Source organism: Martes martes (genome assembly GCF_963455335.1).
Source record: "Martes martes genome assembly, chromosome: 13".
Taxonomy (NCBI): domain Eukaryota; kingdom Metazoa; phylum Chordata; class Mammalia; order Carnivora; family Mustelidae; genus Martes; species Martes martes.
The window spans coordinates 60142802-60197663 of NC_137901.1; the positions used below are offsets into that span (position 1 = coordinate 60142802).

The 54862-nt window shown below is 49.6% G+C and overlaps 1 protein-coding gene across 1 annotated transcript; it reads left to right on the forward strand.

Annotated features, from left to right (window-relative positions):
- The first annotated feature begins 1719 nt into the window (after positions 1 to 1719).
- Positions 1720 to 43574, forward strand: IMPA2 (inositol monophosphatase 2). Its single transcript, XM_080821568.1, has 8 exons — positions 1720 to 2064; positions 17893 to 18026; positions 24577 to 24681; positions 26812 to 26857; positions 28774 to 28882; positions 40945 to 41053; positions 41753 to 41904; positions 43018 to 43574. Exons 1-8 carry the CDS (start codon positions 1969 to 1971, stop codon positions 43131 to 43133), a joined length of 867 nt encoding a protein of 288 aa, XP_080677694.1. The 5' UTR covers positions 1720 to 1968; the 3' UTR covers positions 43134 to 43574.
- The last annotated feature ends 11288 nt before the right edge of the window (positions 43575 to 54862 follow it).

Below are 54862 nucleotides of genomic sequence, written 5' to 3' on the forward strand. Positions count from 1 at the left end.
GCCAATATTTTAACTTAGGAAAATCTGGCTGGCTCCAAACTTCATACTCCAAACCACATGATTCTACCTTAAGATAGCTCAGAGTTAAGCAATGAAGTTATGAAGTCTTTTTCTCTAGATGTTTAGATAGAAGAACTTATCTGAAGATATAATTGAGCTCCCAGTTTGGTCCAGGACAGGGCGGGGTGGGGGGTATGTGTGCAGAAAGGTGAGCCAAGAAGGCGCCAAATAGAAATTTTGTTAACTTCAAATTTTGCTTGGTGTTGGAAAGGAGCTCTCATGAAAATCTGCCATGAAGATCCACAGCTGAATGCATTTAATTTTAAAGTGAAGCATTCAGAGCATAGTCTTAAGTGTTTTTTCAGAAGTCTAGATCGATATCTTGAAAAAAAAAAATGGGAACAAAAAAGATGGAGTAGATCATGCCTTTAGCTGCCCCCAAATGGCCTTTGTGGGAGCTGGGGCAATTCTCTGCCTAGTTTTCCCAGCTATTGGACAAGGCAGGAGTGCAAACTAAAACCCTGACCAGCTCTAGCTTATTTAATTCCTTATTGTTTGCAATTTTCATCTCTTTACACCAGAAACCTACCATTTCTCTACAAGATGTTTCAACATAATGTGCTCACAAAATCTAAAAACGATTAATCCCATCGTTAGGTTGTGTAAAAGATGTACCAACAAGGCTCTTATACAAACTCCCATTGTTCTCCCAGACTGCTAAGTGACACTCCAGAATAATTTTATATGGGTCAGCATATTTTACAAAAGGGTAGGCAGAGCAGCTTATGAAATTAAACTCTTGGAAACTAGAGACACCTTCTCAGGAAATGCCTTGTATTTATGTTTCGGTGGTGCCAGTGTTCAGCAGCATTGAAGAATCCAAGGTCGAAAAGGTCACTCCTCCTTACAAATAAAGACTAGTCACAGTTTGGGCTCCACATCGGAGTTCTGAGTTCAGACAAGTTTATAAAACCCACTGTCACCGTAGTGTGTGGTTTTTAGCTGGGGTGAAGGCTTTTCGCTTGCATCCAAACATCTGGGAACACAGGCGCTTTGTGAGGGCGGGCGCCCGCGGGTGACCGAGCAGGCGGACAACCCCGTCGTCCCGTGGCTTTCGGCTGAGGAAGAGCAACCCGTTAGTTACTGAAGGAAGCTCCTTCGGCCTGGCCGCCTCTCGGGCCACGTGCGAGCCGACCGCCTGGACCGTACCAGGTCGGAGGGTCGGAGGCGCACGCAACTGGTGCAGACGCGTGGGCGCCCCTTGCATATCCGGTGCCCGGCTGGAGTCGTGGCCACGGGCGCTCACGGTCCCTACCCCGAGACCTTGCTCCAGTCCTGTTCCGGTGCTTCTGTCCGAGGCCCACAGTCCCCAGCACCTAACCTTCTCGCGGTACCGAGAGCCCGGAGAGGGCGGGGGCGTTCAGCGTGGAGCGGGCGGGGCGGGGCGGGGCTTGGCGGGGAGGGACCAGTCTCTGGGCGGGGCCTAACGGAGAGAGGGGGAGACGCGCGACGGGGAGGGGCGCGGCTCTGGGAGGAGGGTGGGGCTAGGGGCGGGCCAGAGGTAGAGGGACCCGAGGCGAGGAGGAGCTGGGCTCCCCATGACGCCGGAGTTCTCGCCGGGAGGGGCGGGGCTCGGTGGTGGGGGCGGGGCTATGAACCGGAAGGAGGCGGGGAACCGACGCCTTGGGGGAGATGAGTGGGAGGTGCGGCCGAGAGAAGGGCGGGGGGACGGGGTAAGGGGCGGGCCTCGGGGCAGGTCCTGGGCTGGACGCGGGACGCGCCGCGCGGCTCCCCCCGCCGCGGCTCGCTCCCTGCCCTTCCCGCGGGCACAGCTGTGGAGCGGGCGGAGGCCGAGGCGCGGAGTGGCGGGACGGGAAGGACGCAGTGCTGAGCTTGACTTCGGAGCGGCGGGAGCCGGTGGTGGCCCGGCGACAAGGGCTAGAGGTGGCGGGGCCCGGCGAGGCCACGATGAAGCCGAGCAGCGAGGACGAGGCGGCGCCCGCGGGGGGCCCCTGGGAGGAGTGCTTCGAGGCGGCCGTGCAGCTGGCGCTGCGGGCGGGACAGGTGAGCGGCACGGTCCTCCTCCCCCGCCCGGCAGGGTCCAGGCGAGCACAGTCCCAGCGAACCTGGCCGGGCGGCGCTCTGGCCGCTGGGTGCCCACTGAAAACTTCGCAGAGTCAGAGCAGAAGTCCTGTGGGACAGGAAGGAGACCCTCCCGGGCTCGGGGCAGCCGGGCCGGCCACAGCGTGGGGCCGCTGGCTTGGCGCCCCAGGGGGAGCGGCCCGCGGGTGCAGAGTGAGTCCGGCGAGGCCTGACCGCGTGCGGTGGGCGTCTGGTATCCGCGGGCCGAAGGTGTTGGGGCGTGATATGGTGAAAGAAGTCTTTGTGTTGGTTTACTGCACGGACCTTCCCTTTACCTTCTCCATCCCAGGAGCCCGGAGAGGTGAGCACCTCTTTCTCCGGTGGCAGCCCCCCATGAAGCATGCCCTACACGGCCGCTGTCCTTTAGCAGTTAAACGAATGTCTAATTGTAGGTGACTTGACCTTTGCGTCGGAGAGAGTAGGTTAGAATATATGGGCTAGGGGTGCCTAGGTGGCTCAGTGCGTTAAAGCCTCTGCCTTCAGCTCGGGTCATGATCCCAGGGTCCTGGGATTGAGCCCCACATCGGGCTCTCTGCTCCGCAGGGTGCCTGCTTCCTCCTCTCTCTCTGCCTGTCTCTCTGCCTACTTGTGATCTCTGTCTGTCAAGTAAATAAATAAAATCTTAAAAAAAAAAAAAAAGAATATATGGGCTAGGTAAATAAGTCCTGGGATTTAAGATGCCCTCCCAGGCTTGAATGCCCAAACTGTTTGTTTTAAAGGACCTTTGAATAGATCCTGTTGCCAGGACGTGGGTGTGGTTACCCCCAGGTTTAAACCCCTGCCGCAGGAGATCTGGCGGGCTTGCTGTTTGTCTTTCCTCAAACATCCCGAATCTGTACTTACTCAGGCCCATAGCTGCAAAGTGGTTCCAACTCAATGTTTGGAGGAACTTGCTAACACTGACCAGAAGGAGGATGAAAATCAAGCAGCATAGCCAAAGAGAACCTGTGACTTGAGTTTGAAAAGGGAGTGCAGCTCCTCTTTTCTCACTTTCATTTTTGCACTTTGTTCCCCACCTTTTCCTCAGTACCCCAAGCAGTGCCGGACACATTGTAGGATCCAGGTCCTTGTGCAGTGAATGAGTGATAGTGGTTGTCCCAGGACCGGTTAGGGTCAGGGTAGAGTCGGGAGATGGCTTACTCCTGCCTTGTTAAGGTTCGTGATTGTGTTCTGGTGATCTGAAGAAGTAGCAGTGTGAGCAGATTGACTTTTTATATCCAAACAGCATTTTCTTTCTCAGGTCTAGCACTATGAAAATGCTCTGCTGGGTTTTCCTCGGTGTGAAAGTCAGGCTGTTACCAAGTCTGAATTTGTCACATGCTTGGTGGGCAGTGCTTTACCTTGGTGTGAATCCTCTAATCCCCTTTAAAAGTTAGGTCAGCACTTGAGTAGACACATCTTGTGGGAGGGCCCTCCCTCTGTGGTTTGAAGGATGCCAGATTCAGCCTGTAAGGAAGGCAAGATTTAAAAGGTGGGTTGTGAAATTTCATCCCGTGGCTCTGTCTCCTTTCCTTCCTACAGGAAAAGGAGCCCCCCAGACCTTAAGTCCTAGAATGCAGAAGTTTGTAGCTGCAGGACAAACATTCTTCCTGGAAAGCAGATCCACTATGGGCAGAGAGCACTTGCTTTCCCCCTCCTGCCCTCTCAGGCCCCTCACTTCCTTTCCAGAGTGAGCATCATCAGGATATTTAGTAACTTTTAGGTTCTACCATAAAACTCTTCTTCCTTGAGGCTTTAAGGAGAAACCAGTTTAGGATTATGACCCTACACGGTAAACCCTGGTGAGTTGTTATGGGTTTCTACAGTTTTTCAAATTTAAATCCTTGAAGAAACAGAAGTGTCTTTAAAACATTTATTTTCTTGAACAGATGCTTATATAGAAGTGGCAATATGGCAGGCACAGTTCTGAGGGTCTTATTAAGAGATATCTTAAGTTTTCACAGCTTGCCAACAACAAAATAACTTTTTTTTTGAGAGTGGGGGAGGGGTAAAATAAAGATTCTGCCATTAGGAGTCCAGTCAGGGAGCCTGGAGTCCTGGGCTCCCTCTTGGGCATTATGCGATGCTTCCTGCCTGCCGGGCACTGGAGGGGAGAGTGGCTGGAATGGTCTATGGCTGGAACAAACAGAAGCCACACAAGGTCATTGCAACCTGTGTAAAGTGGGACAGATTGTCTTAATAATGTTCTCACAGGAATGGGGTGCTGATTGGAGAAAATCTGGCCTTTAGCCCAGAGGATAGACCAAAGAGGCATGAAAAGGTAGTTAGTGGTGATCCTTTTCTGAATCCTCCTTAGCTAAAGGAATATTTGGCCCAGTTACAGTGGCCTTGTGGCCCAGCATGCCCACCCCCTCACCAGTACCCAAAGTTTGGCCATTTTATTAAGTTTGTTCCTCTCAGCTGCTCCTGAGACAGTTCTGTATGCTGAATTCCTGAGTCCTGAGGGTTCTATATGCTGAAAGTAGTGTTGGGGGCATGGAGAGTGGGGAGGAACCTCCCAAGAGATAGATGTCGGGGCCCTTCATCTTTCAGACATAGGTTTGGGTCAGGGCAACCCTGCACACTTTTCCACCACTGCCCCTTTACCCTATCCTGAGGTCTTCACAAAAGCCACCTGCCCCAGAGTGCTGCTCTTTCCACAGTGGCCTCCCTGGCTCCTTCTCCCTTCTTCCTTGCCTCTCCACCACCCATTCCTGCACCCATGCTGGGGCCGCTGGAGCAGGTCGTGTGTCTCCCCACTCCCCCACCCCCAGCTATGGGGCTTTGGGGAAGACAGTGACTTTAGTCCCACTGCTATCACCACTACAAATACAAATAGTAATATTCATTGAAATGGGTGTTTATCATCTTTCATGTGTGAACGGAACTATCTTTTTTAGATTAAAAAAAATCTTTTTTAGATTAAAAAAAACTTTCTTTTTTTTTTTAGATAAAAAGTGGAACTAATGCTTTTTCTCATTGTCCCATAGGAGTAGAACCAGGTTTTGTTGGGCCTAAAGCTTAGATAGTTTAGGAGCCCTCTTGAAGAAAAAAATATATATATATACACAAAATTACAAATTCAAAATTAAGTATAAACGTTATTTGGAATAAGAAAGATCACGACAGTATAAACTTTAAGATACTAACCAATAAAACAAGATGCATAAAAATAATTCTTTAGCTGCTTCTCAATCTTCTCTAATGCTTTTTTCCCATTTTTGGCTTCATGCTCTTTGTGCCTTCGAATGACAAGGATTTTGTGGTATTTTTCCATAGAGCCAATAGAAAGATAAGTTCAAGTTGTCCTGTACCACAACTAATTGAAATTGAGTATTGATAGTTTAGGAAAATTTGTTTGGGCTTCACATTGATTATTGAGTAGGGTTATATAGATTCTTAGGATTGCCGTCAAATTTGAGAATCCTGTCAGTTTTCTTTTCTACATTAGTTGGAAGAGATGGAAGACTTTTCTGGCTTCTAGCTCCATGTGGTTGCTTATTTCTTTCATGATCCCGTGTGCCAGTTGCCACAGCTCATGCACACTGGCTCCTCTGGCCCTGCCCTTCATGTCCCCAGGCCAAGTCAGTCGGCACGGTGGACAGTAGAAGCATTTCTGGAAGCCATTCCCACACAGGATGGCTAATAAATAACTTATAGACAGGTGTAACGGCAAGCCCCGCAGATATCTCCCATCAAGCCCAAGGTAAATTTCATCTCCACTCGCCTATAGCCAAAAATACCAGGACCCACTCCAGTGCCACCCGACTCAAAATATAACGGAGGTCGTGGTGGAAAGAGACAGTGCATACATCTGCAGTTCGAACAGCTGACTTCTACACACTTGAAAAAGGTGTTCGTTGTGCTAAGGAGCTCGCAGAGCCTCAGGGAGGGCCGCTGGAGCCTTGGAGCCCCAGCTGCATTGGCTACACAGTAAATTCATCTCTGTTGACTGGTAGGAACAAAATCTCAGGACAGGACAAGAAAGTAGAAGCCCAGGATCTGTCCTCACGCAGTGCTCTAGACCTCTAGGCTCTCTAGTTGGCCTTATGTATCCTGCGGGTACTGCTTCCCAAAGCCTGATCTTGAGAAGGCGGGGTGTCATCCCCGCAGCCCCTGAGTGGACCAGCCCTTTGGCTGGCCAAACCAAACTACTTGGTGTTTTCAAAACACACACTGTATTTTCCTGCCTTTCTTCTTAAGCTCCTTGAGAACTGTACCCTCCCTCCAGGGTTCAGTTCCCCAGCCCTTTCGTTCACGGCCCTTCCCATGTGACCTTCCTCATCATGCCTGTGCTTCTTCCCAGCTTTGTCCCCTGGTCTGGTTGGTGTGCTTTCCCTGCGGTGTGCTCTGAAGGTTGATGCTCCCTGTCCAACTCTGGCTCCCCGGGGCAGAGAACGCCCATTGGTGGGCTCTGACCAGTGTAACCCCCTTGTCTGGCTGGCTTTGCCAACCCAGTGTCATTTCTGATTTGGGATTTTACTTTTTATCAGTTAGTCACACAGGGAACTCGGTCAGTGGACTACTCCTGAGAGGACTGTGAGGAGAACAGCAGTGCCCAGTCCCTCATCATCCTTGTGCTGCTCCCCAGACGTGGCTGTTTTCCATTTCCTGATAGTTACACCTGTCTCCTAAATCACAGGCTTCCGATGCTCGTTCTTGAGTCATCTGTTTTGGACACTGTGTTTATTATGTTATGTGGCTGCATTACCTGATCGGGTCTGTCGTTGTCCGTGCTCACATTCTGATGACCACATGACTGTAATGGCCGGTTGAGCCGGGTGTACAGTTGTATTACGTATTTTCTTTCTGAGGCAACTCATATTTCCCTTAAAAAGACAACAACAACAAGAAGTTTTGTTTTGTTTCGTTCTGTTTTGTTTTCATTTGCTTAGCCTTCCGTGTACCTGCCAGCAGTCATCTTCCAAACTTCCCAACAGAATTTTTAGTGATTTCCTCAGTGTGGTCAAACGCATCAGGTTCATTGCTGTGGAGAAGGGGTGTTCAAACATTCGCATGCATCAGAAGCACCTAGAAGGCTTGTTAAGGTAGATTCAGTCCCATCCCCAGAGTTTCTGACCCACTGGGTGAGGAGCCGGACCAAGAATCAGCATTTCTCCCAAGATGCTTCTGGTCTGGAGACAGCACGTTGAGAACCACTGCTGTATTTCGTTATGTGAATAAGTGACTGTTTACTCTGCTCTTGAGGAAACTTGGGATAATGTCCAGCTTGGAGTTATTTACGGATAGTGTTGTTGTGAACATTCCCGCATGTGTCTTTTGGTTATGTCTGTATCCATTTCTGTTGGCAGTATTTTAACGAAAGGAGTGAAATTATTGCTGCGTCATCAGGTGTGAAATCCCATCAGGTGGTTTTCTAGTGGATGTACCAATTTCCACGCCTCACGGCACGGGTTAGGACTCCTCTTGCTCCACATCTTGGGTAACAAGCACTTGCATTGTCTGTCTTTTCCACTGTAGCCATTCTGATGAGTTTGAGGTGGTATTTCATTGTTTTAATTTGCAGGTTCCAAATGACTAACGAGCCTAAGTGCCTTTTCATGTGTTGCTTGGCTTGGCTAGCTCCTGTTTCACAATGGTGGTACTAAAATGCTGCTTCAAAATGTATTCGCCCACTGAACAAACACTGAGTGACTCTGGAAAGGGCTTTACCTTTACTCTGAGTGTGATAAGGAAGTTCTGGGCAGTCCCCATCTGGGGCCCTACAGGGCAGCGGGGAGCCTGCCCTGCTGCTGTGTGGGGCCCTACAACTGCATGGGGGACCAGGATGGATATCTGATAGGAGCTGTTCATATGGTACATGTAAGAGATGAGGGTGCATTGACTGGGTTGCAGCGAAGAAGGTGGTAGAGTGGCTGCATTTCCAAGGCTGAGCTGCCTAGCTGGCTGTTGGAGTGAAGGCAGGGGGGAGGGAGGGGCAGGGATGCCTTCAAGGGTTGGAGCCTGCAAAACTGGTTGAATGGATTTGCCATCTCCCAAAGTGGGGAAACGGCAGGAGGAACAGGTTTGGAGGTGGAAGTCAAGTGTGTTTCGAGCATGTCAGGCTTGACTCTCTGGTGGATTTCTGAATGGAGGTGTTGCCTTTGCATCCAGAGTTCAGGGGAGAGGTTGAGGGTGGAGACACCAGTTTGGGAGCCCTTGGCCTGGGATGGGCTTTCAGGCCAGGTCTTTGGACGGGGAGAGAGCAGGTTCATCCACCCATGGACTCCACCTTGGGATGATCCCAAGTCAAGCTCCGGGATTTTCTCTGGGAGATTCCCAGATGTCAGTATGTGGAGGTCTTGAGTCACCCATTTCTTTCAGAAGAGACTCCCTGCTCCTCTCCCGTTGGGGCTCAATGTGTTGGCCACTGAAGGAAGGGGAGTAGTGGGTGGAGATTTCTCCACTGCCCACCTCCCGTTCCTCACCTCCCCCGGCCCCAGGGGGCATTTTGTGCCCCAGGTCCCGGCCTCCGGTTTCTGCCTGGCTCCACAGGTGGGAGTCAGTTTGCACTTACGGTTGTAAAACTTTCTCCAACATTTGAAATCTCAGCCAAGACAGAGCTTGAGAGAGACAGCTGGCAGGCGCAGAGTAGCAGCTGCCCTTTTGGGGGCACATGTGGCCCAAGTGTCCAGGGCCCATCCCTCTCTGACCCTGTGTTCGAGGCCAACTAGCCGTTTTCCTTGTATGCTGTGGTAGGGGAAGAGGCTTGTTCTTCTGCCCACTCTCCTAACTTGGGAGCTGGGGTGGAGGATGAGAAGGAGCCTTTTGTTTCAGAGGCATTTGCATCTGCCCTGGCCGGAGGAGCCCCGTGAAATTCCCCATCTTACTAAAGGGGTGGAAGCAAAGGCTGGTGTCACTCCCACATGGAGGTAAATCAGCCTTCATGGCTCAAGATGCTTACTCGCTAACCCAAATGGGGCACTCGTTAGTGGAGAAGACAGTGGTCTGGGGCCGAGGGGAGAGTAGGCTGAAATCTCACCACTTAGACGTGGAAGGGATGCTGGTGAGTTCTAGCGCTGCCCACCCCCCAGCCCCAGCCCTAGGCCTGGGGGGCTGGCTGGAGGAGCTCAGCCCGGAGACCCTGAAGTGTGGAGAGAAGGGGACTTCTTTTCCCCCAAGGAACTTTTAAAGAAAACTTTTAATAGTAAAATAATTATAAATTCACAGGTAATTGCAGAAATAGTATAGAGAGGTCTAGTTTCGGATTTCATCCAGTTTCTTCTGATGGTTATAGTTCCATGTCATAGAATGTTACATAGAAACAAAAAAGGATGAACTATTGATACACCCAACAACTTGGATGGATCTCCAAGGGAAAAAACTCAAGTTTCAAAAGGCCGAGTAATGCACTATTCCATTCATGTAACATTCCCCAAACACAAAAATTATAAAGATGGAAAAGTTAGTGGTTGTCAGTGATTGGGGATTACATGAGGAAGGGGCAGGGTGAGGAGTGTGACTATAAGGGGTAACAGGAGGGAGATCTTGGTGTTGATGGAGTGGTTCTGTGTCTTGATTGGGCAGTGGTCCCATGAATTAACACAAGTGGTAAAAGGCTGTCCGGCCTTTTACCCATTTTACCAACACCCATTTTACCAATATCAGTTTTTAAAATTTGATAATACACCCTAGTTACCTAAAATAGACCCATCAAGGGAAGGGGACTCCTGCATGCAGGCTCCTCCCTGTCTCTTGGCCTCATGAGGCTGGAACCAAAGGCTGGTGGGCTCCTGTTTGTCTCCTGTGGGCAATGAGGGGAGAATTCAGCTGTGGGGTGTGTCCCATCCATGTATTAAGCCAGTTTCACGGTCTCTGTGCCCACTGTCCCAGCTCCCAACCCCATGGGGCCAGGGGAGTGCTGGGCTGCCTGGGTGGTACACTGGGCATGAAGCGGACCTTGCAGCCCCCCACCCCCCACCCCCAGGCCTCCTGGGACAGAGGCCTCAGCTGATGATCACAGTAGCCCGCAGGATGACTGTGATGGCCATCTTCCCAGGCCCTGGAAGTTGGAATAACTTCCTGAAAGGAGTCATACCTGCCCTGTGACTGTGAATGGAAAAGTGGGATTCACTAGAGAAGTTGGGTGACAGGCTTGGGGAGGGTAGGGGGTGGTGAGGGGGTAAGGGCAGAGAGAGAAGATGGCCCCCCCGGGGGGAGAAAGCCAAGGGTGGCACTTGGGAACAGCAAGGAGGTCACCTTGGGTAAAGCTTGAGATGGAAGAGGAGAGTCAGGCCAGTGGGTGGGTGAGGTTTGAGGGGGGGCACGAGGAGGCCCTCAGTGGATGATGGGTTGCAGGGGGCTGTCCTGCTCAGACTGACCAAGGTGAGTCCCCCCGGTAGTGTGGTGGGCAGCCTTGGCCATGAATTGTAGGGTGATGGAGACCCTGTGGAGAGCCTCTGGGTTTCTGGCTCAGGAAGCAGGGTGGATTCCATTGCTTGAGAGCTCCACACTGGACAGGGACGAGGGGATCCCTGGGGGGTTGGCCCCGGTCAGCCATGGAAGTCTGGGAGTGCCTGCTGTGCGATCCTTTTCCTGCCCTTACAGCTGTGACCATGGGCAACTTTCCTCATTTCTTGGTGCCTCAGTTTCCTCATCTGGAACATGAGAAGGGAATTATTCCTATGTGGGCGTTACTGTGAGGGTTCACTGGTTGGTATGTGTGAACTGCCTGGAATGGTGCCAGGACCGAGTGAGCCCCCAGGAGGTGTGAGTGCTGGCAGGGGGATGACCTGGCCATGGGGATGCGGTAGCTGGGGTCGCCCTGCTGGCAGGGCCCAGCCTGAGACCTTGGACCCTTGTAAGGAGTGGCCTGAGGTGGAGAGGGTCCGGTGACACAGAAAAGGCCGCTGTAGTATGAGTGAGGGCGTCCCCAGGATGTGGCACACGAGGTGGCCAGGCGCCCGGTGGGCCGCTGTGGAGGCACCGGGGTGCAAGGGAGACAGGAGGCAGGGGGTGACGGGAGTTTAGAAAGTAGCGATGGCAAGTTGGAGGAAACTTAGCCGTGAAGCTGAAGAGGGAGGCAGTTACACTGGAGAGCTGTGAGACTCGCTGGCCTGGGAGCCCAAGGGAATCTGGTGTCCCTGGCCCACCTCTGCTTTAACCAGCTCCTCCTCTTTCCCGTGATTAAAGTTCGTTTGTGAGGTGTTAGCCGATGTTACCTGCTGACCTCTGTGCTACACGAGAGCCACATGGAGTTCACTTTCTAGGTTTTACAGATTGTCCTGCGTCTTAGGGTTTTCCAGAGAAACAGAACCAACCGGAGGCCAGCAAGTTCTGGTGGGCTGGCAGGCTGGAGACCCAGGGATAGCCACGGACCTGCTCAGAAGCCGCAGGCGGGAAGAGCCGATGTTGCAGATGAAGTCAACCATAGTCTGCTGGAGAGTTCTCGTTCAGAAGGATCAGGCTTTTCCCTCTGTTCAGGCCTTCCACTAATGGGACAAGGCCCACCTCTATCAGGAAGGGCAGTCTGCTTTCCTGGTTAAAGTGTTACTCTCATCCAAAAACAACACTTGCACAAGAACCCAGACTACCATGGACCAGTCAAGTCGACAGTAAGATGAACCATCAGATCATACTCACTTGTGCTTGAACCTGTCTAAACGTGGGATGTGCAGTCAGGGCCATCAGGACGACACCCCTAGTAGCCACGTTTTCCCGATCCAACAGAGGAAAGACCTGCAGCCTCTCGGAAGCCGCACTTCTGGCAGAGTTCTCGAGGCGAGCTGTTCCCTGGGCTTGGGGGCACACACGGGTGGGTCACTCTGGGGTCTGGGAGACTGATGGTGCAGCAGACTTGGGACAGGAGCACAGAATCAAGATGGCATACAGACAAGAAGGAGGCATCGGGGCAGGACCCCGTATGACGCCGCTGACACTGAAGCGGATGGCGTCTCCCTTCTTTTCCATTTGGAACTCAGGCTTCAGGATTGAAAGCCCATGCTTTCTGTGTTACACATTAACAGAATGTTATCTGGAGGGAGAGACCCAGGCCAGGAGGTCCAGTGGAGTGCGTGCTTCGTTAGCAAGCAGCTGAAAAACATTAATTAAAAAAAACAGTGTACACTGACTTACTGCTGGCAGAATGAGAATGTTTACATTCTAGGAGTGAAAATCGCTGTGGTAAAGGGCTGTGGCAGGGACCTGTCCTGGCAGCCCCGGGGGCCACCCCCCTGTGGATGGGCCTATGGGGAGAGGCCAGGCTGTTTCTCTCAACGGCTGTTCCTTGCAGGGTAGGAACATTTATGAGTTAAACTTTTCCTAACCTATCATTTTGTCATCCCGTCTGAGATCTGTACATTGTGTACAGGTTTTGGTTTTTTGTCGTAAATCATAAAGTCCGTCAGGTATTTGCCCTCAAAAACAACGGGGTGACACAGGTCTTTGTGTATATGGACATCATTTTGTGTCCCAAGACCTTTACATAGGATTCCTCCTGTAATTCTTACAAGCACCCGGTGTCTGAGGTGTGACTGTTACTACAGGTGAGGGAACTAGGTCTCCAAGAAGCTCAGTGATCCCCCTCCCAACCTCTGGTCTCCCAGCTGGAATTCAGGTCTGTGTGATTCCACACTGTGGGGGTATCATCTGGGCTCCCTAGTGATGCTATGAAATGGGTCCAAGTAAGAATTGCATTTCCTCCCTGAAATACTAGAAGAGCCAGAGTTTCCGAGACCTGGGCAACTGGGAGGAGGCTAGTTTATAGAGCTTCCCCACACTGGGAAATCCCGCTGGCCCCCATTTGTAAAGTCCCAGCACCCAGCTATTGCCTTGCTGGGGTGGGGGTGTTATGGGAAGTGGGGTGGGACCTGGTGGGGCCTGCCTAGTGAGGAAGAGCTGGGTCCTGGAGCTGCTACTATGGAAGGCAGAGCTCCTTGCCCTCCAGAAGCATCTAGAAGGCGGTGCCTTCCAGTGATGTGTGTTTGCCCTAACCAAGATGTGCCTGGTGCTGTGGGAACCACTGAGCCAAGAGGAAGAGCCTCACCCAGGGTGAGTGGGCGGAGGGATCCATAGGCAGCTTCCTGGAGGAGCCAGATGGGAGCAGGGTCCTCCAGGACAAACGGGGTTGGCCGTTGCAGGAAGGAAGGAACATCGTGTCCCCAAGACAAAGCTGTGGAAGGGAGAACAGCAGAGAGTGACTGAGTGTGGCAGGGGGGACGAGTGCTGCACAGGCTGGCCACAGAGGTCCTCACCCAAGGGACGTGGGCCTGCCATCCTCTTGGGGGGCCCAACAAAGCCACAGGGGGTGCCAGGAGCGAGATTGGCTCTCCGGAGAGGCTGCTGTGCTCGGAGTGGACAGCGCTTCAAAAAAGCAAGGCCAAAGGCAGTTTGGAGGCTGAGCGACACAAGCAGGTGACGGCAGGCCATGGGAGAATGTTAGCAGAGCTGGGTTTTGGAAATCATTCAGAAATGGGATCTGCATATCTGGGCGTGTCAGTGGATGAGAGGGAGCAGTTAAGGTATCCCAGTGGATGGGATCCAGGGCCTGGAGCAGCAACAGCGGGTGAGAGAGGGAGGCTGGCTGTAGCATCGCACTGCAAGTTGCCAGGGAACAAGGATGGCGGTGGGGCCTGCCCTGCCGCTGGGACACGGGGTGTGCCAGCTCCACGGCTTTCCTTGTGACACATGCCCACATTGAAATGACCATAGCACAGGAGTAATAAACATTATTAGACACGGACAAGAAATATTTTGAGAAAGCACATGATTCGCCCCTCTCCTCCTGCATCCATAAATCTCACCTCTGTGTGATTTGTAGTGAGGGTCTGGGTCCTCCAGAAAGCGTGCCCAGGTGCCGTCAGATCTTCCCAGACTGCCCACACGGGTCCTGAGCGTGCCGCTCCTCAACACACCAGAGTCGGGTGTATTTTGGATCTGGAAGACCAAATGCATAAATAGCAGGGCTTCTCAAGAGCATTTGCTGAAAAGGCTTTCCACTTGAGTTACCTAGGAGCTCAGTAAGAGGCAGCTAGGAAATCTTCATTCCGATGTCCCTCAAGACCTGACTGTGGGGCAGGCCCTGTGTAGGGCACAAAGTCTACCCATGGGAAGTGGATACAGAGACAGGATGGACGGGGCTCCTTTCCCAGCATGGACCGACGTGGAATCGCAAGGGGCCGGCTGTGCGGCTTGCACAGGTGCCCTAGCAGCACGCTTGGAGGGCTGATTTCCCTCTGCCTGCAGAGACTGGAGACTCGTCAGAGAGGAGGTGATGTGTGAGCTGAGTCCCAAAGAGAACCCATGGGCCAGAAGAAGGCTGGCGGTTCTGTGGGGGTAGGCTTGAGGGTGAATGATTACGTTGGCTGGAGCACAGCAGTCACAGAGCGAGGAGGGGGAGGGACACGAGCATGCAGAGGTCAGATGAGGCCCGTTTGTTAGGTTGCTGGTTTGGCTTCCTTCACAGACCAGCGACAGAAGCAAGACAGGTTTCTCTCTCTTTCCCATGGCAGCCCAGTTAAGTCTGGGGAATGGGGGCTCTGCTTCTCGAAGTCACTCAGGGACCCAGGCTCCTTGTCGCTTGTTGCTTTAAGGAGGTGATCTCTTCCCACGTGACCAAAGCTGACCTCTCACCACAGCCACATCGCCAACTGGTGGCAAAGGGGAAAAGGACAGGGAGGGAGTAGTGTGCAAACAGTGGCCTTTTAAGGGTGTGACTCAGAAGTTGCACACATCCCTTACGTTCACCTCCTCTTGGACAGAGCACAGGGCCACGCCTCCCTGCACAAGAGGCAGAGAGATGTGAGCTATTGAGCCTTGCTAAATCTGGGGCTCCTGTTCGAGAAAAAAGAAGAGAATACTGGATATGGGGGATCAGATAGTCTCTGCGAGAGATCAACTCTCAAGCTGTGGTTATGCCACCTTCGGGGGTTTTGTGTTCTCAGTGCCAGGGAGCCATGAAGTGCATTATGCTGGGGAGATCTGTGATTAAGATCAGGGCTTTAGCAAGCCCTGCTGACTGTCGTGTGGTAAGTGGACAGGGGTGTCATAAAGCAGATTCGGGCTGGCTCCAGGGGTGGGGCCGGTGGATGGAGGCTAGAGGAGGGGACTCCAAGCACATCTTAACTTTCTCACCAGGTCACCAAAACCCACAGTGAAACAAAACAAAGAGAACAAGGTGGTCAGTGTTGATACAAATAGTAACGGTCCAGTTGGAAAAAATGTGCAGAATCTATTCAAGCAGTCTGATGTGTATTTTCTTCATGAGTCAAAGAATTCTGAGCACCTACTCTATGCCGGGTATGGTTCTAGAGGCAAGGGATGTGGCAGGGAACCAAATCAAGCATCTCCCGCTATCCTAGGGAGACATACCATCAACTAAAGGGACAAACAGGATAATTTCAGGTGGTACGAAGTTCTGGTTAAACCAGAAAATACAAAGTCCCTGGGACAGAAAGAAATTTGGTGTGGATCAACTAGAAAACCAGAGTGGCAGAGGGATGGCGAGCATGGGGGTGGCCTGCGGGAGGTGAGAATTGTAGGTCTGAGGCTTTTTCCTAAAAGCCATGGCCGCCATTGGGCAGTTCTAAGCATTAACATGATAGGAGCTGACGTATGCTTTAAAAATCGCTCTAGCTTCACCCCAGGGACTGCAAGATTCACGATTGGCATCCCAACATTGAACTGTGTGAATGCTCATGACATGTGTGGAGACAGGCAAGGGTAACGTAACAGGAAGCCCTTGTCCCCTCAGGGTCGCAGTCCCACGGCTTGTGTGTGGCACCGGGTCAGAATATCCCAGCCCCCTGAGGACCCTTTGCCCCCTGAGGACCCTTTGTCATTCTAGGATTTGAGAACCTGCTCTCAGGCCAACCACTCTGGTGTGGCCCCCAGTGTCAGTGTCACCACAGAACTTGTCAGAAATGCAAATGTCAGGCCCCAAACCCCATACCCACTTGACCAGTTTTCACTTCAGCAAGACCTCAGGTGACTCATGCACAGTGAAGTTTGAGAAACTCTGGTGCCATGTGCTCCAGTCTTCCTCTCTCCTTCCCTCTAACCGTATGTATGCACACCCCACACACAACCGTACACACTCCCTTCACTCTTCCCCACACACACAGGGAGCACACACATATCCCATTCACGCACATAAACCACACAGGTATCTCACACACAGATACACAAACCACACACATCACATGCACCCATATAAACCACACGGCTACACGCACAAATATACAAACCACACACATCACATATGCATATGCATAAACCACACAGACATCACATTCATGCATATATAAACACAGGCGCACACACACACACACACACACACACACACACACACCACACTGAATTGCCATACAAAATACAAGCTCACTGCCAAATGACCTCTAGATAGGAGGTCTGGACTAACCCAAAATTTAGGGATCCCTGGAGGACAAGGCAGTGCTATAGGAGTTAGATTTGAGGAGTTTCAAATTTATAAACACGGAACCTGTGGAGATTCCTTTGGTGGGAACTTAACTGTGTGCAAATTGACATTTTAAGGAGATTAGCCTAACAGTGCTAGGCAGGGTGTTGCAAAAAGAGGGGCCAGGAAGACCCCACGTGGCAGACAGTCTGGGGACTGGTGCAGAAATGTTAATGGGTTATGCATGAGTGCTATATGTTTGTCTTTTACAGTATTTACAAAACTACACTTGAGATTTTCTGATTTTCTGAAGTATGTGTCGGTTGGCAACCAAGATGAAAAATGGAAGGAAACCTGTCCAGGCTCAGCCCTGTTCGGGGGGGGTGGCAGTAATGTGAGGAGCATAAAAAGTGGGGATGTGGAGTCTGGGTAGCTGAGTAACTGATGGTGCTTTGGAAAGAAATGCAGGATCTTGAGGCGGTAGCCAGTGTTGGAGGAAAGGTCTGAATTCGAGTGTAGGTGTCCTGATTTTGTCGTCACGCTGTGGGAAAGGCCCAGGCCGAAGAAGGAGTGCCTGGAGTGCCTTTTATTTCACAGAGTGGACCTCGTCCTTCCCAAGGTATCCCGTGGCTGGTTAACCACTCCGCATGGCTTCCTGCGTGGGCCTCCCAGGGGTTCCTGGAGCTGGATCTGGCTGGGCCAGAGGCACCGGGAGGTGCCCTCCAGGCCTCACCTCTGTATTTGGCCACAGCAGGTTTGGACCAGGTAGTCTGCCTGTGAACCCAGACCTGGGGGTCAGCCAGGTCTTGACACTGAAGCCAGCTGCTGGGTGCGTCTGCCGTGGCCAGTGGTGTTGCCCTGACCAGAGCGGCAGGGAGGGAGAGCGTGCCTTCCTGTTGGTGAAGGACCTCTTAACCTCTCCCAGGTCTCCCCGTTTGAATGTTTGTAATCTAGATTCACAAGTGCATGATCCACTCCATGTGATACGTAAAGTGAATTAGGGAAAATACGTTTTTACAATAAATCAGAATCTTGGGGGCGAAGGTGTGTGAGTTACATCGTCCTACATTGGATGAAAATTCATGGTCTTTTTTTCTTTTCCTTCAGAGAATCGCTCCACAGGTAGGACAGGCTAGCTTCAACAAGTGAGCCCACCTGTCTGGTGGAAGGATAGTGGGTAGTTAGGCTCACTAGGCGCCCCAACAGAAGCTCCTGGGTGTGATGCTGAGCTCCCTCGGCCTGCCCGTGATGGAAGCAGCCAGTGGCCCTCAGCCCCACGCCCGCCACCTGCTTCTTTCAGTTGGTACACAGGAGGCGAGGGCGCATTTGTCTGGCGGGTGGGGAAGCGGGGACCAGGGTGGGGAAGCGGAGACCATCCATTTCACTACCTGCTGTACTTTCCTGTACTTTTATTTCAGATCATCAAAAAAGCCCTTTCTGAGGAAAAACGCGTCTCCACAAAAACATCAGCTGCTGACCTCGTGACAGAAACAGATCACCTCGTGGAAGATTTAATTATTTCTGAGCTGCAGAAAAGGTTTCCTTCACACAGGTGGGTGTGTTCCTCTGGAAGGGACCCCAGTGCCACACTGCTGGTCGCTGGGGGCGGACGGGAAGCAGGGAGCCTCACAATCTGCCTCCCATATTTAGATCGCATGGTAGACATGTTCTCATTCCTCTTACTGTCATCTTGACAACGCTCATGTCTCTCTGTTACCTTACAAATACTGAAAAGGCTCCACTTCTCTAACACGCTCTCTACTCCCCTCTGCCAAACCACTTGACATGTTTCTGGAGGGACTTGGAGCAAGTCATGTTCGGTGCTTGTGTCTGCGTGGTGGCCCCATGCAGACTTTCCAAGAGGGATGCAGACCTGGGCCCATGCTTATTGGTGCCCCCTTCTGGTTCTCAGGGACTCGCTCTCCCCTGTCAGGCCAGCTTATGCGCCAGGGAAGGCTGCTCTCCATCCTAGAAGGCCCTTATGAGGACTCCACCTTCTTCTCCAGAGCAGAAGTTCTTAACCCTTTTGGGGTCACCCTGTGGAGAATCCAGTGCAAACCATTAATCTTTTCCTCAGGAAAATTCAAATACATACGCAACATTTTGCTTCTAGTTCCAAGGGAACCCTAGGCCTCAGAGGAAGATTCCCCTTGAGCTCTGGGCAAGGGGCGAGGGTGGTCCTCAGGCCCTCCATCACCCCTGGAGCTCTGCAGAAGAGAATTGAAACCCACTGCCTCCGATGGGAGGGCTCGCTCTCCCCACGGAGGAGACTGGAGTAGGAGCTCTTGGATTTCTGGGTATGGGTCACTGATTGCAGTAAGGTTCCACGTTTGATGGGCTTACAGCAGACACATGGAGGGTGGCCTCCCTCAGCGTCTGTCTGGCACAGAGTGGGCGTGATGGAGTTTTCCCCCTGTGAATGATTAAGTGAAAGAAGGGACAAGCCAGCATTCAAACATGCCTCCTTTTTCTCTGTGTTTTCCTCCTAACTGGTTAGTTCATCTCAGGGTCACCAACTTTTCCTTCGAAATTCTCTCTGCCAATGGGTCATGTTTGTTTTGTTGACAACCTTTGTGTGTGAACGTCTGTTATTTCCTACTTCCTTATTTAGTGTGAAGTCAGGATTTCTGACATCTGTTATAATATTTACGAGCTCTAAAATGTTTGTGATTTTTTAACTTTTTGAAATGCAAGTTAAATGGTAATGTCCAAAGAATTCTGTAGATTGCTTTAACCCTTTGAGAGGAAAAAGGCCACAGTAGCCAACGCGGTGTTTCTGGTTGAGGAACTGTTTTGGTACTTGAGGTTTCTATGGTATTGGCCCAGGTGGCTGTGGTGGAGGCTACAGCTGGCTCAGCTCTGTGGGGTCCTGGTAAAGGCCTGGAGGTCACCATAGACCAGACATACTTAATCAGGCTTCTGGCAGGTTTTAGTTAGATTCCTCCTGAGAACCCGAATTCCGAAATTATACCCGTGTTGCATGTGTTGGCAGCAGTTGCTAAGTGGTTTGGGTACACTCTTGGATCAGTGTGGGGCATGGATTCCATTCATACGAGGTGTATTTAAATATTCATTGCTGCACATCCCAGTATAAAAGTTAGTGTGTTGTATGAGTGATCGAACCCACCCCCTCTACCGCCGCTCTACCCTGTTGCCCAGGGTCGCCGGGGGATCACCAAACTCCAAAGGCCCTTTGGAAGACCATTGACCCAGAACAGTGGGCCCTGCCTAGGGTGTGAGCCAGGCCTACCTGGGCTTCTCCAAACTAATGCCAGGCCTCCATGTCTGAAAAAGCCCTGGGAGAGACAGATATACACACACCTGACCAGGAAGCCGTGATTTAGAGCAGTGGTTCCCAAACCGCCTCCAGCTCATGCTGGCCAGGCCAGGAGGGATGAGATGGGGCTGCCCCATGGTCACCCCTGGCTCTCTGCCACTTGCTTCTCAGCTCCGAGGCCAACACCAGTACTCGGGGAAGCCTGGATGTCCTGCTTCTACTCTGCTTGGTTTGCCTAGAAAACTCAGGTAGATGAAATCATTTCTCAACATATCTATGCCAAGTGTGGAGTGGGGTTGTTTGTTTGTTTGTTTGTTTGTTCGTTTTGCCAATGATGAGATTTAAACAAATTTGGGAGCATTTAATTGTATTTTAGATCATAGACAAATTGATAAATTTGCAATGAGAAAACATGGAATACACATAGTAAAATAGCGTATTGTTATTTTTCTGCATTCAGAGTATTTAAATATATCCCTTAAACAATAAGTTAGCATAAATTGGCCTATCATCCTTTTTTTAGGAAGGATTCCCTGTTATTCTGAGTGTGTGCTAGTCCCCATTTTTAGTCACTTACAAAACTATTAAAGATCACAACTGTTTTGTTTTTAATAAAGAAACAACCTGGTATAGGCTCCCTGTTTTATTATTTTATTGTGCTCCTTTGTGAAATCCAAAGTCCACGTCCCCGAGCTAGAAGACAAGAGTCCACTGAACCAAAGAACTGTAAATTTTAAACCTGCTACTGTCTGCAGTAGCAGGAAAGTCACCCGTTCTCAGGGTCTCAGCCTCCTCATCCAGGACCAAGGCACCCAGCCAAGGTCATCATATGGTGGTAATGACAGAAAGTAAACCAGCGGGTCAAGGTTGACAGTTAAAGCACAGGACTGGCATTGACCACATTAGCTCAGTCCCCATCCAGGCCTGCCTTTATGCGGTGCCTAAACCTGTTTTTAGTTGATGATTTTGAGTCAGATCCAAGTTCTGCAACTTTGGAAATATTCAGTAGCATCACCATATTTATATACACCCTGGTTTATATTTATATAAACCATATTTATATACACCCTGTCTGTGTCCCTTTTGTCTGGGTTGGGGTGGGCAAAGGGAGGAGAGCAACCGGGGCTGCAAGGGACACCCAGCCGCCTCCTCTGTCCTGGTCTGGGCTCCCCTCGGCAGGACACAGCCTCATCCATTGTGGTGACTCCCAGGCCCTGCAGCATGCCCTGTGTGCCCCAGGCTTGGAAAAAACTATGTTGCTAGCCACCACTGGCTAAATGCTTGCTTTCTACCACTTTCCCACCATGTTTTGAGCTGGGTACTCATGTCATCGGGCAGCAGAGCCTACTGCGATGCTGGCCAGGCCTAGGAGCATTAATTGGCTCCCTAGTGAACTCAAGGGTGACCCTGACCTTGTCACAGAGAAAACAAACTAGCCAGGGAACAAAGGCCTAGATGCACTTGGCCGTCAAAATTATAAGGGTTTGTTAGGACTATAAGGAAAAAAAAGTAGTTAAATTATGCAACAGGATATTGTTCTAACTTGCTACCAAGCTTTGAACCTGACCCCAGTTGCTGCTTTCCTCTTGTACGGTAAATAGGCTTATGAAAAGGCCCTTGAGCTCCCTAAATTTAGGCACACAGACTGTTTTTTTCTATTGATGTTACAGATTTTATGTAGGTGTCCCAGTGCTTTTATTAAGGTCTGTTATTTCACACCTCCATCTGTCCAAGTTGATGTCCCCACTCCTTTGGCAGAAAGCTGAAGAATGTTCTCTCCACTTCCCACATGAAGACAGTCAGGTTTCAGTGAATAGACTACATCCCTCCTCACATACCAGAGAGGTATTTTTGATACCTCAGAGGAGTGGACACGGTCCAAAGCCCTGTCCCAAAGTGCCACCACAGGTGCGAAGCAAACAGCGAGTTGACAGACACTCTCTCCCTCGGTTGACTCAGGTAGCTGAGTAGAGATGAGGAGAACTCTTGGGCATGATCCACTGCTGGGAAAGTCCAGGGCTTGGTGTGGCTCCTTTGAGTGCTTCCAGAGATGCTGTGCAGAACAAAAGCCGCGTGGACAGGAGCACTGTATGTGCTCCTTTAAACATGCTGCTTGGTGGCCCTGTAGCCCCTGTCCATCCCACCTGCTGTGCTGGTGAACCAGCAGCCCTCCTGGCCCTGTGTGTCCCGAGAAGCTCCCTCAGTGCACTGTGGTCTGTGCTCCCCAACATAAGCGTTTGCTTCCAGCCCTGCAGAGGCGCTCTCCCCCTTCCTTCCCAGGAGATCCCACAACACTAGTAGGTACCAGCTTCCCACCTGAATCAGGTTTAAAAAGGAAGAAGTTTCCACATTCCTCCTCCGTTCTCAGGAATTTATCTTTGGAAGCGAGTCGCTTCCAGTTCTATCTTGAAAGAAGGTAAGTTGTCTGTCTCTCTGTTTTATCCACCTTGTACCCAACTTGAGCTTTGGCACTCAATCCCTATATATGTGTGTTTTTAGGGTGTGGACTCTTTTCTTTGGAAACATGATCACAAGCCATTGCATGGGAGGAAAATCACGTAGCTATAGAAGACATTGACAGGAGATGTAATTCCTTGAGTCTTTGGCTAAGAAAACTTGGCAGAGCTCATGCCACGCATAATCAGCAGTGACTCTGCACACCCGTCTCCTGCCTCCATGCGGAGGTCGGGAGTCCCAGCCTGGCCGTGCCCTGCCTAGCTTGGCTCCTCAACTTCGTGTCTTTTCACCATGCTGTATCTGCCATCTAGACCTGCCTGTCTGGATCACATGATCCAAAGGACCCAAAAGCCTGAGGAGGGGAGTGAGGGCAGGGACACAGTTCCCAGCAGGAGGAGGGGACCAGGAGCAAACTAAAGTGAGGAAGCGGTGGCCCGTGAGTCTCCAGATTGTAAGCTCGTGGGTGCAGGCTGCACACCCTGGCTTTCTCTGCACCCCAGCCATTTGTCAGGTCCCTGGGTTCTGCCTCTGCTGCGGGGGTTTCTGCAAAAGGCAGCAGCTGGGGGGAGGTGGAAACACGTGGTAACCTGAGAATGATAACATGTGCACTTCTCACACACATGGACCGATTTCCAATCCTTTCTCAGAGGAGCAGGTAGACAACTTGGTGTATGCCATGAAGGGCATGACTTTCGTAGTCCCTGAAATGGAAAGGGATGGTCCCAGATGAGTTCCAGGGCTTGTGGTTCCGGGGCCAGTGCTGGGGTGATGAGCAATGACATCAGAACGCGCAGCCCTGGTTCTTCTCTCTCAGTGTTGCAGATGAGAATGGCACTTGAGATGCGACTAGTGAAAGTAAAGAACTTCTTAGTTTTTTGAGATTGCATTTAATTTAAATTATTTAAACAGCCACCCGTAGCTCCTTGGTACCATGCTGGGTGGAGAAGTTGCCAGCTCAGTGCTTTTATCAACAGTATGATGTGTGTCTCCTCTGCAAGTTCCTTGCTGCCACATCTTAGGACCCCTGGTTCCTCTGGAGAAGGTGGTTCCTGGAGGCGATTCGAGGCCAAGCGGAAGGGGACTGCTCTGGTCTCTTCAGGGGCTAAGCAGCTGCCTGATGGCCATAGCTGACAACACACAGGATGGCAATAGGAGGACAGTGAACACTTCTTGTTTTTCACTCATTTATCCTGCTTAGTAAACACCTACTGTCTTCAGGTCTCCTTTTTCTCCAGTATAGACATGGACATAGCGTGAGAAGCTGCTAGAAAGCTCTCCACAAGGCCTGGTATTCACGCATAGAACACGTGTTTGCTCAGCACCTGCCGTGGACCAGGCCCTGGTGACAAGGTGGTACACGGGCCAAAGGCCCCACTCTCAATGGACCTGGGTCTGTTACGTGACAGTTAGAGACATGGACCAAACACTCAGTGTGCCAAACCCTGTTGTGTGAGCTTTATTGGGGTGCGTTTTCCTTGTTGGGGTTCCTCACGGGAAATAGCCTCTGCTTTAGTGAGGATGGTTCTGAGAGGCCTTGTCTACAGAGGACTAATGATAAAGGTTGGGGGGTTAGGAGCAGGGGCCACTCTCACTGGTGCCGGACAGTACACAGCCTGAGGCCTGGGCTGGCCGTGTTCCTACAAGCTGGCTACCAGAGCATGAAGGGGAAGGTGTGGCCCACCAAGGGGCTCCTAGACCAGATACCGGGATGGAAGGGGCTTCTGAGGAGATATGGCAGCTCCTGCTGAGCCCGAACGGTGGGCGGCTCCAGTTGTCACATTGTCTTCAGTTCAGAGGCAGCCAGGCTGGGGACACAGCCGGGAGGTGTCAGCGGGAGGTGACACTCAGTGCCTGGGGTCCAGCTTCAGTCCCCCCAAGCCACAGCACTACCGGGGATGGGAGGAGAGCTAAAGCCCGAGTCCTGGGCCCTGCTCCCCGGCCGGCATTGCTCCCCCGCCGGCATTCCTCACACTCTTCATCGTCTGTCTTCAGCCTTTTCTCCTCCAGACCCAAGTTAGAGCAGGGTTTAGCTTTGCGTTGTAAGGTCTGTTTCCCAGTGTTCTTCATTCTTGTGTTTGTCCCCCTGGCCCACTTCCCGCCCCCCCTCCCCCCCGCCGCCGATGCTTTCCCAAATCTCCTGCGTGGAGGCGTCACCTCATGTGTCCTGCCGAGTCCTGCCGAGTAAGCAGGCTGGCCGACGGCTCCAAGAGCAGCCGGTCTTTCACAGACTGCCTCGGTTGGCCTCAGGGAAGCCGTGATGAGATTTCCGTGGTGTCTGCTTGGTCTCTGATAGGACCGGAAGCAGTTCGAAGCGCCTTGTCCTGAGTGCTTGGTGAGTGTTCTCAGGCCGAGCTCCCGCCCACCACAGGTTCATTGCGGAAGAGTCTGCAGCCGCCGGGGCCAAGTGCGTGCTTACCCCCAGCCCTACCTGGATTGTCGACCCCATTGACGGCACCTGCAACTTCGTGCATAGGTGAGCATCAGCACGGGCCACCCCTCATCTGGTCCTTAACCTGTCCTCTTCTCTCAGACTTTGTCTTTCCCCAAACAGCATTTTTTTTGAGGCAGGAGTATATAGACAAACTTCTAGGAGGTTGATAAGCTCATTAAAAAGATGGTCACATGTTGATCTTTTTTAAAGTGAGGTGTTCCATTTGTGAGATACTCTCAGCATGTAGGAAGTACTTAATTTGTTTAAACCTGTCGTGTTTGTCATCTCTAAAACATTGGGTTGAATTAAGAAGGACCCCTTAAGGATGCCCCTGGACAAACAGGCCTGTGTGGTCCAGCAGCTGTAGGAGCACAGGTGTAGACAGCAGCACCAGAGGGCTGGCTTTCCACAGCTGCCTGTGGAGACGAAAGCAAGCCTCCTGCAGCCATGAGGCAGGATGAGGACCCCCCTGGCAGCGGGCCAGGCCTAATCTGACAGAGCAAATAACAGCCACAAAGCAGGAGGGTTTAGGGAGGTCAGAGAGGCCGTTGGGGAGAGGGGAGGCGAGCTCAGGGAGGTGATCAGGACATGGCCTCGACTCCAGAAGCTCTGACCAGTAGGATGGGCATCGGAGCTGTCCAAGGACAAAAGAGCACTGGATGGGGCCTGGTTTCCACAGGTGGTTGGTTCTTTGGCATGAACACATGAGGGGCCTCCTGGAGAGCTGGTTGGCATGGGTTCCGGGCCCCTCTCCGGTCCCTTCCAGGCCAGTGTTTCTCCCCAGCATGCATCGACACCAGCAGTGCAGAACCCCATTCTGAGAGCCCCCTCCCCAGACGACTAGGAGATACTCCATTTCCTTCTGAAAAGTGAAAAAGTATCAGCACAGAGAGGGACTTCTTGGGGCTGTCCTCTGTGCTTGGCCTCAGATGTCGTGTTTATGTGTCAGTATGTCAAGTCATCCTGACCTATGGAGTGGGTTTTGTTAACATGGGTTAGTTAGCTTGAGAATGTAGTCAGTCGTGCCCGCACATTGCCTTTTCGGGGCAATGGAACAGTGCCATCTGGTGACCACAACAGCATCAACAGACTAATGCAAACTAAAGCCCGACAAACCACCCCCCACCACCACAGGAATGGGGGTGGAAGCTCGGGTCTCCCCTCCTGTTCTTCTCTCTGCTTGTCATGCGGTGACACCCATCCAATCATGCGGTGACACCCACACAGCCCCCAGAGGGCCTCTTGTGGCCCCGGTTCCAGAACACCTTCAGGGGCTGCAGCATAGTGATCTTAGTGGCCTAGAGACATCAGAAGACTTTGGCCACTGCAGCTCAGAGAGTGTCCGTTCCTTTTTGTGTCCAGCAGCATCAGGGCTGAAGCAGATGGGGGAGAGCTTTCCCAGGTACCTAAAGTGGAGCCTGGCATGTGATGTGTTTGCCTAGCCAGATGACCGTGCCGACTGCTGCGGCCTGAGTCTGGGCTCACCTCTGTGGAGGACTGGTTTCATAGTTTTCCTGTAGGTTAGTAGCACCCAGCTTCTCCTTCCTACTTGCTGGTAAGCTCTGCTGATCTTCACATTAAAGAGAGATTATTTCAAAGGGGTGCAGCAGGAACAACAAAATCACAAAATAAAACCACAGGCAATCTGCGATGCCACAGCCCGCCTCTGACGGCTCTGGCCCAGGCCTGCAATTGGCCACTTTTGAGCTCACTCAGGAGATGGGTGTGGGGGTATTGTCACCCAGACCTAGCCTCTGGTAGGAGACTGTGATGTCACTTCCTGGGGACCCCTACTCACCTCACCAGGGACATGGGTCTAGCCTTTTTGGAGATCTCTACTGTCCCTTTATGTCTCTGAAAACCAGAAAACTGACCATTAAAATTCCTCTCCATTGGATACTTGGTGGTCATTGTTGAATTACAGCAGTCGTACGTGACTTTCAGAATACTGCTTTCTTTCAAGGTCAGCTATCTTACGCACCGGAGTCCACTAAGCCTATTTGTCTTGGAAGCAGTTAGTGAAGTTGTGGGAAGTAATTTTTTTAAGAAAACAAACCCACCCACACTGTAAAAGGTCCTTCTGTGCCTCCAATGACAATGCTGCATAGCATAGCAGCACAGAGACTGCTGAGATATGTTTCAGAGGGTGAACCGTTCTGTTTTTCTTTGCAGGTTTCCCACCGTGGCAGTAAGCATTGGATTTGCTGTAGACCAAGAGGTGCGTGGTGGAGGGGTTTTCTCAGGCCAGTGGTCCTGAACCCCTTGGGCCTGGCTTAACATCGTCCTTTTTGGACTTGATCCCTATACTCCATTTCGCTGTCTGTCACGTGCCTTAGTCATGACTAGTAAACCCATGCATGTTTCTTTTTGAGATCCGAGACAGTAAACAACGGAAAACTGGTTTTGGGGTGTGTGGGTTTGGGGCTCCATGGCCGGCCCACCTCCATGGTGGCGGGCCCTTGTTTCCACCATGGTCTTTCTGGGATGCTGCTGGAGAAGCGTGGAAGGGAAAGTTCTGAGCAAATGCCCCACATTAGTTTCCCTCTGACCCCTGGGGCGTGTGATCTAGTCCCACACAGAAGAAACTCCTATTTTGGGAGGACATTTTTAATCCCCATCTTTCGGTTATACTTCTCCATCCTTCCCTAGCTGTTAGCATGAGAACCCGGCTCCTTCAGGGTTCCCATCACCCTTGGAACTGAGCAGCATCATGAGATCTGCGTCAAGCATTAATCAATTTAAGCAGTAATGCTTAGGAAACCTTCACTTCTGTGTGGTCACAGCAGTTATATTTAAATAGGACTGGGGGTTCGGTATTTTCCGAAAGCAACCTTCTCCTAGGCTCTGTTTTCTCATCTTCATCCCCAACGCTAGCAGTGATTCCCTAACGCGGAGACCGAGGGAAGTTTATACCTTCTTCACCCTTCCCTCCTGCTAGCAAAGGTCTCCTGGCCACCCGACCCACCCCAGGGGCACAGGGTCTAGAGGCCCACATGGTTCTAGGACTACCCTGATTTGGGAACCCCCTTAAAGCCAGGGTGGTGGGAAGCAGGGGAAGAGAATTAAGGATTGCTGGAAAGCTGGCTGCGTGATCCTCCCCAGAAATAAACCCTTTTCCTGCCCTGTTGGGGAGTCCATTCCACTGTGGTCGAGCTCACCCCAGGCCAGCCGAGACTCTCCTGAGAGACTGGGCCTGGGTCTCTCTTCATTTTCCAGGGAGGCAAAACATGGCCAACCCCCTGATCGCACACACACTCGCTCCTGTTAACCCTGAATAGTGACGAGTCGGAGGAGGAAGAAAGAAACAAAGCACATGAGTGTAAGGCAGCATTGTTCCCCCCATGCTCGCCTTTTCTTTTTACTGTTTCCAACTGGGAGGCTGCTGTCAGAGGCATTTGTCACCTGCCTTACGCAGCGTGGCTGCGGCTTGGCACCATGCCCCTCCTTGGTGACTCACCTCTCCTCCTTGGCCGTCCTTGAGTCTGATCCCCTCGGCTTTACAGACGTATTCTTAATTTTTGACACATCAGCAGCTTTGAGGGTTTCTTAAGGGGGGGAGTTAGTCATAAGTAGCTTCCTCCAGTCCCCCACCCCCCCAAAACAGAGGCCTTTCTGAAGAATTCAGCTTTTTCAGTAACTTTCAGCTCCTAATGCTTGATTACGAGGTTAATTTTTAATAAAGCTGTATTCGTTTTAGTATACATATTTTTAAGATTTTATTTATTTATTTGTGTGTTTGTTTATTTGACTGTCAGAGATCACGAGTAGGCAGAGAAGCAGGCAGAGAGAGAGGAAGGGAAGCAAGCTCCCTGCTGAGCAGAGAGCCCGATGTGGGGCTCGATCCCAGGACCCTGGGATCATGACCTGAGCCGAAGGCAGAGGCTTAACCCACTGAGCCACCCAAGTGCCCCTGCTTTAGTATATTTTTAAGTAGGCTATTTTGGAAGAGACCGTTCGCCCGCTTATCCAGTTTTGGACCGAGATGCTAATTTCTTTCCCAATTCCCCTTTGAGAGGTAGTTTCCATCACCTGGGTCATAATACCTCGAATCATCCCCCTCTGAACTGCTGTGTGATTTTCTGGGTCAAATGAGTGAAACGCATTTGTTTTCCGTCCTGCCCCTGCACCCCGCAGCTCGAATTTGGAGTGATTTACCACTGCACAGAGGAGCGGCTGTACACGGGCCGGAGGGGCCGGGGCGCCTTCTGCAATGGCCAGCGGCTCCGGGTCTCCGGGGAGACAGGTGGGGCTTCCCGCGGCTGGGCCGGGCTCCCTGCAGAGCGGGAGGAGTGTGAATGGGAAATGCCAGCATCACCATTCTGGGAGACGGTGCTGGAAAGCTCCCGCTGAGCGTTTAGTTTCTTCAGGGACATGGCGTCCCTGAGCACCTGGAAGGCCAGCCAGTTCTGTGTCTTCATGTTTTCGTGGATGTGGCCAGGAGTTTACATAGTCTCACCCTGTTTTACACTCAAATCCTTCAGCTTTCTTGCTCAAAGAAACCCAGACCCCAGTATGGCTGGCTCTCCAGTAATCCAAGGTCGAGGGCAAAGTCAGAAGCACGGTCTGGCTCTCAGAGCATCCTGGTTAATATCCGTCATCCCCATGTCACCGGGGTGACGTCACCCAGGCGTAGCCTGTGGCTCCCTGGGTGTGGACGGCCTGCTGTGGGCTTTGGTCTCTATGAGAAGACGAGCAGCCATGGGACTGAGTAGTGTGAATAAGTGATGTTGCCACACAGCACACCTGTAGCGCTACCCACGTTGTTCCTGAAGCAGGACCTCAGGGACGTTCAGTGGCTTCTATGATGTGACTGTAGTTAACGTTAAACTGCACATAACTACATACTGTTGACAATATGCCGGCTTAGGTTTTGCAGGGTGTTTGGGCCTTGCTTTCACACTGATGAAGTCAGGGATATTTTTTCGCCCTGTGGGACGGGGACTGTCCTTTCGGGGGCGGGAGTAAACGAGGAGCTTCAGCCTTGAGGCAGCTAGATTAGGAGAGACTTTGAAAGCGAAGCACAGTTCCTGCTAACTTTTCTTACACGTTTCCGCAGCAGGACGTCCTGAGGTACCCTCCCCCATCATGGCTTCAGTCTGGGGGTGTCAGCGCTCCCCCTTTCTTTATGCTTCCTTTCTCTTTTCTGCCTTGTCTTCCTCCCTGGGTGACACCCATGTGCCTAGATGGCCTCAGAGGCAGTGAGAGGAGGAAGGCGTGTCCCTGCCCTCCAGCAGCTCCTCAGCGAGCAAGGACGAGAAGTTCTCCACCTGTGATCTGTGGTCTGGTGAGACCACCGCCGATCGAGGAGCCCTGGGTGGGTGGGGGGACAGGAGCCCTGTGTGTCCGGCCCAGTGGGGAAACCAAGGAGGGTCCGCCTCGGGCCCCTGAGACTCACGAGCCTGCCCAGGGGAAGGGGAAGATCACATGAGGCTTCGCACCGAGGTGGGACCAGCAGGACACGCTCACCAGTTACTGCCTCTGAGTCCCAGAAAGATTCCAGAACAGCCTCCAGCCTCGCCCCATGTCTCCGCCTCCCAGAAATGTTTTGTTTGGCTGTACGAAAAGTAGCGCTAATTGTACATATGCATGCCAAGAGGTAACCACTCAGGGCATGTTGTGTAAGTCAGTAGTGAGGAAGCATGTCATTAAACATACTTACGTGAACTTTGCTCCATATTCTATTTGATGAGAACACTCGGCTCCATTCACACTCCCTGGGCTTCCTGGTCACGCATGACAACTTCATATCCTCAGTGTGGCTCTCAGACCCATGTGGGCGGGGCCTCCAGGTCACCTCTACCTCGGGCCGGGCCGGTCGTAGGCCCTCTGGTCCTGCGCAGACCCTGTCCTAAACCCCTTCTGCGATACCACTGGGGTTCCCACTTCTCTCAAAACCACCCACGTTCTGGAGCTCATTTTCTTAAAAAAAAACTCTAAAGAGAGTCTGATGTGCTATTTTCAGCACTGGTCATTTAGAACTTACAGGGTGACTAGGTTTCTGTGGAGATGATGGAGTGGACCCTGCAGCACAGTGGTTAGGTGTCACGCAGACCTGGGTTCAGTCCCCATTCTGCCACCCTCCAGGGCTGTGAGCTGTCCTCATGTGGTGCGTGGGGTGACATGATGGGAACGGAGGAATAAATGCAGTTAGATAAGGGAAAGCGCTCAGTCAGGTCCCAGTGCAGGGTACCCAAAGGTGAGAGTTGTTATCAAAGAGGAAACCTCAGTCTTTGCACAAGATGATTAACGCCCATTGTTAAGTTTAGGACACCTACCCCTGATCTTTCTCTCTCCTTTCCTTACTCTTATTACACCTTCTTGGAAGGCTTCCATGCACAAAGTGAAAAGCAAACAGAACTACACAGGATGGGGTAGAGGATGAGATTGAGGCCAGAATTTGATTAGAACCTTTTTCTTCACATCCCCACCATGCAGAATTTCAAACCTGTGTGAGTAGACAAAGTACTGTAAACCCACATGACTCATCATGGGTCCAATATTGCTGGCTCTCGGGGCCAACCCTGCTTCACCCATGGGGCCACTCACTTCTCACTGCCCCCAGCAAGTCCCTGACACAAATCCCAGATGTAGAATCATTTTCTAGTCAGCATTGCAGTACCCATGCTTCTCTATAACATACACGATTCTTTGAAATGCATAATCACAATACCAATGACACACCCCTCAAAAATGATCAGTTATTCCTAAAGTCATTAAATAACCAGGGTTCAGATTTCCAGTTGTCTCATCCTGTGGGAAACAGCCCTTCAAGGCCCCACCCTGAGTTCTCAGGGCTCCTTGTGGCTTCTGGTTCAGTCTTTCATGCCAGGTCTTCTCACTGGACAGAGCTAGGAAGTTGTCTTTAAATATAAAAATCATTATGAGTTGAAGATTCGGAATAATAATACTAGCCTACTAACCACAGACCATTACCTAAAGCAGCTGGAAGGATATTGTATGTTGTTTGGTCTTGTGTCCTTCTTTCTGTCCTTAGTTGATGCCCCCCAGGTTCTGGAGTCGGACGTGGTTCTTTGTTCCCTTTGCCTGGGCCTCCAACGGAGGATAATCACTTAGATGCGTTTGTTTTACTTTGTTTTTAAATCAGGAAGACTAGTTTTTAAAAACTGATTGTATTTTGTAAATATATAAAAAGGTACCTTGTTCCAAAGTCATATCACTAAAACAAAGTATATTTGAAGAGGTTTAACTTCTGTCCTTGTCCTTTACCCTAGGGAACACCGCCTAAGAAGTCTTTATGTTTCCATTGTTTATTTTAGGGGTGTGTGTGTGTGTGTGTGTGTGTGTGTGTTTAATAAGCAGCTGAGTTTGTTATTGTTTTGTTCTTTGCTTTTATTTTCTGTATTGGTATGCTTTGGATATTTAGAAAGGCTTATGTTTTTGTTCCAACAATTTCCTTTATACAGTTTTTTTCTATACTATCCCTAGTCCTCTCTTTTTTGGGTTATTGTCTCTTGGCTCCCTATTCTCAGTAACATTTAAGTTAGTTTGTAACCTCTTCTTCCCCCTCCTTTTATACTCCAGTATATGATTAAAGCCCAATAACCTTTTGCTGTCAGTTATGACAAGGCAGTTGGCTAGCTCATTCTACTAGTCACACCCTCTCCTTGTTACCTTTCCACCTCTGGGTGGTTGTGCTGCCCAGGTGTGGGTTGCCAGGGCAGCCAGCCACGTGGGCGATGCTTTCACTCTAGAACTGTCAGTTAGGGTGTGGTCTTGGTTCTACAAATAAATTAGACTTAATACCCCCCACCAGCCCTTTATGTGGATGTATGGCCCGTCATTTCGGTTGTGTGAAGCTCATCTCATTCACTAGTACAGCATTTCTCAAGCTTTTTGATCTTAGGACCAACACATTTATACTAGTGAAAAGTTATTGAAGACCCCAAAAGAGCTTTTGTTTATGTAAGTTATCTACTTGTATTTATGCATTTGAAACTTAAACTTCTAAAAAAACACAACTCATTACATATTAACATGAATAATATATATATATATATGTGTGTGTGTGTGTATGTGTGTGTGTGTGTGTGTGTATATATATATATATTTTTTTTTTTTTTAATGAGAAACAACCATATTTTCCAAAATAGCTTTTCATGAGTGGCCTTGTTTTACATTTTCTCCATATCCCTTTATAATGTCTGGCTTAGTAGAAGACAACTGAATTCTCATATCTACTTCTATCTTTAGTCTGTTATAATGTATTATCTTAATGTATGAAGAAGATCGGGTCTCACATAGATAAGTAGTTGGAAAAGGGTCGAGTGAGGAATATTTTAACTGGCTTCTCAGATGAATGAGAATATTCTTCTTTGATGCCGCACCCAAACTCGAGAAGTGGTGGCTTCTTAAAGCTTAGTTGCAGTGTGAAATCTAATGACAAATCAGTGAATTTTTTGTACTCTGTGACCGTGAAATCCATTGGACAGTCTCCTACTTTGAATGGATCTTTTACTCATGATGACTGTGTAACATCATGCATTGGTCATTTGGAAAATGAGGGTTCACTGAGATTTTCAGGCTCTTTTAAATGTTAATCTATTACATCGTAAAATACTAAGAAAGTCATATCCATTAGTATCACCACTCTTTTCTTTTTTTAAGATTTTATTTATTTATTTGACAGAGAGAGACACAGCAAGAGAGGGAACACAAGCAGGGGGAGTGGGAGAAGGAGAAGCAGGCTTCCCACTGAGCAGGGAGCCAGATGCGCAGCTCGATCCCAGGACCCTGGGACCATGATCTGAGCCAAACGCAGATGCTTCATGACTGAGCCACCCGGGCGCCCCTAGTATCACCACTATTATGAGAAATCTGTAAGTTTGGGGAGGGTGTCAAGCTTTTGGTAGTAGGTTCAAGTCTTCCCAAATTCTAATTTGCACTTGAAGGCTTGAATTTTATAATTGGCAACCTTAGCAATTGTAGTGATGGATTCACTTCTTTCATTTTCCAGAAAATGTCTTCCAGATACCTAGTTCTGATTACCTGTAGTTTGTCTGAGCCCTCCATGTGTGCGTCCCATTTCATCACACAGAAGATTGAAAAGACATGCGCTTAGGTTTCAAGACCTAATGCCATTCCTAATGTTCGCACCTTCTTCATTCTGGAATAAAACTGATACATTTTCCTGCTGAATGTGAGTGTAGCAGAAAAGTCTGCATTGACCGCGGGAACAGGTGGTGCTCTGCCTTGCTTTATCCACTCTGTGCAAGTGTTGATACCAGGAAAAAGGCAAATAATACCTTATTTTAACTTCACAGATTCAGGGACCCCACTCCGAGAACTTCTGCTCCAGTGGGTCCCTCAGGAAGACCTCCTGGGAGTAATAATAACAGTCCTTGCCTGTGTTCTTACGTATCCACAGCAGTTTATCGGTGGCCTGTATACTTGGAGGACCATTCTGCCAGTAAAACCCATGGCTCACGCTTTCGTGTGTTGACTGTCTTACGTTGTCTCTGTCATCTTCTGGCATAACCTTGTTGAAAAGTCTGAAGGCAATTTCATTTTCTTTCCCTTATAAGGAACCTCAGTTTTTTGCTTGAATGCCCAAAGAACTTTTTTTTTTCATTTAATAGAGTATATCTCTATTAAATAATTTTAATAGAGTATAATTTTAATACAGTATATCTCAGTGTTATTTGTTTTCAGTTTCCTAGGCACATCATGGCTGTTTCTTTTTTTTAAAATGTCATGCTATACCATTTCAATATTCAATTTCAATACTTTTTTTTTTCTTTCAGAAGAGGTTTCTTGAATTACAGTTTTTAGTATTTGTTCATTTCCAAATTCTTTTGCTTTGTTTTTGTCTTCTGGGTCTTCTGTTATAAGTATGTTGGGTCTTCCCTGCTTATCTTTTCTATTTGTCTCTTGTGCTTTAATCCTTTTTACCAGTTCCACCTTTTTTTTTTTTTTTTTTGCCCTCCATTTCTTGTAAAGCACCATCTATTCTGTTTATTTATTCTTTGTTCCTTCAGTTTAATCTTCTTTTCTGAAATATTTTCTTTTCCAATTCTTCCTAAGTTCTATCCCCTCCACTTTCTAGTTAAGTTGGTTTTTTGATGAATTCCTTATTTTTTTTATATGAAACTACTTCTGTTTTGTGGACAAATCTTTCAATCCTTGATTGACTAGAAAGGTATTGTTCTTCTTATTCTTTTTTTTTTTTTTCCTTTTTCATGTACGTGTGTGGGGGACTCACCCATCATTCTTTTTAATTACTTATTTCTACTTAAAACCTGTATTCCTGAAATTGGGAGGGGCTTATGGAGAGTGGGGGTTGGGGGTGAGTTCAGGGTTTTGGTAGTTTTTTCTAGCTTTAGAGTTGCCTCTTCTGTTTTGGTGAAATGTTCAGAAACTTGGACTCAGTCATATATATATATATTTTTTTTTTGGCTTTGTTCCCCTCCTTCACTGTTAGCTGGATCATCTCTTTTCTTTAGCCCCTTTTATTCTTGTTTAGTGAATTTGGAATTTACTCCCATGCTGGATCCTTCCCCTAAGAGGTCCTTGTAAGTTAGTTTTGAGAGACTGTAGGGCTGGTGGCTCCCTCCCTTCAGGCCTGACTATGCACCCCAGTGCTATGGACTCATGAACCAGTGTGTGCGTGGCCCCTCTCCGTGTGAGCTTCTCACATTGGCCCACACTGGTTTGCAGGGGACGGCTGTTGGTGATTTTGAGGTTCTCCTGTTCTGGGGATGCTCAGTGCGTCTCTGTTACTCCTGATGCCATGTGGTCTTGTGGCTATTGGAGGTTCCCCCACCCGCCTGTGTTTTGGGGTTTGGATATACCTTGTGGATATAGTTCCTTTTGTAGATGGTGTCTGCAGTTTTGCTTTTATGCTCCCCTAGTTATTCTGTTTATATCAGAGGGGATTTGGACAAGTTAAAAACTATGTGTGGCCTTTACAGAGGTTTCCAGTTCTTTCCCAGAATTCTAAACAATACTTTTTTTCCCCCTCAAATAACTTGTTTATTAAGAACAAGTTTTTAAATATTTTAAAATAATATATTGAACTGAAAGTCAAATATAAAATTAACCATTTATTTTATTTTACTTTTAGACAGAGCATGTGGGAAGAGGGGAAGGCAGAGGGAAAGAGAGAATCTCAAAAGCAGGCTCCACGCCCAGCACGGAACCCGATGCAGGTCCCCCTCTCATGACCCGGTGATCACAACCTGAGCCAAAATCAAGAGTCGGATGCTTAACCAACTGAGCCACACAGGCGTCCCTAAAATTAACCATTTTAAAGTGAGCTGTTCAGTGGTAATTAGTGCATTCACAATGCTGCACACTCACTTGGCTTCAAGTTCTGACCCTGTGCCCCCTGAGCCCCTTTACTCCACACTCTCTCTCTCTCCCCAGCCCCCTGCCAAACCACCAACCTTCCATCTGTCTAGTACTTATGTTTTTTTCCTGTAACTTATGCTTTTAAGTTAAAGAGAATTAAATTTTGTTTTCATATGAGAAGCTGCTAGTGGTCTATAGGAAGACTGAAAGAGTTAGGACACGTGTGTGAAAATATACACTAGTGTAAGTGGTGTCAGGGGGATGGGGGCTGTGTGTTCAGCAGAGTCCATATGTGTCCATAGGGGATGTTTCCTGGATGTAAAAGCATGATTGACTCCTTTTCCATGAGTACATGTTTCAGTGTCTACAGATGACTTCTCCTCTTACCTTTAAGTTGTAAAATTTCTCTTGAGAGAGCATTACTCCTTGATACTTGGGGTGTTTTAACCTTGCTCAACCAGAACAAGGGTTTTCAAACTGTTGGAAGTCTATTAATGGATGATTTTTTTTTTCATTCTAGAATCTGTTTGTTGAAAAAGTATGCGGAGATGCCCTACTTCAAAATTTTTGGATTTTGTATGTGTGTGTGGCAAAATATATATAACATAAAATTTGTCACTTAAAATGTGTAATTTAGTGGCATTCATTACATTTACAGTGTTTTCCAACCATCACCACCATCTGTTTCGAAAATTTTTATCCCTCCAACTGAAACTATGTACCCATTAAGCAATAACTCCCCATCCCCTACACACACACACACACCCATGAAGTCAGAGAATGTTTTAAATTAAAAAATATATACATTGTAGGGGAGCGCTTGTGTGGCTCAGTGGGTTGAGCATCTGACTTTTTTTTTTTTTTTAAAGATTTTATTTATTTGACAGAGAGAGATCACAAGTAGGCAGAGAGGCAGGCGGAGAGAGAGGAGGAAGAAGGCTTCCTGCTGAGCAGAGAGCCCGATGTGGGGCTCGATCCCAGGACCCTGGGATCATGACCTGAGCTGAAGGCAGAGGCTTTAACCCACTGAGCCACCCAGGCGCCCCGGGCATCTGACTCTTGATTTCAGCTCAGGTCATGGTCTCAGGGTTCTGGGATTGCCCCACAGCAGCTCTGTGCTCAGCGGGGGGTCTGCTTGGGATTCTTTCCCTCTCCCTCTGACCCTCCCTCTGCTCACTCGCTCTCTGTTTAAAATAAATATTTAAGAAATACATATATACGTTAGCATTTGATTGAGCTAAAATATTATGGTAAATATAGTATAAAGGATAACAAAATGCAAAAATCAGTGATTATGGGTAGCTAGAAATAATCATAAGATTATGTTAAATATTGTTTTATCTAAGGCAAAATAAAACCAAAGAAAGCATTGGTCTGTAGGTGGCAGCACTTAGGCTTCCTTTTTCCTTGTTCTTGATTGCATTTGGGAAAAAGATACTAACCAGAGAGATAAAGAATGGATGCATTGCCGCTAGAAGGAGAGGAAAGAACTGGATACAGAGATATTTCTTCACAAATCCACAAGCTATGGGAAGAAACACTTTCTTTCACATAATCACTGGACAAGCTGGAGGTTAAGTCTGGGTCTCAGCACCTAAGTGCCACATGACCCCCTGCAGGTCACTTCTGTAGGCTTGTTTCCTCCATCTGTGAAACAAGGGCAGTGCAATAGTGAAGACAAAAGAGAAATGGAATTATAAATGTATCATAAATGTAACAGAAGAATGGAGTCATCAATGTATCATAGATGTAACAGAGAAGAGAGATAGAGGAATGGAGGCGTAAGTAGTAAGTGCTTAGCGCTGGCCTGTCCGGAGAGACCAAGAGCTTGGTAAATGTGAGCTACTGTTTCCACACTTTGCTGAGTTTCCCTTTGTGAAATAGCCTTGTGTCACTTAGTCTGAAACCCTCTGCTCTTCCCGCGCCCGCCCTGTGTGTAGGGGGATCTGCTTGTCTGGGCTGGCCCTGCAGGACTTTCCTCTCCACTCACCCTGCAGCCAGCCCAGCCCTCTGATAAGGACAGATTGGGCTAGGCCTTGGCCCGAACCAGTAGTCACATTTTTTTTTAATGAGGTATAATTGCTGTATATCATTATGTAGTTTCGGGTGTACAGCATCATGATTCAGCATGTGTATATATTGCAAAATGATCATCACAGTAAGTGTAGATAATATCCCAGTAGTCACGTCTTCCGAACCTGATTGAAAGTAGGTGTTTATCTCCCTATCGAAATTGTTAGGCTTTCTAGTTCCTGGAAGGAAATTGTCAGTGTCTTCCTTAATATCCTCCCCCAGGGTGACTGGGATCCTGGAGCCAGGAAATGCCTTATATGTAGGGATTATTCTCCTGATCTTAGCTTTCTGAGAAAAATCACTCCTGAAGCATATATCACAGAGTAAGGGATACTCTTAGGGTCTTGAAAATAGTACAGAACCATACCTTACTGGGGAGGGGACAGTGGTCCTACTGATACAGCTTGGGGGAGGGGAACCATTTGGGAAAAAAGAATAATCAAAATCTAAAATATGTATACTCTCAAATTCCACTTCTGTCATTCCGTCCTGAAAACACTATCTATTAACATAAGTGGACAAACCTATATAGAAGAAGAGATAGCATTGTTCATAATAGCAGGGATTGAGAATGTTTATCTGTGGAGAGTGGTTGAGCCAAGGGCGGTCCTTCCATCGAGTGGGACAGCATGTGGTCCTCACAAGTATGGAATGGTGGAGAGGGAGGTACTTGATATACTGGGTGATCAAACGAGCAAGTAACAGAATGACCTGTTTTTAAAAATACAGTGTTGGTGTGTGGGTGTGTGTGGAAGATCTGGAGTTAGATAAGGAAATCAGAAGCAGGATCGGGCAGCGTGCCCTGCTCCTTCACTTCCGTTTCCCTCCTTGGCCTCCTCCAGGAGGGCTCATCCTTTCTCATTTAACAGTCACTCCCCCAATTTCAGTAGGTTCTCTTTCAAGAATGTTTTTAATGAAAACATTTATCATTCAGAATTCACACCCCCTGCCACCAAAATAGTGTTATCTCTAGTGATTAGATTCTTACACTAGCCAGCCAAATTCTACTTAACTCCAACATTCCTCTCATAAATTTAAAAATTCTACTCATTTAACAAATCAACCCATGCAAGACTCTGACCAGGGTTTCTTTAATGCTGGTGCTTGAAGGAAAGTGCTCATTGCTTCAGTGACTGCTTATTAAGTGCTTTAACTGCCCCTCATTCTATTGATGTTGTTTTTTTGTGCCTTTTTTTTTTTTTAAGATTTATTTATTTATTTATTTATTTATTCGATAGAGAGAGAGAGACAGACAGACAGAGAGAGGGAACACAAGCAGGGGAAGTGGGAGAGGGAGAAACAGGCTTCCTGCGGAGCAGGGAGCTCAATCCCAGGATCCTGGGATCATGACCTGAGCTGAAGGCAGGCGCTTAATGACCCAGCCACCCAGGTGCCCCGATGTCGTTTTCTTCAAAAGAGGTCTTCTTTCCCTCCCCTGGGTAAATAACCTTCTCAGTTTGCAGCCCAGAAAGAGAATTAGGAGTTAAGCTCGGGCAGTGACCTGTCCCTGGGGATCCTGGAGCCACCCGGCCCCATGGCCCCCCGTGGACAGAGCCCCTCACTCACACACTGGACATACGGGAGGTATGTCATTAGCTCAGCCGTGGTGCTGGTGGGCCTGGAGTGATTCAGACCTTGTCTCCTAGGCAGGTAACTGGTGTGGAGCCGAGCGATTTTCAGAAAGTAGACAATGAGAGCCTACAATTTAAGAAAAGGGGAAATGGATATAGGTTCTGTCTGAGAGGAGGGAGCCCCCTCACCGTCATCCGGTCCTGCAGTGAGGGACTTTGCGGGTGCCGACATAGGACTGGACCCATTGAGGGACGTAACTCGTGGAGTGTGTTTTCCCTCCAGTTTGTGGAGTGACCTTGTTCTGTTACTGGATACGTCGGTGTGGCTGACTGTGAGCCAGAAGGCCTGACCAGACACGACAGACGAAATGTGGTTGTGTTTGGGCGTATGGCAAAGCACAGACAAACTGCTCGTGATTGCCTGCCCATGAGTCAGGCCCAGGAAGGGAGCCCAGGCACGTCCCTCTGTGCCCTCAGGCCAGCTTCCCGCTCCCGTCTCCGAACGGAGTGCTTGGCCTTAGCGCCCGGCCACCCTGCACTGAGGAGGCCACACGGCCACGGTGTTGGCCTTCTTTACACCCAGTGGGGTTACGTCTGAGAACTCCCTTTCCAAAGTCATTATTTAAAAGTTGCTTTCTCTGCAAGGATGGCGTTTCTGTCTTCATGATCGTAGCAGTTAGAGAAAGGTTTTTCTGTTTTTAAGTTTTTTTTATTTATTTGAGAGAGAGAGAGAGCAGAGAGGGTCAAAGGGAGAGGGAGAGAGAAACCCAAGCAGACTTCACACTGAGCATAGAGCCTGACACGGGGCTCGATCTCACAACCCCGAGATCAGACCTGAGTCGAAAACAAGAGTAGGAAACTTAACCCACTGCGCCACTCAGGCAGCACCCCTAGAGAAAGGATATTAAAGACGGATGTATTGGGTGAGGCTTTTTTCTTTTCTGTCTTCCAGACATTGGGTGGTCCCAGTTTGGAGCCATTTTGTTTTTATTCATGACTGGTTGGTGGTGATTCTCATTAGCCACCCGCCTCTCCCTGTTTCTTTAGTGCTAACTCTCCCTGCAAAGAGAGAGAACTGAGAATCTGCTCCCTCGTAAATCTGAAACAGAAAACAGCCTTACAGGAATGAGGATGACATAGTCAGGTGTGGGTTCTGTTGGCCTCTCGTCGCCGTGTCCTCACGTTTCAACACAGCTGTCGGAGAAACCTCATAACTGAACCTCTCAACAGATGGTACTTGTTCTGAGTGGGAAGGAGAGGCAGACCCTTGAGGTTTGCTTCCGAGGGAACCCTGACTCGTCAGTCAGAACGGAGACTCGATTTTCCTGACCGCGGGGCATTCTTTCTACTGCAGACATCTCCAAGGCCTTGGTTCTCACGGAAATCGGCCCCAGACGTGACCCCGCCACCCTGAAATTGTTCCTGAGCAACATGGAGAGGTTACTTCATGCCAAAGCTCACGGGTATGACGTTTCAGTTCCTGGAACACCCAAGGGCCAAAGACGGAAGTGCCAAACACACAGTCGTGCTCACAGTTCCCCAGGGAGAGAGGAAAAGATCCCCCGTGAGGGGAGCAGGCCCACCCGCACCCCACACAGACACCGGGAGAGTGGTGTGACGCTACCTCATGTGGCCAGCTGTTAGGGAACACACAGGGGACCTTTGTTCCTTCCCAAGCGGCTCTTCCAGAAGTCAGGTGACCAATCTTAAGGCCCCCAGGCTGTGAGTCCTTCTGGGCTTAGAGCCCTTCATAAATGACATTACTCTAGCAAACATTTAGGAAAAATAAATCCGAGTCCAAGTGACCCTGCTCCAGTCTCCCCTTCTCTCCTACGAGGCGATTTAAGTTTAAATGAAATTTCAGTGGAATTAAGACTTGAGTTCTTCAGTCGCAGTAGCCGACAAGGGCACCTCAGCCCCCAGTGGCTAGTAACTTCCAGAGTGCAGAGCGTTTCTGTCCTCGCAGAAAGCTCTCTTGGATGTCACTGGTCTGCTCCCAGATCTTGAATCTAAGAGCTTATTAGAGAATCCCCATGGCTCATTTTTAATGACTGGGAATGCCCGGTGGGGGGTTGACTTTGGATGTCGTCAGCTATCTAAGAGGAACCGACTTGCACACAGCACCACTCACAGGAGCCTTTGCCCTCTTCCCTTTCCTCCAGGGTCCGAGTGATCGGGAGCTCCACCTTGGCGCTCTGCCACCTGGCCTCGGGGGCCGCGGACGCCTACTACCAGTTTGGCCTGCACTGCTGGGACCTGGCCGCAGCCACAGTCATCATTAGAGAAGCGGGTGGCATTGTGATGGACACTTCGGGTGAGCCCCTCTGACCCTCGGCCCGCTGTCTGTCCCCAGGGAAATGACAGCGGAGACTAGACCCAGTAATGCCACCAGACCCAGCATCCCCCAGGCTACACCAAATGATGCCACCAGACCCAGAGTCCCCGATATTAGCCCCAGTAACTACCAGACCAGATGACCACCCCCACCACCAGTTCCTCAGAGCTTGTTGGTGAGAGACCATGTGAGGACATTGTAAAAGCCATGGGCCAGTGCCTTCTCGGCTTTCCTGCCTTCCTTCTCTACGCCTTGAGGCAGGAAAGGAGACCCCAGGATCATAATATGGCCACATAGTAGCAGCACCCCCACTGTACACTCGGGTACATTTGACAGTTTCCTAACCAACCGTTCTGACCCCACTAGATCCGATGAGCTGGGCAGAAGCAGCACCATGCTCCCCATTCCACAAAGAGGAGGCTAGCACCCCCACACCCTATAACTCAGCACAGGGTCAGCGGGGTATACAATGTGAGCACCCTGTGAGGTTTTAGGGGAATGGACCCCAAAAGGTGACCTGTTCTTCAATGTCAAGGTCCTCGTGTCTCAGGGACTAACCCCCTAGGGGCAAGTCCTATAGCATCTCTCCCCACATAACTCTGCTGAACTTCAGGCAGACCCTCTTCTAACATTTAGGAACAGGAGGTCTGAGACTGAGTGGATCTTTTTAGATCCCGTTCTCTAGCTTTTTTGGCACGACCTGTTAGCCAATCTGCATCAGGTCTCCGCTCAGACTTTAGACCTGCCAACTGGGGACTTCCATCACATGGGGTCCCCGGTGCCACCCAGGCAGCAGACATTTGAGAACTACCTTCCCCTTCCGGGTCTAACTGATCCTGTGACCCCCAGTCCCTGTTGCTGGACCCGAGCCTACATTTGTCCAGCACAGCCTCCACTGCTCTCTTGCTGGAGCAGCAGAGGGGTGCTGAGGTGCTAAGAGCCGGGCTCTGTTCCAGACCTCGCTGTCTGGTCCCACCTCTGCCTGGCCTGGGACCTCTGTTTTCCTGGGAATGTGCGTGTGCCAAGTCCTCATTCAGGACCGTCTGCCTTCTCCAGTAACTCAGGCGCCCTCTCTTCTCTCTCTGTCCTCAGGTGGACCTCTCGACCTCATGTCTTGCAGAGTGGTTGCTGCAGGCACCCGGGAGATGGCGACGCTCATAGCTCAGGCCTTACAGACCATTAACTACGGGCGGGATGATGAGAAGTGAAAGGGAGCAGAGAGGGGCAGAGAAATGCGACCCCCGGCCTAGGCCTTCCCGGGAATGCTGGGGCTGGCGGCGAACCCCAGGGAAGACGCTGCCTCGAGTGGCCTGCACTCGTCAGGTGTCCCTGACAAGCCCCAGAGGGAGGTGTTAGGCTAACGTATGTGGCTTTCTGGTTAAATCCACGCCTTTTACCCAGATTCGGTGTGTAGCTGGTGTCTCTCTAATCTCACATAGCCTTTTTAAGGCTAGTGCAAGTACTTCTGTCAGGGCCAAAACCCCAGTCTCGGATATGGTGTATGTATTAAAAATTCAGTCTCCATTTTTTTCCTCCAGAATGTAAATCTCAGGTAATAAGGCTTTAGAACTGCTGATAAAGCGGACTTGTTCTCAGGCCCTCCCCCACGGTACTTCAGAATGCAATAAATTGAAACAATGGCATGCTGCTTCTCTGTGTCCCTCCGTAAGCGTGTCGCCTATTTCCCCAGACGACCCACAGCCCCCACGGCTGGAGATCCCGGCTCTTTGGGAAAGTCGGCACACGAAAGCCCCAGGTTGGCAGCGTTTGCTGTCTGCTGCCTTTGATAAGCACTGCGAAAACTGCTTCAGGAATTACCACGCATGTGTTAATAGATAAAAGTGAGGCATATGAAAGTTTTAGGGATTTACTTGAGTGAAAATTGGCTCCAGTCGAGCAGCACCAAAGCAAAAGTGGCTGGAAGGCCTCCGGCCACGGGAGCTGGGGAAGAACTTTTATAGAGAAAAGGCGAAGGCAAAGTGAGGAACTTAGCGCTGGGCTGTAGTCTGAAACGTCTCTGGCTGTTTGGACAGCTTGTCCGTAGGTTCACTCTTGTGACTGTGAGAATTTACGTGTGGGCCTCCATTGTGGTTTGCTTATGTGCTGTGACGTTAGAAGCCACCTCAAACTGATGGCTTTTTAATTAATTTAATTAATTAATTAATTAAATTTAATTTAATCAAACTTTTTAATTAATTTAACAATCTCCCCCTTTGGTCATCCTCCCGTACGTGAGAGATTGCCCAAGACTTTTGATAGCTGTGCCACTCTCAGTCACCATCAGAGTTAAACTGCTCTTGTCCCATTGTGAAACTCCTGGGTTGTGGTGTCAGAACCGTGGAAGAGCGGCTGTCGCTGTTTTTCCCATCATTCAGCTCGTTTCTGTTTCTCCGAGCGCCGTGCGACCGTCACATGCTGGTGGCTGCAAGCGTGTGAGAGTGTTGAGAGAACATGGCCGACCAGATGGATCGTGATCCTATTAGGTGGAAAATACCATGACACTGCAGTGTCCTCCTACCCTGCCCTGCCCCATCCCCCACCCCTGCCATGACCCAAACCAGCCAGTATCAAATAAATCAGAGGACAGAGCAGATGAGGGATCAACCTGCGTCCAAGAAGCTTGTTTGTTAATTTCTTGTGTTGGCATTTCTACAAAACCAGAGGTCTTGATCTAGGAACAGCTGGAGGTATTTGCCCTGGCACAGACTCCCCCTCATTCAGCCAACAAGTAACCTGAAGCAGTTCTGTTATCTCAGACCACTGCGACGACAGAGCCTGGGGACTTGTGTTGTGCAGCCATGGCCCTTAGACTCAGCAGGGATTTTCAGGGTTAAGGGTCAGTGTCTAAACATATGTTCGTTTGTAACAACCCCAAACCAGGAAAGAAGGGACCTTCCAAATTATGTGCATGCTGAGGGGTCAACTTCTTTCTGGTAAATTCAGGGGGATGGAATGCCATCGCGTTTCCAAGGTATTGTGAAGGGACAGTGAAACAGTAACTACAGCAAGGGCACGTTGTTCTTTCACCCTCCAGCTGTCAGGACAAGTTGCCCAAGCGCAGAGGTCACTGCCCAAACCCCTGCCTGTGAAGGTGTAGCCAAGAGGTACATATGGGGTGCCCTCGGGTGTTAGCATCATAGACCCATCGCCGGTCATGGAGGTGTTGGCAGCCTTCATCCAAGACTCACCTAGCGTACTGTCCACGTTGAAAGGCCGCCCAAATGTATGGGCCCGCCAGCAAGCCTACAAATGATCTGATGGACACTGGCTGCCCTGCAGCATCTTTGGTCTATGCGTTCAGTGAATCCTGTTTTCCGAGTCCAGGATCGGGTTACATTGAGGCAAGAAACAAGCCTATGTAGACTTAGGGCGTTAACTTTATAAAAACGCACCTGCAGAACAATTTAGGTGTTCCGTGGCCTTCAGGATTCCCTCCAGGTCCTGATTTTGGCTTAGCCTGATGAATTCAGCAATTAGTGTAGTTTCCTATGGTAGCTATTGTTTGTGAAGTCCTAATTATAGTATTATCTTCCCATGCAATAACAGAAAGGGCGATAGCAAATAGACAAAAGGGATAAAGGTTTCATACTAGAGACGAATATTTGGATCTATGATCCTGGGAGAGCCGTATGCTTCTGCAGGAGCACCTCTGTGCTCAGTTGTGACCTCATACCTCTGGCTGGTGTATAGTTCCAAGAGTCTGGAGGACCCCTTTCAACTACAAGCTGTGGACCCAGGGTTCAAGTTTCTGAAGTTCGGCTGCTGTCTGGATAGTGAGGAGAGCATAGTAGGATTCTTTCTAATGAGGTTCAAGGGCAGGTTCTTTCTTGGGTCAAAAGACCCACTCTCCAGGGTCTAAGCTGTGGGAGCTTCAACCATCTGCAGGAGGGTCATGAAAAGCTTCCTTCACCTGGTAGAAAGACACTGTGGCGTAATCCATGAAAACTTTACAGTACTGAGTCATACCAATTTGTGAGTACGGAGACACACGTGGTCCTATCATCAAAGGCGTAGGTCTTCCTATTACTATTTCATGAGATGTTAATTTATGCTTCCCCATAAGTGTTGATCTCATTGCCATCAAAACTGAAGGTGGAACTTTTGCCCAGGGCGGTCCAGTCGATTCTGGTAATTCAGCTAGCCTTAGTTTTAAGTTACCATCTGTCCATTTGACTTTACTGGATGACTGAGGACGGTAAGGACAGTCGTAATGCCATTGCGTCAGCAGCACCCTATTTGTTTAATTATTTACCCAGTGAAATGAGCTCCCCATCACTGGAGGTCTCTCTGGGGATACCCCATGAAGAAAATGATCTTTTCTAAGAGTTTCTTGGCCATGGTTGTGACATCAGCCCTTGTGCAAGATGTCAGTCTGTCCTGAGAAAATATAAACAATGACAAGGACATATTGATAACCCATTGTGGGAGCAATCGAATGAATTCCATTTGTAAGTGTTCAAATGGTCCCATAGGCAGTAGGAAGGTTCCATCTAGTGAGCCATTCCCGGGTTAGGGGTTTGATCAATCAGACATTGGTCACAAACCAATTTTGCGACCTTGGTACAGTCACCCACTAATGCTTTTTCATAATTTAGGACATTTTTTCTATGCCATGATGAGTTGCAGAATGTAGCACATCTAGTAATGGTATTTTTAAGGATTCAGGAAGAACCAGGAGGCCATCCGGGCCCTCAGTGTATCCTCGTCTAATATTAAATTTGCACACTTGGTCTCAACATTTGTCGCTCCAGCTCAGATGCCTGATTTTGTCTTTTATATAGATTATCATAAATAATTTGGCTAGAATCAATCTTAGGAGTTCATTCAAGTTGTATATTGGCTGATTTAGCATGGAAGTCCGCTAGAGCATTTCCCTGATTACTTGGGTTCTGTTTTCCAATATGAACTTCGTTTTTAATCATCCAATTCAGTCAGACAATAGAATGGCAGCGAGCAGTTCATCTACTCCCAAGTCCAGTTTTCCAGAAGTGAGGAACTCTCTCGGTTTCCATCATGGAGCAAAGTGAGAGACCACCCCAAAGGCATATGTGCTGGTGGTATCTTTGGGCAGCTAACGAGTGAGGGCATGTCACTCTGCTCGTTACAGACTTAAAACAGGGAAGATTCCCCTTTCTGGTAGTTCGTACTGAGTTACTGCCGCATTCCTGCGTGATAACTTCCCTTCTACATCCCTAGCATTGGACCTATTGACGAAGAGTATCAAATCTGGGTTTTCTAATGACTGGTCCTGTAAGTCGCGTGAAGGGTCAAGAACCATGACCGCACATCTACACGTTTACCAGGTCGGTACCATCATCAGGCCGGGACAGGAGGGTTGAGTGAAAATTGCAACCTGCCCATAACTTTTTCCCTTATGTTCCTGATTCACCATCAACGCCAGCAAATAGTTGGGGAGCCTCCATGGCTTTTGTTGTCTCTGGCCCCTAAAATTCAGAGGTTGGCCTATACAATAACCCCTGTCACTTTCATCAGACCACACCTGTGGGGAGCCCTCCACAAGCCAAGGGCTGACCCCCAGAGTCTCCTCTCTGGACACTTTACACGGCTAAATCCACCACACCACTCTCCTCTCATAGGCAAGCTGCTTGTAGGCCCCCCGCTAAGTGCAAAGAGTAGTGCCCCGCTGCCATCCCCCCCACAAACTTCCCCAGCGGATTAGTCCCTTTGGGAGTCAGTTACCCAGATGCCTTACCACCACTTCCCCTTGGATTTTTTTTTTAAGATTTTATTTATTTATTTGAAAGACAGAGCTCACAAGTAGGCAGAGAGGCAGACAGAGAGAGAGGAGGAAGCAGGCTCCCTGCCGAGCAGAGAGCCTGATGCGGGGCTCGATCCCAGGACCCCGGGATCATGACCTGAGCCAAAGGCAGAGGCTTTAACCCACTGAGCCACCCAGGCGCCCCTCCCCTTGGGTTATTAAGTGGTGAATTTGCTATCAAAAAAGAGTTTCCTTTTATGATCTGAATGGGGTGACCAGCCGTGCAGTGACCGTATCCATACTAAATACACGTGAAGGTAGGGGTTAATAAAAGCAGGCACCACACACCTGCCTCTTGGTTTTCCAGGCTACTAGAAACTGCTATGCTTTGAGAACAGCTGCTCGTTCTCAGACCGCTGTTTTTATCACCTGGGCTCAGCATATGCGGTGTTGGGAAAGGCTGTCTGGTTCCCTGACAACGATCGTTTCAAAAAATCTTTCTGTATGTATCCGTCTCCTAGTCTGTAGGTTATTTACACGTACACACAGATGACCTTTAGCCGTTTTTATACTGCTTCAAGGGAACCTACTTATGATATAAAGCTGCTGGTAGAATGAACTGGAAGGGAGCCTTCCTCCAAGCCCACACGTATTGGAAGGAAAAAAAGAGAAACTTAAAAGCAATACCAGAATATTATGGTAATTTAATATTATGGTAAGGTCATTCTGAACATAAATTAGTGTCTTTTAGGCACACATTTGTGTCTTTGAAAACATTGATGTGGGTTATTGAGCATAAATTTTTATTTTTTGTTTTAAGATTTTATTTATTTGACTGAGAGCGGGAATGCAAGCAGGGGGAGTGGCAGAGGGAGAAACAGACTCCCCTCTGAGCAAGTAGCCCCCTGCAGGGCTCCATTCCAGGACCCTGGGATCATGACCTGAGCTGAAGGCAGATGCTTACCTGACTGAGCCACCCAGGCACCCCTGAACATAAATTATAAATGCTTACGATTCAAGGGGAAACGTACAGAAGTGCGAGTAGCACATTGAACAAGGATCAGAACTAGTTCTATGTTCAACTCCTGGCTCTATACCAACTAGCCATGTGACCTTGGGCAAACCACTGATGGAAACCGAGGCCCCACTTGATACCTCACATTTGTACATTACAGTTCTCCAAGGCTTTTTCTAGATTCTGCCCCCTCAGCCTGTGACCTAATAAATACCACGCCTCGCCAAAATTCCCAGCAGGAATGGAGAAGAGGTGTGTATTATCCAGCTGGGACAGCAAATACATTGTTTTTTGTTGTTGTTGTTGTTTTAAAGATTTTACTTATTTATTTGACAGGCAGAGATCACAAGTAGGCAGAGAGGCAGGCAGAGAGAGCGAGGAGGAAGCAGGCTCCCCGCTAAGCAGAGAGCCCGACGCGGGGCTCGATCCCAGGACCCTGAGACCACGACCCAAGCCGAAGGCAGAGGCTCCAACCCACCGAGCCACCCAGGCGCCCCTACATTGTGTTTTTAAGTAGCTCTGGGTTCTTTGTCTATTTCCACAGGTTTACCTTCTTGTGAACACGGTATCTTAATTACACTTTGTAATAGTTGTGTCTTTGAGGATATAAAGCCTACTCCATGTCTGACCTCCCTCGAGAAAAACCCAGAACTGCTGAGTGCCTTGTGCTCGTGGGCCCAGGTGCCCTGGTCTCACCCAGAAGCACAGTGATAATAATCTTTGAGGAGGCTGGGTTCTCTTTCCTCTCTGGAAACACCCCAATTTACCATTTTACGACTTCGTTGAATGGGACTTTCTAATAAGTGGTATGACTTCTTTGAATGTACTTTTTTTTTTTTAAGATTTTATTTATTTATTTATTTGACAGAGAGAGAGAGATCACAAGTAGGCAGAGAGGCAGGCAGAGAGAGAGGGGGAAGCAGGGTCCCTGCTGAGCAGAGAGCCCGGTGTAGGGCTTGATCCCAGGACCCTGAGATCATGACCTGAGCCAAAGGCAGAGGCTTAACCCACTGAGCCACTCATGTGCCCCTGAATGAACGTTTAAAAGATATGCTCACGATTCACCAAATTGTTGGTGATCTTCCTAAGCTTAGAGCTGCGAGATTTTATTTGCTCGGGATATTCTCAGCTCTGAGTATAAATGTAGACACACGAGAAATTCCTTACTTTCTTCAACATGCATTTTGGGGTGTAGCAATTATTAATTACGTGCAGCCTTTTAGTTCTTAAATGTCTAAGGGAAGATTTCTTCAGAGAAATAACTCCCCGCAGGAAAAGCCTTTGAGCGAGCACCCTACAAGCAACCTACATGGGTGTCCTGACCCGTGGTTTGCGTCTGCAGTTGGCACTTGCTCAGAGTCTGGAGCTGGCTTTGGGAAGCTTTTGGTACGAGCATTGTCGCGCCTCTTCCAGGGAAGCGGAGAGACCCCCTGGAGAACAGGGAGGTGCCTGAGACCCTGAAGCCACAGGCCAGGCTGGGGCACAGAGCACAGCGACCAGGGAACCTGAAGCCCGGACCAGCCTCCCGGAATCCAAATGAGCTCAAACAAGTCACTTTTTTGATCTTTTGTGATCTTCACAGTCAACCAGACTGCTCACCGTATCATTGACTTCCTCGCAAAATACCATTCACCTACTCTTTGATGATCTAGCCCGAAATAAAAGGGAAAACACTTGTCTTAGCACTTCACTAAATGTCACTATCCAAACCAGGAGTCAGAAAACAGACTCTGGTCCCAAGGTCACACTATAGTAGCTGTGTAACCTTGAAGTGCCTTGCCCTCTTTGGTCTTTGGTGGCCTGTGGAATGTGGAACCTGTCCAACCCCTCTCCCAGGGCTACTGAGAGGATGTCACAGGACAATATGTGAAGGTATCCAGAGCTGTGAAATGCTAGGTGATATTTCTTTGACAATTAAATATTTGGGGTCGGGGGAGGGATCATGGCATCTTTCACAGCCAAATGGAATTGTTCAGGTATTGGAGAAAGCTAGAAATATTTAGGTAGATTACACCAAGGTTTACACAGGCTTTGCCTGACTCGTTAAGCCATTCACAATCAGTTCCATAATTATTCTGCACTCGGGACTTTAGGCAATCTCAGAAAATACCTCCCTTGCTTTCCTCAGCAGTAACCACATTAAAGTATGCAACGCGCTTTAATCATCATGCTTTTTTTCCATGGAGGCAAGCTATAAATAGAACAGACTTTTTTTTTCTTTTCTTATTGAGAGAGAGAGCGAGCTCAGGGGAGGGCCAGAGGGAGAGAGAGAATCCCAAGTAGGCTCCATGCTCAGCAGCCCTGAGTCCAGTGGTGGGCTGGACCCCACGAGCCGGAGATCATGACCTGAGCCAAAATCAAGAGTCAGAGGCTTAACCTACTGAGCCACTCAGGCGCCCTTAGAACAGGCTTTTAAAAGCATAAGCAAAGAACCAAATCAGTGGCCTAAAAGCCCAGATGATTGCCAGAAGCAGCAGGCCTTCTGAACCAACCCTTTTTGTTCCCTGTAGATGGTGGGAAGTGCCGGGCTGTGCCCATGGGCGCCACTCACCAGCTGGGTGACTCAGAGCCACCCCGCGGAGCCTCTCTGGGTTCAACTGGGCTTCTCTCAGGCTCAGGCATAGTATATGAACCTGTATGCTCATGACTGCATCCAACAGACGCACCCCAAGAACAGACAGATTTGCAGGAGCCAAAGCCTTCCCGCTCCATGGCTTTGACCTCTCCCTCTGCCCCAGCACCGGTCAGGCTTCCCTTCCTTTAGGCCCTTGGAGATCAGAGGTTCCTGTCTGCGATGATTCATCTATCTCTGGCTCTTCTACACCCTTTCCAAGAATGAAGACCATCTCTGCAATCAGACTGTCAACCTTCCAGAAAATGTCGACATGACTCCGCAGGGACGCGCTGTTATCACGAAGGGCCCAGAGGAAGCTGCCAAGAGAGACCCGGATCACAGCGGTGCAGAACTCCACCCCCTTGAGAAGGAAAAGGAGAGGCTCCAGGTTACCAATGGTCGGGAACCAGAAAGGACCTGGCTGCTGTTCGCACATCTGTGCTCACAGACAGAAGATGAGCAAGAGTGTCACCCCGGGCTTCCAGCAAAACGTACGGTCTGGTCTGCTCACTTTCCCATCAGCATCATTATTCAGAAGAATAGTTCTCTTGTTGAAATCGGCCATTTCTTGGGCAAAAAAAAAAAAAAAAAATACAGCTGCTGGGTGTGCCTGAGGCCCAGCCTTGCCTGCTCAGTCTCTCAGGCCCAGAAAGATGAGTTAATTCTTGAAACAACCTTGAATTTGTATCAAAGTCAACTGCTTTGATTCAGCAAGTCCCAACAGTGAAAGACAAGGGTACCAGAAAGCTTGGGGATGGTATCTATGTTTCTGAAAAGAAACACTTCAAGAAATGGCTGATGAATAAGATTTAAGTGGTCCAGATGCAGAAACAGCAAGATGTCCAGTGAGTCCTCAGACTTACTTGTGGTATTTCAAAGATGCAATAAAAGTTGTGTATTGAGTTGGGGAGAAAAACAAACGTAGGTCAGGGTAACCTTGGAGCCCCTGCCCTCCAGCGACCAGCACTGCAGAGTCACACTGGAGAGGGCTGGCAGGAGGGGCACGCACAGGGCTCCGGGAGAACCCAAGAGCATGGCTCAGGCTTCCTGGAGGCGGTGATGATGGCTCTGAGTTTGAGGAGGTGGGTTGCTGAGTTGCAGGGGGCGGGGGAGGGGGCTTGGTCAGGAATCAGGAGCGGAGCATTCCAGGTGGAGTGGGAGTGCGGATCAAGTGCTGCACAGTGGGGGAGGGGCACGGTGTCATCCAGGACAGGGACAGGAAGGTGATGCTAAAAACACCGGGGCCAATTGGCAGGGCCTTTAGCGCTAAACAAAGCAGCCCTTCATGCTCAAGAGAGTGCTTTTGTCACTAGACCTCTCCAGTGGTCGGTAGGTGAGCTGCCATTCCCCGAGGCAACGTTCATGGTTCATGAGGCATGCCACAGGGTTGTCCTCTGTTCTGTAAGATGATTGAATACATTCACGCATAACCTATTTGGGGCTTTGACAATGTCTCCTGGAGGCTTCTTCAGCCTAACAAGGGAGTCTCCCAGGGGGGATGGGGGAGGCATAGGAATCCCCTGGTCCAGCCTCCCGCTCGGGTGAATGACCCGGTCTCTATGCTACAGATCCCACCAGTCACTGTCCTTACAGTAGACTGGGGGTATCCCTGACGGGGTCACCGCCAGAAAAGCAACAGTATCAGTCATTTAGCTCCCCCATCAACTCTGGGGGAGGAGGAAGATGTGCAGGGCCAGGAAGGGCTCAGGGTCATTCTGATATGCTGAACTGCTGTGCAATCTCATATCGCCCGCCCGGGTCCAGATGACCTGACTCAGCATGGACATGACCTCTGTCCCCTCCCCGTCCCCCAGGATGGCCTTGCTTCTCACCCCAAGCTCTGTGCACATCTGGCACCTGGACCAGATTCACGGAAACCATTTCAGTAAAGGGTTAGGTTGATGAAAAGCCCTTTCCTCCTTGTTTTGGGTTTCAGCCTCCAACAGCCGTTTAGCAGAAGTGTTTTCACGTTGTGTCTTCTTCGGTTCTCCACATCTCAGGAGGTGGAACGTCAGCAGGGTGCCCCCGAGGCCTCTGCCCTGGACAGGGAGGCAGCTCCCCACCCTTCTCATGCTGCGGGACCCACATGGCACAGAGGGCCAGGTCTCCAGCCTCCCTGGCTTGGAAAAGAGTGAGTCTCACTAAGATATTAATGATTTAAGGGACAAGTGGGGGGCTCAGTCTGTTGAGCATCCGACTCTTGATTTCAGCGTGGGCCATGATCTCAGGGTCCTAAAATCGAGCCCACTCCCCCCCCAACACTCAACACCCACCCACCCCCCCCCTGCCCAAGGCTCTGACCATAGCAGGAAGTCTGCTCAGGATTCTCTCCTCCTCTCTCCCTCTGCCCCTCTCCCTCGCTCTCTCTCTAAATACATATTAATGACTTAAGGTCACACACACTGTAGGTATGCGGTTTTTCTTTTTCTATTTTCAAAAACTAAAACTAAGTCAAAGCCCTTAATCACATGTGTTGCTATGAAGATACCCCTCCCTGGTCATGAGGGAGCTTTTTAGAATTACACAGAGGGCTTTTTCTTTTGCCCCTTGTAGCATGCCCCTTCTTCTCAGCATGTCCTTGAGATCTTCCGGGATGCTGATTCTTCATTTTATTGAAATCATGCCAGCACTAAGGCACCCAGGTTACTCCCCAGAGCAGAAAGGTCTGGGGCTAGAGAAAGAGATATCTGGACAGGGTGTGTCCTTCTTCTTTTTTTCTTTTTTTAAGATTTTTTTTTTTTTTTTTTTTTTTTTTTTACAGACAGAGATCACAAGTAAGCAGAGAGGCAGGCAGAGAGAGAGGAAGGGACGCAGGCTCCCTGCCCAGCAGAGATCCCGACGCGGGGCTCGATACCAGGACCCCCGGCTCATGACCTGAGACGAACGCAGAAGCTTTAACCCCCTGAGCCACTCAGGCGCCCCAGGGTGGGTCCTTCTTAAGCACCAGCGGCAGTTGGGCCCCTGAGCCTGGGAAGAATGTCGCAAGCAGCCTCCTGCGGTCAAGGGGTGTCCCGCGTTATGGTCTCACGACAAATTCTAGCGCACCAAAGCCTCGAGGCCGCTGACTACACTTAGTCCCCGGGAGCCCCGCCTCCCACCTGCGCTCCCCTCCTCTTGTTCTTGGAGCCCGGGCCGCAGGGGTCCTGGGAGGTGCAGCCTCGCCAGAACAAGCCACTGGGCAGTGACTTCTGAGGACCGAAACTTCTGCACCAAATTCCCCAGAGAGGAGCTTAGCTTCTGGGGAAACTGGCTCAGTACCCCTGCCCCGCCCCGGGAGTGATTCTCTGCACCCCTAGACCTGGGGCCGGGGAGTTCGGCCGCGCGGCGCTGGGCGGAGGCCGCCCCCTGCTGTCGGCGGTGGCGAACTGCGTGGCGCCCAAGGCCACAGGTGCTCGCAGGCGTGGGCGCCCTGCAAAAACCATTTAGGCTCGGAGCTGACCTGAGCCTTAGGGTGTGATTTGAGCTGTCTGTCCCTGGACGGCAGGCGGAACTTACCTACTGTGCTCTTCCGTACCCATGACTGTGTGGACACGGGATGTAGGAATCGTGACGGAGTAAATGCCATTACTCTATGTAATATGTATGCCAC

What these genes read in the sequence shown, in the direction of transcription:
- IMPA2 (XM_080821568.1), top strand. Translation starts at nt 1,969, where the DNA reads ATGAAGCCGAGCAGCGAGGACGAGGCGGCGCCCGCGGGGGGCCCCTGG. An exon ending in CTTCATGCCAAAGCTCACGG is followed by an intron (nt 41,054 to 41,752) that starts GTATGACGTTTC and finishes CCTTTCCTCCAG; the next exon opens with GGTCCGAGTGATCGGGAGCT. An exon ending in CATTGTGATGGACACTTCGG is followed by an intron (nt 41,905 to 43,017) that starts GTGAGCCCCTCT and finishes CTCTGTCCTCAG; the next exon opens with GTGGACCTCTCGACCTCATG.